At 53.1% G+C, this 60,948-nt stretch overlaps 2 protein-coding genes and 1 non-coding gene across 3 annotated transcripts; 1 reads left to right on the top strand and 2 right to left on the bottom strand.

Annotated features, from left to right (window-relative positions):
• Window positions 1-1,806: 1,806 nt before the first annotated feature.
• Window positions 1,807-24,967, bottom strand: GNA15 (G protein subunit alpha 15). The gene is made up of 7 exons (XM_049788668.1): window positions 24,823-24,967; window positions 15,635-15,819; window positions 11,812-11,966; window positions 11,099-11,227; window positions 8,659-8,788; window positions 5,860-6,013; window positions 1,807-2,030 (listed from the first exon to the last, which is right to left on the bottom strand). The coding sequence occupies exons 1-7, from the start codon at window positions 24,965-24,967 to the stop codon at window positions 1,807-1,809; spliced, it is 1,122 nt and encodes a 373-aa protein (XP_049644625.1).
• Window positions 24,968-37,705: 12,738 nt separating this feature from the next.
• Window positions 37,706-48,210, bottom strand: GNA11 (G protein subunit alpha 11). Its single transcript, XM_049788667.1, has 7 exons — window positions 48,069-48,210; window positions 41,813-41,997; window positions 40,732-40,886; window positions 40,487-40,615; window positions 40,211-40,340; window positions 39,975-40,128; window positions 37,706-39,127 (listed from the first exon to the last, which is right to left on the bottom strand). The coding sequence occupies exons 1-7, from the start codon at window positions 48,202-48,204 to the stop codon at window positions 38,937-38,939; spliced, it is 1,080 nt and encodes a 359-aa protein (XP_049644624.1). The 5' UTR covers window positions 48,205-48,210; the 3' UTR covers window positions 37,706-38,936.
• A 6,010-nt stretch (window positions 48,211-54,220) lies between these two features.
• Window positions 54,221-54,327, top strand: LOC126031770 (U6 spliceosomal RNA). The gene has a single exon (XR_007503599.1). It is a non-coding gene; the product is annotated as a U6 spliceosomal RNA (small nuclear RNA).
• The last annotated feature ends 6,621 nt before the right edge of the window (window positions 54,328-60,948 follow it).

Here is a 60,948-nt window from a genome sequence, read left to right as displayed (position 1 = left end):
ACTCACTCTTTGAGTCTAAGATCAGCCTGATCCTGAGAAACCAGAACTACCTCTTAGCCAGAGACTGAGTCTTGATTCCTGGTTGCTGGTAAGAGGAGACTGTTATTTGTAAAGTCCATCTCTCAGACCCCAAGCCAGCATGACTATGTCTTTCAGAGCCAGCCGCATGGATACAGAGATGCAAGTGTCTCCATGCTAGGAACCCAGAGGCAAAGCCTGGAAGGATGTGGCCATGAGGCAGGGTTGTGGCCAAGAGCCAGTAGGGGTGTGGCCACAAGTGGGGTGCATGGCCAACAGCTTATGGTTGTAGCGATGAGACCAAAATTATGACAAGCCTAGACCACATGACCAGGAGCCTTGAGTGTGGCCATCGGCCTAGCCAAGCCATCGGCCTAGCCAAGCCAGAAGGATGAGATGGAAGGGACCCTCCCCAGAGCCTTTGCATGAAATGTCGTTTCTGAACCTGATATTCAGAGCCAGAAGAGGAAAAGCATAGCCCAGGAAACTTTGACAGCAGCCATTAAGACCCCTGAGCTGTTGAGACTCACTGAGGTGTGTTCCCTTCCAAGGAGACAAAAAAGAACAAAGTGACAGTACAGGACATAGGATGTTTGCCTTGCATTTACCTCACCCGGGTTTGATCACCCACATCCCATATGGTCCTCTGTAGCACCACATCCCTCAGCACGGATCAGCCCTGAGCACCACTGGGTGTGACTCAAAAACCAAACAAATAAATAAAAAAAAATTTTTTTTGGTTTTTCGGTTCACACCCGTTTGATACTCAGGGGTTACTCCTGGCTAAGCGCTCAGAAATCGCCCCTGGCTTGGGGGAACCATATGGGATGCCGGGGGATCGAACCGCAGTCCTTCCTTGGCTAGCGCTTGCAAGGCAGACACCTTACCTCTAGCGCCACCTCGCTGGCCCCTAAAAAATTTTTTTTAAGTTTGGGCAGTCCAACAGGTAAGACTTTTTGCTTTGCCCACAGAAATTTGCTTTGGATTTGTTCCCCCAGCACTGTCAAGACTGAACCCTAAGTACAGAGCCAGAAGTAAGTGCTGAGCTCCGCTGAGTGTGGCCCTCAAACCAACCAGAAGAAACAAAAATCAGCATTTGTTTTGGGGAAAATTTTTTTCAAAATGTGCTGAAGGCACAGAGATCTTGTCTCTGCAACTCCTGTGTATGTATTTGCGTCAAATTCTTCTCTCAGTGTCAGTTTCCTTATCTGTAATTTGGGGCTGCCGTAGGACGATTACTCTTGCAGTTTGGGGTGCCCAAACTAGGGTTCACACGTGACCCCCCTCATGTCTAGGGGAAGAGGCTAAACCACTTCCTCCCTGCAGTGGTACCCAGGCCTGTGCTGGACAGAGGCAGGGTTTTCTCAGACCTGTCTTTAACGTCCTGCTCGTCTGAGCAAATACAGAACGCTGTAGGTCGCCTCCTTGGTGCCCAACTGAACCTCAGTTTCCCTCCTGGGCACACTCACGAAGGACACGCATGAACTAGGACGCCTTTTCGCCGCTAGGGGGCGCCAGAGCCCGCAGTCCTGAAGGGCCACAGCCTCACTGGGAATAGCATCGCCCCAGATGCTGCCCGGGAGATGCATGCTCTTTCCCAAGGTCTTGGACCTCACTTTTTCTGTCGCCCTGGTCTACGGAGGGGTCACGGGGCACCCTCTTTCCAGAGAGGTAAACTGAGTCAGGAGCAGGCGACCTTTCTTTCTCACACACACACCCGGCCACGGAAAAGGCAGGGGCCTGCGACCAGGTTTCCATCTCCTGGTGGCTTGGTAGCCGCCCCCCACGTCAGAGCAGGTTGATCTCGTCCAAGTAGCGGGCCAGCACCGAGTCCCGCACGTCCTTGAAGACCTTGCGGATGTTCTGCGTGTCCGTGGCGCATGTGTAGTGGCTGAAGAGGCGCCGGGAGCGCGCGCCCTTGTGGTCCCCATTGGCTTCTGCACAGCCCGTGTACATGCGCGTGTACATGTCCAGGATGAAGCTCTGGGCAGCCTCGACGTCCCGCTTCGGGCCTACGGGGGGACAGAGTGGAATTGAGGGGGAATGCAGTCAGGGTCCGAGGCTCCGGACAGTGGAGGGAGACGAAGCCCTTCTTCCCTCTGAGAGCAGCCCTGAAGCCCTCGGGAGAATCCACACGTGCTGGTGGCTGCAGGGCGCAGCCATCTTTGGCCTTTCTAGGTCACATGACTCGAGGCAAGCCAATGAGCGTGTCAGGAACAACTCACCACGTGACTTGGAATGGACCAATGGGATTTTGCTCTGTGACTTTGGGCACAGCTGGATTCAAGGGACACTTCTGCTGGGGTGCCAGAGCAATAGTTTGACGGGAGGGCTCTTGCCTTGCACTCTACCAGTTTGATTTGGATCCCCGGCATCCCACGGGGCCCGCTAAATCATTCCTGAGTGCAGAGCAAGTCATGTGCATGGGTGTGGCACCAACACAATCTCTCTCTGTCTCTCTGTCTCTCTCTGTCTCTCTGTCTCTGTCTCTCTCTCTCTGTCTCTCTCTGTCTCTCTCTCTGTCTCTCTGTCTCTCTCTCTGTCTCTCTCTCTCTCTCTCTCTCTCTCTCTCTCTCTCTCTCTCTGTCTCTCTCCCTTCATCCCTCCCCCTCCAGGATGCTGCAGATAGGTAAACCAAGGCCAGGGGAAGGAATAGAATTGCTTCCAAGTGGTGTCGTTCGTGGCTAATCCAGTTAAAAATACTGGAGGGGGGCCGGAGAGATAGCATGGAGGTGAGGCGTTTGCCTTTCATGCAGAAGGTCATTGGTTTGAATCCCGGCGTCCCACATGGTCCCCCGAGCCTGCCAGGAGCGATTTCTGAGCGTGGAGCCAGGAATAACCCCTGAGCGTTGCCGGGTGTGACCAAAAAAGAAAAAAGAAAAGAAATCACTGGAGGGGAGCCAGAGTGATATAGCACAGTGGTAGGTGTTTGCCTTGCACGCGGCCAACACAGGATGGACCTTGGTTCAATCCCCAGAATCCCATATGGTCCTCCAAGCCAGAAGCGATTTCTGAGCAACCCTGAGCATCACCAGGTGTGGCCCAAGAACCAAAAAAAAAAAAAAGATACCCAGTAACAAAGGCAATGCAGCGCTAACTACTTAGCTTGCTGGGACATGCAGCAATATGTGTAGGGGACACACACAGGTATTGAGTGTCCCTTGTTGTATACAATGTCACTAAGTGACATGGAACTGTATTGAGTGGGCAAGCTGACCCAGGGCCCTTTCCCTAACATGACAATAGGCAACTATGTCTATTTTTTTAGGGGAGGCACATCCTCATGGTGCTCAGGGCTGTGCTCAGGGATCACTCTTGGCAGATTGGGGGTGGGGGTGTGTGGGATGCTGGGGATCAAACCCAAATCAGATTTGGTAAGGCAAGCATCCCTCCACCCTGCCATTGTTTCTTTCCAAACCAACCCAGGACCATGGGGGAAGGGGGGAAGGGGCTCAGCAATTGGATATGGACTAATGTGGTTGTGCTGGGGTCAGCCAAAGGTTCCCAGTCAAGTATTTTTTTTAATCTCTGGGTCATTCCCAGTACTCCAGCCCTATTCGGGATCATCTCCCTAATCTTTGATTTACAGATTTTGTAGTTTTGGGAAGTCACACCCATCGGTACACAGGAATGACTCCTGGTTATGCACTCAGGAATCACTCTTGGTAGTACTTGGGGAACTCTATGGGATGTCTGGGATCAAACTTGGTCAGCTGCGTGCAAGGCAAATGCCCTCCCAACTGTGCTATTGTTTGGGTCCCTTTAATTTTTTAATTTTTGCTTTTGGTCCACACCCAGTGGTGCTCAAGAATTATTCCTGAAAAAATGGGGAGAAGAAATGAACAGACACTTTGTAAAAGAAGAAATGCAAATGGCTAAAAGGCACATGAAAAGATGCTCAACATCACTAATCGTCAGGGAGATGCAAATCAAAACTACTATGAGGTACCACCTCACGCCACTGAGATTGGCATACATCACAAAGAAGGAAATCAAGCAGTGCTGGCGGGGATGTAGAGAGAAAGGAACTCTTTTTCACTGCTGGTGGGAATGCTGTCTAGTCCAACCTTTATAGAAAGCAATATGGAGATTCCTCCACAAACTGGAAATTGATCCATTTGATCCATATGATTGATCCATATGATCCAGCTTTACCACTCCTAGGAATATACCCGAGGAACACAAAAATTCAATACAAAAATCCCTTCCTCACACCTATATTCATTGCAGCACTATTTACAATAGCCAGACTCTGGAAACAACCAAGATGCCCTTCAACAGATGAGTGGCTAAAGAAACTGGTACATATACACAATGGAATACTATGCAGCTATCAGGAGAGATGAAGTCATGAAATTTTCCTATACATGGATGTACATGGAATCTATTATGCTGAGTGAAGTAAGTCAGAGGGAGAGAGAAAAACGCAGAATGGTTTCACTCATCTATGGGTTTTAAGAAAAATGAAAGACATTTTTAACAGTATCTCAGAGACAAGAGAGATGAGGGCTGGTAGGTGCAGCTCATGACATGAAGCTCACCACATAGAGTGATGAGTGCAGTTAGAGAAATAACTACACTGAAAACTATCATAACAATGAATGAATGAGGGAAGTAGAAAGCCTGCCTCTAGTACAGGTGTGGATGGGGTGGGGAGGAGGGAGATCTGGGAAATTGATGGTGGGAATGTTGCACTGGTGAAAGGGGGTGTTCATTTCATGACTGTAATGATACAACTATAATCATATTTGTAATCACAGTGTTTAAATAAAAAAATTAATTAAAAAAAAGAATTATTCCTGGCTATACTCAGACATTATTCCTGGCAGGCTCGAGGACCATATGAAATTTAGGGGATCGAAACCAGGTCAGCCACATACAAGGCAAACACCCTACCCACTGTGCTAGCACTCCGGCCCCAGCCCCTCTGATTTTTTTTTTTTTTGGTTTCTGGGCCACACCCATTTGATGCTCAGGGGTTACTCCTGGCTATGCACTCAGAAGTCACTCCTGGGGGCCGGGCGGTGGCGCTAAAGGTAAGGTGCCTGCTTTGCCTGCGCTAGCCTAGGACGGACCGCGGTTCGATCCCCCGGCGTCCCATATGGTCCCCCAAGCCAGGAGCGACTTCTGAGTGCATAGCCAGGAGTAACCCCTGAGCGTCATCGGGTGTGACCCAAAAACCAAAAAAAAAAAAAAAAAAAAAAAAAGAAGTCGCTCCTGGCTTGGGGGGACCATATGGGACGCCGGGGGATCGAACCGCGGTCCATCCTATGCTAGTGCTTGCAAGGCAGACACCTTACCTCTAGCACCACCTTCCCGGCCCCATCCTCTGATTTTTTTAATAACCCAATTAGAGCAGAGATAATGAGAAATTATTTAAACAAGAAATGATCCAGACCAATGCTGCCAAAGACTGCTCACTACCCCTGGGTATGAGATAAAAAGAAAGTTTCCTTAGGTTAACTCACTCCGAGACCTCTTGGGTCATGTGAGATCCTCCATGTGGGTACTGCGACAGTCTACTACAGCATGAGTCCTATGAGAGTCTACAGGTGGTAGTGAAACCCTACAGTGTGGGTCTCGAGAGAGCCAACAAGTAGGTCTCGCGAGATCCTACAATGCAGATTTCACAAGCGTGTACACGTGGTCTTGCAAGTGTCCTCCAAAGTCTGCCTGCCCACCCTTATAGCGGGTGGCCTTTGAGAGTCAGGGAGGCTATGCCCTTGGGGGATCTGGAGCCATGGTGGGTAGAACTGTCTATGAGATACACCCAAGTCCAGGTTGGGGTAGGGGCTGGACCAGTAGGGTCAGAAGGGTCCCAAATGTTCTAGAAGCACTCACCCTGGAAGCTGGGGAAGTACGTGGCCAGGTGGGAGGTGGGGATCTTCTCCTCCAGAATGTCTGTTTTGTTGAGGAAGAGGATGACTGATGTGCTCTTGAACCAGGGCAGCTCCAAGATGGTGCCAAAGAGGGCCAGGCTCTCCTTCATGCGGTTCTGCAGAGGACACAGCATATCCTGTGCTCGCTGGCCGTCCCCCGACCCAACCCAGGCTCTCCCCTACATGGACAGAACCAGAGGAGCCTAGCCTCCCTGAGCCCTGGGCTAGAGGCAGGTTTGGGGGGATCTGTGTGCATCTGTGGTTGTGAAGCTGTTGGTTTGACCCCCACACCCTGCAAATTCTTGTCTGCCTGGAACTTGAGAAGGCAACCTTTCTGGGAAATTGGCTCTTAAGTTAAATTAGTCATGCTGCCTTGGGGTGACCCTGAACCCAAGGGTTGAGGTAATTTGGGAGGCTCCAATTGATGTTTCAGAGGCCTGGGGAGGAGCCTTCCTGCATTTCTGGCCATAATGGTAGTCTGGTGCTCAGGCCTTGTGGTGCCAGGAGTTAACTTGGGTCACCCCTGGTGGTGGACCTTGGCAGTCTCCAGGGCTGTGCCCAGGAAGGAACAGAACCAGTGTGTATTTCATATGTTTACCCTATAATCTTTTTACTTTCTCTACCCCAAGACTGGTTTCTTAAAGAAGGACAGGGAGTTTTGGGCCAGAGAGATAGTACAAAAGTGAAGGTACTTGCCTTGCAGGAGGTCAAACAAGGTTTGATTCCTGGCATCCCAGATGATCCCCAGACCAGCACCAGGAGTGCACTTAGCACCTCTGAGTCAGAGCTAGGAACCACTGGGGGTGGCCCCAAAAACCAAAGAGAGGGGCCAGAGAAATAGCATGTAGGTAAGGTGTTTGCCTTGCATGAAGAAGGTTAATGGTTCAAATCTCGGCATCCCATATGGTCTCCTGAGTCTGCCAGGAGAGATTTCTGAGCATAAAGCCAGGAGTAACGCCTGAGCGTTGCCAGGTGTGACCCCAAAACAAACGAAAGAAAGAAAGAAAGAAAGAAAGAAAGAAAGAAAGAAAGAAGGAAGGAAGGAAGGAAGGAAGGAAGGAAGGAAGGAAGGAAGGAAGGAAGGAAGGAAGGAAGGAAGGAAGGAAGGAAGGAAGGAAGGAAGAAGAAAGAAGGAGAGAAGGAAGGAAGGAAGGAAGGAAGGAAGGAAGGAAGGAAGGAAGGAAGGAAGGAAGGAAGGAAGGAAGGAAGGAAGGAAGGAAGGAAGAGAGAGAGAAAGGAAGGAAGGAGAGAGAAAGGAAGGAAGGAAGGAAGGAAGGAAGGAAGGAAGGAAGGAAGGAAGGAAGGAAGGAAGGAAGGAAGAAAGAAAGAAAGAAAGAAAGAAAGAAGAAAGAAAGAAAGAAAGAAAGAAAAAGAAAGAAAGAAAGAAAGAAAGAAGAAAGAAAGAAAGAAAGAAAGAAAGAAAGAAAGAAAGAAAGAAAGAAAGAAAGAAAGAAAGAAAAAGAAACCAAAGAGATGAAGGCATACTTGGTATGCAGAAACCCCAGGTTCCATCCCAGTACCCTAGGGTCTCCCCACCCTGCACTATAGGATATGACCTTAAAAATGTTTGTTTTTAAATATGGAAGGATCACAGCTTGTAGGGTGTTTGCCTTGTACAGAGCTGACCTAGGTTCGATCCCCTACATCCCATATGGTCCCTCAAACCAGCCAGGAGTGGACACATGAGCTCAAAGCCAAGAGTAACTCCTTTGCACCGCCTGGTGTGACCAAAATAAAAATAGAAAAAGGAGAAGGGATCTGACAGCCATGTGGCCATGGAGAAGTTGGGAGTGCCATGTCTCAGCCCAGGGAAACGAGGGTTGCGGGCAACTCCCGGCTGGGACAGCAAGTCCAACCTCTCCTTCCTGGTCTTAGAAGAAACCAGTTGCCCTGCACTGGTCTCTGGGTTCCAGCCTAGAAGGGGGAGTGTCGTCTGTCTGGGATGGTTAGTGGGGTGCCCTGCGTGCAGTGCTTGTGTCACCCTCGCAAACTGGGCCATCTTGTGGTGCCATTTCCAGCAAGAGCCGTGCATGTCACCATGACCTCAGAGTCGTTCTGCTAGTCAGAATTCTGTCCGTTAGAAAGAGGCCATCTGATTCTCAGCACTCCAAACGGAAGAAAATATCACCCCCAAAAGAGGGCACCTTGGGGGCGAGAAGGCAGCCAGCATTCACGCCTTTGAAAAAATGAAGGATAGGGCCCGGAGAGATAGCACAGCGGCGTTTGCCTTGCAAGCAGATGATCCAGGACCTAAGGTGGTTGGTTCGAATCCCGGTGTCCCATATGGTCCCCTGTGGCTGCCAGGAGCTATTTCTGAGCAGACAGCCAGGAGTAGCCCCTGAGCACCACCGGGTGTGGCCCAAAAACAAACAAACAAACAAACAAACAAAAAAAACCAACAAAAAAAAAAGAAAAAACGCAGGATAGCAGTGCTCAGCCTCTCAGGCTGCCCAGAACACTATGAGACATTCTGGGAGGTGTGTCTGGAGCATACATGTCCCTACAAGCATGTGTCGTATTCCTGAAAGCATGTGTCCTTGTGTGCATGCTTGCATGCACCCCGGGGCTGCTCATCTGCCCCGCAGACTGGACAGTCTGGGCTGGAGGTGTGGGGTGTGGGGGTGGAGGGCAGGATTCAGCTTCCTTAGCGGTGCTGTGGGGTGCTGTGTCCCAGCAAGCTGTGGGGTAGTCACCCGCAGGCTGACCAGGGTGGAGGCGGGAGAGGATGCAGTGCCCTGCACCCTACCTCGGGCCTTCTCACCTCCTCATTATTCTCCTCCAAGCACTGGTCATACTCGCTCAGAGAGGCCAGGTAGATGAGGGCAATCACATTCTCAAAGCAGTGGATCCATTTCTTGCGTTCAGACTTCTGGCCTCCGACATCCACGATCCTAGGGAAACCGGCCCCTTTGAGAGATCAGGCCTTCATAGAGCCCCCATACAGGGCCCCACACAGACCACAGTCATTCCTGAAGCTACCTGCATATGCGGTTCTGCAGAATGCATAGATGAGAAAGCTGAAGCTCAGGGAACAGGTGGGACATTTCTACCCCACTTCCTAGGGGGCCTGATTCTATCCTGTAGATGTAAGGGAGCTGGGCTGCATGAAGAGAAGGGGTGGGGAGCCTTGAGGACTTGTTTCCCCATCTTTGAAGTTGTGTTGGGCTCTGGCCAGGTCTAGAGAGCAGACATCACCTACTCTGCGTGTGGCCCAGGATGAGATCGGCCTACACCCGACACACCACAACAAAAGCTTGTGCTTTCTTGCCTTCCTGTTTCTTCTTCTGAAGAAATGTGGGTCACCAATAATAAGGCTGCAGCATTTCCCCAGCGGAGTACAGTCAGACACACACAGGAAACATAGCCCCAGAAGCCTGAGTGAGAAGGACTCATTCTGTGCCCAGCCCTGCCCCCATTTAAATACCCAACAAGGTGGTACACTGAGACAGATGGAGGCCACTACATAAGACTGCCATCTTGAACTGTTTCTTTCTGAACCCCCACACTGCTGATACCTCTCTCCTTGGCCAATATCAAAGTCAAGTTTTCTAGCTACATCATCTCCTCAAACCAATCTTCTTGGAAACCTCCCCAACTTTGACCTTCCCTCATAAACTTTTACTCAAACATCATCATTCATTCCATTTACCCTTACAGATACCCACTGCTCATCCATCTTCCCACCCATCCACCCATCTATCTACTTATCCAAACATCCACTCATCCACCCATCCATCCATCCATCCTCTCATTCACCCATCCAACCATCCATCCACCAATCATCCATCCACCCATCTATAATTCACCCATCCATCTATCCACGCATCTGTTCATCCATTTACCCATCCACATACTCACCGATCCACTACCCACCCACCCATATTACATACATACACCCATCTGTATCTCATCCACCCAACTCATTCATTCAGCTGTCACCCACCCACCATTTATTCATCCCCAATCTACCCACCCACCCATCTTTCCAACTCCCCCTCCCCACAGTTACCAGCTTCCACTCTGACCTTGAGCTGAATTGATCAACATTAGTCAAGCAGAACCCCTGACTTTGTGGGGTTCCCTTTTCTGTGGAGGAGATGCCATGGCAAACAAATCACTTGGGAGCCTTCCTGGTTCAGATAGTGCAAGGCATAGCATGTTCTTTTGGGTTGGGGCTCAGTGACAGGAAGGATGTCACAGGGTGTGTCAGACATGATCCTGGAAAGATGCCGTCTACAGCTTTTCGTCCAGACACAGATTTTGCTGAGGTCACCGGTGACCCTCCAACTGCCAAAGCTGAGTTGTTGCTTAACTCTGGTGTTTCTTCCTCTCCCTGGTCTTTGACCCCAGCCACAGCTCTGCCCCGTCTGGCACCAGACTCCTCGGACCTTATCAGCCTCATCACCACACAACACTCTGCACTACCCACATCCTGCAACCACCATGAGCATCGCCATCTGCCCCATCTCCTACAAAGAAACCCAACCTGGTGGGGTTTTAGACCTCCTATGGGTTGCTGGGGTCTGAACCTAGGTCAGCTGCATGTCAGGCAAGTGCCTTCTCCACTATACTATCTCTCTGCAGCCTGCTGGCCCCATGGCATTGTGTGTGTATGTGAAGCCAGATAGTTTTTATTGAACAAAACTTACTTAGATGTGTTGGGAGAGAAAGAAGAGAAATATGTGTTCAAGAGAGAATACAGGACTCATAATAACAGAGCAGGGGGGCCGCTGGTCCTGCATGGGCAGAGTGAATACAGGCTTCTCCAGAGGGGAAAATATATAAACATATGCGCATATATATGCACACATATATATAAACAAGCAAGAGAAATTTCATTATTAGAGCCCTGTTGTCATCTCTGACTCCCAGTTCTGACCTACACACTTCTCTGGTTCCAGCTCAATCTACATCCAAACCCATTCTTGCACTGTCCACTCATTTCCACCCCAGGACCACTTCCCTGGCTCCAACCAACCCTGACTGCCTGAATTGTGGCTTTGTGGGAACAGCTGCACCCACCCATGGCCACTGCAGGGACCCTGTGGCAGAGTTTCAGCCCTGGTCAATGCCCTCCTGCCCAGAAATCCCTGGGCCACAGTGAACTTCTACTCATCCTTCAATACCCTAAGCCCAATGCTCCCTCTTCAAAGAACACCTTCTCTTCTGGCCGTCCCCAGGGGACCCACAGCTGAGCTCACCGGAGGTTGGTTTTCTGCACGGAGAAGCAGTACTCGTTGATGCCGGTGGTGGGCATGCGGCTTCGGAGCACATCCTGCGCAGTGGGGATGTAGCTGTCCTCGGCAATGCGCTCCAGCTGCGACAGGTAGCTGCAAATGGGATCCAGGGCCTGAGCCTGCCCTGGCCCTTAGCAACCCCTCTCCCAGAGCCCAGAGAACCATCTAGGTGTTCACCCAGTACTTGGGAGCTAAGGGTCTGCTGGGAACCCAGAAGCACCATCTTTTTTTAATTTTTTAATTTGGGGGGGGTCACACCTGGCAGTGCTCAGGGGTTACTCCTGGCTCTGTGCTCAGAAATTGCTCCTGTTAAGCATGGGAACCATATGGGATGCCAGGATTCGAACCACCAACTGTCCTGGATCGGCTGTCTGCAAGGCAAATGCCTTACCACTGTGCTATCTCTTTGGCCCCTCAGAAGCACCATCGTGAGAATATGAGGAATGAGTTGGGACAGCAGATCCTGGGACAGACTTACTGAGGGCAGGCATAGTCAGTGTGTAATGGGGTACACCATCACCCCAGATTAGACTCCTGGGGAGAGTGTCACCCGCAGTCAACTGCACAGGAGTGACGCCACTGCCTAGTGGTTCAGGGCCCTTCCCTGCACTTCCCTCCCTGAATCTGTGGTGGGGTCCCAGAACACCCCATTTCCCACCCTGGTGGCCCCAGCTTACTACACAGCGGAGTCGAGTAGGTGGAACTCCCGGCGTCGCTCATAGCAGGCCCTGATGCCCGCGTCCCGCCACAGGTGCTCCATGGCCACAGCAAAGGGCTTCTTGAAGCTTGTCACTTTATAGGGGTCCTGGCTCATCACCAGGCTGGCATGGTGCTGCGAAGAGGCGAGGGTCTGAGTACACGTTGAGGGCTGTGTCCCCTCCCAGCCATGTCCCTTCACCTGCCCAGGTCCCCAACTATGGCGAGGCTACAGAGGGCAGGGTTGACGCAAAAATCTAAAAAAAATACTGCCAGAAATTGAACCCAGGTCATCTGTGTAGAAGACCTTACTGGAGGGGCTGGAGAGATATCATGGAGATAGGGTGTTTGCCTTGCATGCAGAAGAACAGTGGTTCAAATCCCTGCATACCATATGATCCCCCGTGCCTGCCAGGGGTGATTTCTGAGCGCCGAGCCAGGAGTAATCCCTGAGCGCTACGGATAACAAGCAATTATTTTCAGGGTGATTTGGGGGCCATATCCAGTGTTGTGTCTCCTGAATACCATCAACACCACTGGATATGGCCCCCAAATCAGCCCTTGGAGCAATTTTTCTGGCCCTCAAATGACCAATAATTGTTTTGCTTTTTTTGTTTTTGTTTTTGAGCCACACCCGGTGGTTACCCCCCCCCCAATGCTATATGTTAATATCACCTGGATGGTCAGACCCACCTACACCTGGGAGGGGTCTGAGGTTTGAAATAAAGGTATTGCCTGGGAGAAAGGGGAGGCAGAAAAAGGAGCAAGGAATCATGGAGAGAAGCAGAGAAGAAGCTGCTGGGAAAGGCTTAGCAAAGAAGCCATGGGAGGAAAAGCACATGGCGGTTAGGGTCATGAAATAAAGCTGTTTGACTCCTGAAACTTTAACTGATTGCCTATGGATTTCTTTTTTTTTTTTGGGGGGGGGGCACACCCGGTGACACTCAGGGGTTACTCCTGGCTATGTGCTCAGAAATTGCTCCTGGTTTGGGGGACCATATGGGATGCCAGAAGATCCGTCCTAAGTCAGCACGTGCAAGGTAAATGCTCTACCACTGTGCCACCGCTCTGGCCCCTGCCTATGAATTTGTACACCATTATCCTGCGACTTCAAACCTGCCAGCAGAAGGGGTAAAGATGCTGTGCAGAGAAAGGCCTCACCGCAACCTAGGACAATATATTTTATATTAATACAACAAACCTCAGCAGTGCTCAGCGGTTGCTTCTGGCTCTGCACTCAGAAATTGCTCCTAGAAGGCCCCAGAGACATGTGGGATGCTGGTATCAAACCCGGGTCAGCTGCATGCAAGACAAATGCCCTACACACTGTGCTATCACTCCAGCCCAAAAATGACCAATAATTGTATTTAGTATTTAGTTTCTTTTTCCTTAAATGCTTTTTAGTTTGAGAGCTATGCCTGGCAGTACTCAGAGCTGACTCCTGCCTGGCTCTGTACACAAGAATCATTTCTGGGAGAGCTCAGGGGGGACCATATGGATGTTGAACTAGGGTCCACTGCCTGCAAGGCAAGTGCCTTTCTCTTCTGTCCTATCTCTTTTGCCCCATGAACAATAACTTTTTTTTTGGGGGGGGGCCCACACCCGGCAGTGCTCAGAGGTACTTCTGGCTCTGCACTCAGAAATTGCCCAACAGGCTTAGGGGACCATATGAGATACTAGGGATCTAACCTGGGTCTGTTCTGGGCTGACTATGTGCATGGCAAATGCTCTACCGCTAGACTATCACTCTGACCCCTGAACCATAACTTTTAAAGCAAAATTATAGAGAGGCATCATTTTAAAATCATTTAAAAATTAAAATCAGGGGCCTGAGTGGTGGTGCAAGCAGTAGGGTGTTTGCCTTGTACATGCTACTGAGGACGAACCATGGTTCAATCCCCTGGCATCCCATATGGTCCCCCAAGCCAGGAGCGATTTCTGAGTGCAGAGCCAGGAGCAATCCCTGAGTGTCACCGAGTGTGGCTAAAAAAGCAAAATAAATAAATAAAATAAAATCAGCAGGAGAGGGGCCCGGAGAGATAGCACAGCGGCGTTTGCCTTGCAAGCAGCTGATCCAGGACCAAAAGTGGTTGGTTCGAATCCCGGTGTCCCATATGGTCCCCCGTGCCTGCCAGGAGTTATTTCTGAGCAGACATCCAGGAGTAACCCCTGAGCAACGCTGGGTGTGGCCCAAAAACCAAAAAAAAAAAAATCAGCAGGAGAGATAGCACAGCGGTAGGGCATTTGCCTTTCATGAGGCTGACCCAGAACCAAGGGTGGTTCAATTCCCGGCATCCCATATGGTCCCCTGAGATTTCTAGGGGCAATTTTTTTTTTTTTTGGTTTTTGGCCCACACCCGGCGGCACTCAGGGGTTACTCCTGGCAGGCACGGGGGACCATATGGGACACCGGGATTCGAACCAACCACCTTAGGTCCTAGGTCAGCTGCTTGCAAGGCAAATGCTGCTGTGCTATCTCTCCGGCCCTCTAGGGACAATTTCTGAGCGCAGAGTCAGGACTAACCCAAGTGTCACCGGGTGTGACCCAAAAACCAAAAATAAATAAATAAACAAATAAATAAATAAAATCACTTCTGCAGTAAAAAGCGTATTCATGGATGCCTTAAATTGAAATATGTTTTGCTCTTATAAAGCAAAGACATTTAAAAAAAAAAAAGACTAGGGGCCGGAGAGATAGCATGGAGGTAGGGCGTTTGCCTTGCATGCAGAAGGACAGTGGTTCGAATCCCGGCATCCCATATGATCTCTGGAGCCTGCCAGGAGTGATTTCTGAGCCAGGAATAACCCCTGAGGCTGCCGGATGTGACTCCTCCCCCCAAAAAAAGACTAAAGAGATAGAGCAGCAGGAAGGGCACTTGCCTTGCACATGCCCAACTGGGGTTCCACCCCCGCTATCCCATATAGTTCCTGGAGCACTGCCAGAAGTGATCTCTGAGCACTTAGCCAGGAGTAATTTCTGAGCACAGCAGTATGATCCAGAAACAAACAAAAAAATAAAACACTTGCCTTGTAAGCAGCCAACCTGTTTCCATCCACACCACTGCTTGCTCTCCACAACTGGACAAGCACTGCTTGTGGTCCCAGGGTCCCCAAAAGTACAATTGGGGTGTCCCACATCACCCCAGTGCTATCAACCCTCCCACTACAGCAATTGCTTGCTTGGCTGGGGAGAGCCCCCAAGTTCCCTGAGACCGAGGGAAAACCCTTCCCCACCTATTAAAAAAAAAAAAAAAAGACAAAAGATTCCTCCACAAGGAGCCAGAGCCAGAGCGGTGGCACAAGCTGTAAGGCATCTGCCTTGCCTGAGTTAGCCTAGGATGGACCACGGTTCGATCCCCTGGCATCCCATATGGTCCCCCAAGCCAGGAGCGATTTCTGAGCGCATAGCCAGAGTAACCCCTGAGCATCACTGGATGTGACCCCCCCCAAAAATATAAATAAAAAGATTCCTGAGGAGCAAGTCAGGATTTCAGGGTTCTCTGTATGCCACAAACACATGAAAAAGTGCATGACACACACCCTGTGGTTGGGGAAAGTGCCCAGAAGCGCCATCCTCACCCTCACTGCAGTTTAGTGTTGGTGGAGGAGAGAGGAACTTTGACAGCCTGGCAGCAAAGGCACTGCGGGCAGCAGACCAGTCTGGTGTAGATCTACAGCCTGGTTTCCCCTGTCCCCTAGAAACACCCACAGGCACACAGTAGTCTGCACCCACCCACCCGCCCAATTTCCATCACCCTGTCTGTGGACACCCTGCAAAGCCCATGGCACGCGTGCGGGCCTCACCTCGCTCTCCAGCCTGCTGAAGGGGATGCAGAGCCGCTCCCGGGCCTCAAGCAGGGTCTGCATGCACAAGAAGATATTCTGGTAGACCAATTGCCGGAAGCCCCTGCGGTCCTCCTCTGAATAGCCAGCACCGTGGATAATGCGCATCTGTTTGATGAATGTGCTCTTCCCGCTCTCACCTGGGCCTGGAAACAGATACCCACTGTCAGCCTGGTGCTGGGACCCCAGGTGGGATCTTTACCCAAGAGGGGAAGAGGGTTGTCTCAAGCCCCTGTCCACAGTTCACACCTGGTCTGAGTTCCCATTTCTTTCTTTTTTGGTTTATTTGGTTGGGGAACCACATTTGGTGATGCTCAGGGCTGACTCCTAACTCTGCACTCAGGATTGTTGTGTATGTAAATATTTAAATGGAATTATTATGTTACCCTGATCGGTGATTGTGCCCTACCCTAGGGTGGTACCTGATTCTGCTCCCACCGTAGGGTGGTACCTGATTCTGGGGTATAAAAGCAAGGTTCTGTGGAAGGTGAGGGGTTTTTTCCCTGGGGCTGATTCTGGTGCCTTTTGGCTTCCGCCTCTTCCACGGAATAAAAGCTGTTTTCTTCAGAAGCCTGACTGCCTGTTAGCTTTCTTCCCCCCGCATTCACCTCAGAACTGCCAACTAAACAAGGTAACAAACGTGTGGTCCGAGCAGGAGGAGAAAGGCCTCATCCTCCATCCCTCCATCAGTCAACCCCATCAAGAGCAGTATTGAAACAAGGGATCACTCTTGGCAGGGTTCTGGAGTTATGGGGTGCTAGGGATCAAACGCAACCCTGAGTAGCTGCCTGCAGGATAAGCACAATCCCCACTGTGCTATGGTTCTGAATTCCTGGTTTCCCATTTATTCTAACATAGACCCTGGTGAACACATCCGCCATGTTCACAGGGCTGAATGGGATCAAAACAAATCACTCTCAGGAGCCGGAGGGGTGGAACAGGCAGTAGGATGTTTTCCATGCACATGCTAACCTAGGATGGACTGTGGTTTGATCCCCCAACATCCCATATGGTCCCCCAAGCCAGGGGCGATTTCTGAGCACATAGCCAGGTATAACCCCTGAATGTCACTGGGTGTGGCCCAAAAACAAAAACACAAACAAAAAATTTCAAAAATAAGAAAAGGAATCACTCTACTGGAAAGAACATTTTTTTTTGTTTTTGTTTTTGGGCCACACCTGGCACTGCTCAGGGGTTACTCCTGGCTGTCTGCTCAGAAATAGCTCCTGGCAGGCTCAGGGGGCCATATGGGACACTGGGATTCGAACCAACCACCTTTGGTCTTGGATCGGCTGCTTGCAAGGCAAACGCCGCTGTGCTATCTCTCCAGGCCCTACTGGAAAGAACATTAAAGCATTTTCCTTGCAAGAAGTCCACCCCGATTCAATCCCTGGCACAGCATAAGGGTCCCCTGAGCTCCATGGGGCATGATCTCTGTGCGTAGAGCCAAGGGTGAGCCCGAGCACCATCAAGAGTGACTCCAAATCCAAAGAAGATAGAATCCTGAGAAACAGAGCTAGTTGTAGCCAGCTGGGGTGTCCCTAAATCAAGCTGTGCCAAGGCAGGCACCCCAACCCATCCCCTACAACTTTCTGGAGGCACACTGACGGTTGTTGAATAACAGCCCTGGACGGAGATGGATAATGGTGAGATGGAAAGGAGGGCCTTTCTCTGCCGGCCCAGGCCATGCATCTATAGCCCCCTTCAGCCGGCGGGTCTGAGGGTTCAGGATAGTGGCGAGAAAATCATCCACAGCAGTGAGGCTTCAGGAGACATCAGCTTTATTCAAGGCCCTAGCCAACAGGTGTGGCTCCTAAGCTTTAAAACCTTTCAAGCCATCTCCATTACTGGAGCTTTATTCAGAGCCCTGGGGAGCAGGGAATGGGTTGGGGGAGTCTGGAACATTCTGCAGACCGGAGGTGAGGCTCTCTCACTGGGACACAAGGAGTGCTGGCTCAGGAGGAACTGGGATATGATAAAACGGGAAGGGCCGCCCTGAGACGGCCTCAAAAGAAGAAATGGAAGCGGATGAGGCCAGTAGGAGGGGAGGCTGTGGGAGCCGGCTGGGGGCTACCTGCCAAGGCCACCAGGCCTGTATACTGGAGGGTAGCAAATGTGGGGATCAGGAGGACAGATCAGCATTTTGCTCTCCTGAGCACTGTGGGGGGCATGTTCTCCAGCAGGGCTCCAATTCCTAAGGGATCTGGAATGAAAAGGTGGGAGCAAGGGGCCTCGAAGATGGAACAGCAGGCTGTCACTTGTCTTGCAAACCCCCAGCCAAGACTTCAATCCCAGCACCACATAGGGGTTCCCTGAACCTCTAAGCACCACTGAGTATCCCCCCAAATTAAGATATAAGACAGACATTTACACACAAAATTCCACGTGTGTTCTATGCACACAAACCTGAAAAATCAGCTAGGAGTGGGACCCAAACAATAGCACGGTAGGGAAGGCATTTGTCTTGCACACAGCCGACCTGGGTTCTATCCCTGGCTTCCCATAGGCCCACTAGGAGCCATGAGTAAGCCCTGAGCATTGCTGGGTGTAGCCCCTAACAAAATCATAAATTGATGAATAAGATTTTTTGTTTATTTGTTTTGGGGCCACACCCGTGACGCTCAGGGGTTACTCCTGGCTATGTGTTCAGAATTCTCTCCTGGCTTGGGGGACCATATGGGATGCCAGGGATCGAACCAAGGCAGACCTAGATCGGCGGCGTGCAAGGCAAACGCCCTACCGCTGTGCTATCACTCTGGCCCCTGATGAATAAGATTTTAAAATAAAAACAAAAAACGTTATGAAAGGGGAACCCAGAGCACAGAGAGGTCAAAGGGCCATGTCATGCTGCATGCAGGAGTCTCAGGTCTGCAGTTTCCTTTTGGTTTTGTTTTGATTAGGGGTACTCAGTAGTGCTCAGAATGGACTTCTGGCTCTGCACTCAGGAATCACTCCTGGTGGGACTCAGGGGACCCTGTGGTGTGCCCCGGATTGAACTTGAGTTCATGCATCGCCAGATGTGGCCCCAAAACGAAAAAAAAAAAAAAGGGGCCGGATAGATAGCATGGAGGTAAGGCGTTTGCCTTTCATGCAGAAGGTCATTGGTTCAAATCCCAGTGTCCCATATGGTCCTCGTGCCTGCCCCAGAGCTATTTCTGAGCAGATAGCCAGGAGTAACCCCTGAGCACTACCGGGTGTGCCCAAAAACCAAAAAACCAAAACCAAACCAAAACAAACAAACAAACAAACAAAAAAGAAAAACAGAGCTGGAGTGATAGGACAGTGCTTACTTGCCTTGCATGTGTCCAACCCTGGCTCGATCCCCAACATCCCATAGGGTCCCCTGAGCTCCTCCAGAAGTGATCCCTGGATGCAGAGCGAGAAGTCAACCCTGAACACAGTCAGTTATGGCCCCAATCAAAAGCAAACCAATAGGGGCCGGAGAGATAGAACAGCGGTAGGGCATTTGCCTTGCATGCAGGACAGTGGTTCGAATCTCAGCATCCCATATGGTCCCCTGAGCATGCCAGGGGTAATTTCTGAGCATAGAGCCAGGAGTAGCCCCTGAGCACTGCCAGGTGTGACCCAGCCCCCCTCCAAAAAAAAAAAAACAAGAGCAACAAGAAGGAGCCACAACTGCAGTTTCCCATTAGTTCTGGTAGTACCAGAACATCTGGGATCAAACACTGCTTCCTTGACTCTGGCTAGAGTGAAACCTAGAAATAGGCCAGGGTGAGGGCCCCTATGGTCTTCAAGACCCAGGCCCCTGAGGGTGCAGAGGAGGCAGTGACCTGCACACCCTCCACTCATCACCCCACTGGTTGACAGCTCAGAGCCAGGGGAGCAGGCATGGCATGTGGGAGGTCCCTACTCAGGCTGGCCATCGGAAGCACTGACAAGAGTGACCCCCCCCCAGAACAAAATCAGGAGTAGTCCCTGAGCCTGCTGGGTCTGACTCTGACAAAAGCAGAGAGAAAGAGAAAGGAAGGAGGGAGAGAGGGAAAAGAGCATCCAGCTCTGGTTTCTTTTTTTCTTTTTTTTTATTTTTGTTTTTGTTTTTGTTTCGGGGTCACACCTGGCAGTACTCAGAAGTTGCTCCTGGCTCTGCACTCAGAAATTGCTCCTGGCAGGCACAGGAGACCATATGGGATGTCCGGATTCAAACTGGATTGGCTATGTGCAAGGCAAACGCCCTACTGCTGTGCTATCTCTCTGGCCCCATGGTTTCTTTTTTTTTTTGGGGGGGGAGGCAATACCTGGTGGTGCTCAGAGCTGACTCCTGGTTCTGTGCTCAGGCTTGGAGGACCCTATAGAATGCTGGGGATCAGGGGATCAAATTGAAAACCTCATGTATGCCAGGGATATGTTTCAGCAGGTTCAGCCTTCCCAGGCCCTAAACCAGCTTTCTGTTTTGCTTTGTTTAGCTTGAGAGTCACACCTAGGAGTGCTGGGGGGTTACTCCTGGCTCTGTGTTCAGGGATCACCCCTGGTGGGCTATGGGGACCATATGGGATACCAAAGATCAAACCAGGGTTGGCTGCATACAAGGCAAAAGCCCTCCCAACTGCATTATCTCTCCCACACCACACCAACTTTTTAATCATCATTCCGAGAAATTTCTGACAACAGCCCCCAAAACAAGCTTCAGCTTTGAAAATCTCCATTAGCACACATGGAGGAAGTGGGGGCCCTGGCCCCTCATGGAGCCAACAGATCTGTGGGCCTCACCAGTCAATTGTAGCCCACAGACACCACACATCCTCACTCTCTGGAAGTTGCAGGGGCTCAGAGAGGGTCGTTTCTCTCGGTGTCACACAGTCAGAGCAGAGGCTCCTTGTCTGTAAGTCCTTCACAGGCCCTACATTCTCCCATATGGTTTCCTGAGCTGGATGCAGGTTAAGGGTTTGAGGGGCCAGAGCATGTGGAAATACTATGTCACCCCCACCAGCCACTACACTGGGTGTAGCAGTGCTGGTGGGGACCCCAGAGACAGCACCCTCTCACAAGAGGCTTCCTCCATTCACTTCCAGAGCTGGCAGCTCGCTCCACAGGGGACACTGAGTCCCACAGCACAGACAACCCTTGAGTGGTTTTGTTTGTTTTGCCTTTTTTGACCCACAATCAACAGTGCTCAGAGCTGACTCCTGGTTCTGTGCTCATGAATCACTTCAGGTACCAGGAATCAAACTCAGTTGGCCTCATGCAAGGTACTTGCTGTACTATCACTCTGACCCCTCAATTATGAAAAAAAAAAATTGTTCAGTGGGGCTGGAGCAGTAGCGTAAGCCACAGGGAGTTTGCCTTGCATGTGCTAACCTAGGACGGACCTGGTTCAATCCTCCAGCATCCCATATGGTCCTCTAAGCCAGGGGCAATTTCTGAGCGTATAGCCAGGAGTAACCCCTGAGCATCATTGGGTGTGGCCCAAAACAAACAAACAAAAATTGTTTGGTTCTGGGGCTACACTTGGTGGTATTCCTGGCTCTGTTCTCAGGAATCACTCCTTGTGGTGTTCAAGAAACCATATAGGATGCCTGGGATTGATCCCGGGTCTAACGCCCTCCCTGCTATGCTATCGCTCCAGCCTCTCTTATTTTAATATTTAAAATGTATTACTGGGGCCGTAGAGATAGCACAGCGGCGTTTGCCTTGCAAGCAGCCGATCCAGGACCTAAGGTGGTTGGTTTGAATCCCGGAGTCCCATATGGTCCCCCGTGCCTGCCAGGAGCTATTTCTGAGCAGATAGCCAGGAGTAACCCCTGAGCATCTTCGGGTGTGGCCCATAAACCAAAAAAAAAAAAAATGTATTACTATCATTTCAGTTTGGGGATCACATGCAACAGTGTTCGAGGATTACTCCTGGCTCTGTGCTCCAGCCGGTATTGAGGGACCAGGCTATAAGATGACACCCAACTATTAACCCAAAACAAAGGCATTTCCTATCTTCCTCTTTCCTTTTTTTTTTTTTTTTTGGGGGGTGGGAGTCACACCCGGCAGCGCTCAGGGGTTTCTCCTGGCTCTACGTTCAGAAATCGCTCCTGGCAGGCTCACGGGACCACATGGGACGCCGGGATTCGAACCACCATCCTGAATGCAAGGCAAACGCCCTACCTCCATGCCATCTCTCTGGCCCTCCTCTTTCCTTTAAAGCTATCCCTTTGATAAGTAAAAGTCCACCTGGATCACTCCACCTTCCTCCTCCCGGTGGGATTGGGAATGGGAGAATAAAGAAAAATCTGTTTGGCTTGGGGCTCAGAGAGACCACAAGGAAGAAGTCACTTTACTCCATGACTCTCCTGACTGGCTTGGTTTATTAATTCTTCACGGCTACCCAACTTCAGACCCATCCACCTGAAGGTGTATGGAATAATTTCACAACATGGGAGTTGTTTTACACCAGGCAATGCTGGGGATGGAACCTGGGACACCTCCATGCATAGACCAGACTCCACCTCTGAGCATCTCTCTGGTCTCTCCACAGCCTTCACCATCTGCCCTGGATGCCCATGGGGACAGCTGCCACCTCCCACTGGGGCTCAATCCAGGCACTGTGGGCAGAGCCATGTCCACATGCGGCAGCTTCTGAACATAGACAGAAGTGACCACTTCCTCTAGGACAGAATGAGGAAACAGGATGCAGTGGGGAGACTCTGGGCATCAAGAGACCAGCAGGAAAAAAAAAAAAAAAGAGACCAGCAGGGGCAACTCTAGCACCTCAGGCCAGACCTAGGCAACCTGGGCGTGAGGCCATCCCAGCTCCTGGCTCAGGCCCAAATTGGCTACAGGCCCCAGGCTGTTCCTCCTTCCCCAGGGACTTACTGGCATGGAGACCGCTGGACATTGGAATGAGGGAGTAGGGTTTTCTGAATCTGCTCCCAGCTTTGTGATGTGCAGTGAGTGCCTGACTCCTCTAGGCCTCAGTTTCCCTGTCTGGGAGCAGTTACTACCATCTGTACCAAAGGTATGGGGTTTTCAAGGGGTCCCCATGCTCAAGACATTTGTCCTCAGAAGGATGAAGTAGCTCATCAGGACTCAGCTCCATTACTTCCTTTCCATCCCCTCCACTCCAATCCCCTCTGCAACCTTCCCCTCTAACCACCCATCCACCCATCTCTACAACTATCCATCAACCTGCCCATCACTGTATCCACCAACTATCCATCCCTCCATTCACCCACCCATCCATCCATTCACTCATCCACCCACCCATCCATACATCCACCCACCCATCCACACAGACACCCATCTACACATCCATCCATCCACCTACCCATCAGTGCATCCAGCAACCATCCAACCATCCATTCACCCATCATTCTACCCACTCACCCATCCACCCAGATGCCCATCTCCATCTACAACTATCCATCCATCCACTTGCCCATCAGTGCATCTGCCAACCATCCAACCATCCATCCACCCACCCATCTATCCACACATCCACCCATCCAACCATTCATCCATTCATTCACTTATCCACTACCCACCTACCATCTATCCACCCATCCATCATCCATAATTCATCTACCCAACCACCCACCAACTATTTATCCATCAGTTCACCCACCTCCATGCAACCCTGCATCCTCCATCTACCCTTCATCCATCCACCACCCCTCCCTGCCACTGTCCAGCACATACTAAGCATTAGCCCTTTCTCAGTCCCTGGAGCCCAGGTCTCATGAGACACACCAGCCCCACTGCACACAAGGAAGAGCTTGGAGCAGAGAAATGAGAGAGAGGAGCCTCTTCAGCAGTCCAGAGAGGGGTGAGGATAATTGGTTTTCCCTTGGGCACAAGTACATCCCATCACACAGCATACAGCTTGGCTGGCCGTCCAGGCCTCATCCTCACAGGAACTCTGCCAACAGATGTGAGATGGACATAGGGCTGTAACCCCAGGCTGAGTCTAACATGGGCCAACGCAGGTCGGGACTCAGCCCACCAGCACTGCCCGGCAGGGATTGGGACCTCGGTGCCAAACTCAAGCTCAGCCAAGCACTTGCTCCTCCCAAGCAAGTTGGTTCATGTTTGGGTTTGGGGCCACCAGGACTCCTCCAGCCCTTTGCACCTATTTCTCAGGAAGCATTTGCTTCAATCCCTGCAAGGCCTGATCCCCAACCTGAACAAACACTTCCAAGGTCCAGAGGCAGTGGGACACCCTAAGATGTTCCCTGGGGTGCCAAGGGAAGCTGGAGCTCTACCAATGTCCAAAGACTGGGAGGGAGAATGAGGACAGAGACTGTGGGAGGATGGGGGAGAGAGGGAGGGAGGGAAGGTAGGGAGAGAGGGAGGGAGGGAAGGAAGGAAGTGAAGGGAGGGAGGAAGGAGGAAGGAAGGAAGGAAGGAAGGAAGGAAGGAAGGAAGGAAGGAAGGAAGGAAGGAAGGGAGGGAAGGAAGAAAGGAAGGAAGGAAGGAAGGAAGGAAGGAAGGAAGGAAGGAAGGAAGGAAGGAAGGAAGGTGAAAGAAATATGGAAGGAAGGAAGATGGAGAGAGGAAAGGAAGGGAGGGAGAGAGGAAGGAAGGACGGGAGAAAGAAGGAAGGAAGGAGGGAGGGAAGAAGGAAGGAAGGAGAAAAGGAGGGAAAGAAGGAGAGAGGAGGGCCCGGAGAGATAGCACAGCGGTGTTTGCCTTGCAAGCAGCCGATCCAGGACCAAAGGTGGTTGGTTCGAATCCCAGTGTCCCATATGGTCCCCCGTGCCTGCCAGGAGCTATTTCTGAGCACACAGTCAGGAGTAACCCCTGAGCACCGCCGGGTGTGACCCCCCCCAAAAAAAAAAGAAGGAGAGAGGAGATATGGGGAAGGGAAGGAAGAGGAATGGAGTGGAAGGGAGAGTAGGGGAGAGTGGGGGTCTCGGGAGAGTGGGGGAGGGGATGCCGGGGAGGGCAAGGAATGGAGAGCCCCCCACAGAGCTCCGGGTGGGGTAGGGTAGAGTAGGGTGCGGCGGGGCGGCCCCATCATTCCTTTCCATTGACGCAGGAGGAGCGGGTAGGGCGAGCTGGGCCTGGCGGGCAGGAACCTCCAGTCCAGTCCGGTGCCGGGCCACCTCCCTGCGCCCCTGTCGCCCCCCGCGTGCGTGCGTCCGTCTGTCCGTCCGTCCCAGCCCAGCCTGGCCCGGCCCGGCCCGGTGGGCGCCGTCGGGGCTCACCGAGCAGCAGCAGCTTCAGCTCCCCGCGCTCGCGCCGCTTCTGCTCCAGCAGCTGCCGGTTGATCTCCTTGTCCACGCGGGCCGCCGCCTTCTCGTCGTCGCTCAGGCACCAGGGCCAGCAGCACCCGACCAGCGAGCGGGCCATGGTGGGCGCGCGGGCCAGGCAGCAGGCGCAGGGCCCCGCCGAGGGCGCCCCCGGCCCGGGCCACTCGAGCCGCCCCAGCCCCGCAGCAGACGCGCCCGCGCCGGCCCCCGCCTCCTTCCTCCTTCGAAGACGCGCCGGGGACGCCGCCCCTGCTGGGCAGGTCCTCGCCCGCACCCGGCCCGGCCCGGCCCGGCCCGCCTGCCTGCCAGTCCCTGGGCGGCTCCCACGCCGCGCGCCCCGGCAGGTGCGCCCCTGCGCCCACGCCTCCGGGAAACTGAGGCACCGGGGCAGGACGCGGAGGTCGCAGGGGGCCGAGCTGGGGAAGGACTGGACACGTTAAGGGGCACCCCCTCCAGCCCTACCTACCTTGAGCGCAGAAGCCAACAGTCAAACGGGGTGTGCCCCCCCCCAAACCAAAAACCAATAAATAAACAGGCTAGCCTTCCCGGGAAGGCTCAGAACCTGGCCCTGAGCACTGGGCCAGGAGTAACCCCTAAGCGTCGCCTAGTGCGGCTCAACAACAACAAAATTCAGCATTTAATAAATAGGGGCCGGAGAGATAGCACAGCGGTGTTTGCCTTGCAAGCAGCTGATCCAGGACCTAAGGTCGTTGGTTCGAATCCCAGCATTCCATATGGTCCCCCGTGCCTGCCAGGAGCTATTTCTGAGCAGACAGCCAGGAGTAACCCCTGAGCATCTCCGGGTGTAGCCCAAAAACCAAACCAAACCAAACCAAAACAAAACAAAAAAAACAATTTAATAAATAGGGGCTGGAGTGACAGCATAGTGATAGGGCGTTTGCCTTGCATGCAATAGATCTGGGTCCTACCCTTGGCATCCCATACGGTCCCCCAAGCCCGCCAGAAGCGATTTCTGAGCCCTGAGAGTCAAGGAATTTGGTCCCCCCCCAAAAATAAATAATTTAATAAATAAGTGTGGGGTCTAGGCGGTGGAGGGGAGATAGATGGGAGGGAGGCCTGAGCGGAGAAAGATAGTGTGGTTTACGTTTGTGGATTTGGGGAGGGCGTCAGGGAAGGGCCTGCTGGCTGAGCCATGCCACCATCCAGAAGGAGAACAAGGGTCTTGGGGGTCAGACGCCCCCTACCCAAGAGCATCCCCTCCCGACCAGGGCTCCCTGGTGTCCCAGCTCCACGGAGGCAGATAGTTGCTTTACTTGGGGTTCTTGCCCCTGAGACGACCTTGCCAGTCATCTTCTGGGCCCTGTCGTTCTCTGGCATCCTGGGCACAGAGCACTCTGCCCTCCACAAGTATACAAGCTCCAGAATGTGCTGGAATGCCCTGTGGGAGGGAGGTTCTGGGGTGCATGCATACTGGGGACCCTCAGAGAGGCTAAACCAGTCCCGGTGCCACACAGCAGACCAGGAAGCTCCTCCCCAGCGCACGCGGTTTTCTGGACCGTTGATTTATAGAAGAGTAAATGGGAAGTGTGGTGGCCCTCCCCCCATCCCCTGGGCCCAGGCGGGGAGCCAGTCTGGTGGCTTCGAGCCCAGAGGGTGCCCCAAGACCGGGAAGTGGGGCAGGGCAGAACCAAGAGCAGAAATCAGTACTGGCCACGAGGAAGAGATTAGCAGCTTGCCCAGAAGGAGATGGGGTGCACAGGAGTTTGGAGGGAGGTTCCTGCTGGCTTAAGCGCTCCCCTCCCCCTGTCACCCTGTGGCCCGCTTCCTTACAGATCTGCTGTGTATGTAGTTCCCCAAAACGGGGTATCTGCTTCCTGACATGAGCCAGCATGCAAGATTCTCCTGACATGAGTTTTGGGAGGGGAGAGACAGACAGACAGACAGACAGACAGACAGACAGACAGACAGAGACAGTGAGAAGAGAAAGAAGAGAAAGGAAGGAGAAAGGAAAGAAGAAAGAAAGAAAGAAAGAAAGAAAGAAAGAAAGAAAGAAAGAAAGAAAGAAAGAAAGAAAGAAAGAAAGAAAGAAAGAAAGAAAGAAAGAAAAGAAAAAAGAAAGAAAGAAAGAAAAGAAAGAAAAGAAAGAAAGAAAAGAAAGAAAGAAAGAAAGAAAGAAAGAAAGAAAGAAGGGGCCGGGCGGTGGCGCTGGAGGTAAGGTGCCTGCCTTACCTGCGCTAGCCTAGGAGACGGACCGCGGTTCGATCCCCCGGCGTCCCATATGGTCCCCCAAGCCAGGAGCGACTTCTGAACGCATAGCCAGGAGTAACCCCTGAGCGTTACCGGGTGTGGCCCAAAAACCAAAAAAAAAAAAAAAAAGCAAGAGAAGAGAAAACGAAAACAGAAAGAAAGAATAGAAAAAGAAAGAAAAGAAAGAAAGAGAAAAAGAAAGAAAGAAAGAGAAAGAAAGAAGAAAGAAAAAGAAAGAAAGAAAGAAAGAAAGAAAAGAAAGAAAGAAAGAAAGAAAAGAAAGAAAGAAAGAAAGAAAGAAAGAAAGAAAGAAAGAAAGAAAGAAAGAAAGAAAAAAAAGAAAGAAAGAAAAAGAAAGAAGAAAAGAAAGAAGAGAAAAAGAAAGAAAGAAAGAAGAGAAAAAGAAAGAAAAGAAAAGAGAAAAAGAAAGAAGAGAAAAAAGGAAAGAAAGAAAGAAGAAAGAGAAAGAAAGAAAGAAAGAAGAAAGAAAGAAAGAAAAAGAAAGAAAGAAAGAAAGAAAGAAAGAAAGAAAGAAAGAAAAGAAAGAGAAAGAAGAAAGAAGAAAAGAGAGAGAGAGAGGGCTTCACAAGTTCCATCTTAGGCACCTCAAGCTCCCCCTGAGCATTGCCAGGTAATCCTTGAGCACCTTTGTGTCTCTCCTCCCAAAATCAATGAGAAAGAAAGATGTTTTGCATGTGGCAAACACTGTTTGATGCCAGCACTCACCAAATGGGCCAAGACTAGAAGAACCCCCAGTATATAATTTTGAAACCCAGAGAGACAGAGAAATGCCTAAAACATGAATATACGGGGCCGGCATGGTGGCGCTAGAGGTAAGGTGCCTGCCTTGCCTGCGCTAGCCTAGGATGGACCGAGGTTCGATCTCCCGGTGTCCCATATGGTCCCCCAAGCCAGGCACGATTTCTGAGCTCATAGCCAGGAGTAATCCCTGAGCGTCACTGGGTGTGGCCCAAAACCCAAAAAACAACAACAATAACAACAACAAATAGACAAACAAAACATGAATATACACCTGATGAAGTAACTTGGGAGTCTGTGGTACTCAGGGGACAGTGCGTTGCAGGGGTTGAACCAGGGCTCCTGTGCCCAAAGCCTGTGGTTGCAGCCTTCTCAGGCCCTGACCAGGCAAGAGCCTGAGGCCTCTTCCAGACCACTGAGTCCATTGTCTACACTTCTGTGTTTCAGTGAAAGCTCCCTCAGCTCTGTGCTCTGAACCCCCACCACACCAGTACCCAGACTACGAGCAGCCCAGAATGGGTCCCTCATCACCATAGAGCAGGGGTGGCGAACAGGATTTTTACCCTCACTCAAAATGGCAAAATGCAATATGTGTTTAATAGATTATTGTTAAAATTATATGCTTTTGTGTCAGTGTTTGTCTGTTTTGGCAGGTCACTGCGTAGTGTGGCTTTCTGACTGTCACAGTTTAAAGTTTTGGCTCTTTGTGTTGAACTTGTTCGCCACCCCTGCCATAGAGTATCCTGGCCCCTGCTGTTTCCAGTTGCTATGGACTTCTCCACACATGCAAGCACTTCCCCAGCGTGGTTCGGACAGTGTTCACCAGAGTGAATGTTCATGCCCAGAGAAGAACAGAGTGTACCCGGTACATGAAAGGATCTTCATGCCACTATCACCAGCCACGGCTGCTTCCTGTGGCTGTGAATCAGAGTGCTCAGCCTTCATCCTCAGGTTCTGTTCCAATTCCCTTCTCTGATTCTGTCAGCTGAAGCAGTGCACAGAATTCAGGAAACTTTTCTTAAAACGTTGGTTTTGGGGGCCAGAGAAATAGAGTGAAGGTAGGGCGTTTGCCTTGCATATAGAAGGACGGTGGTTCGAATCCTGGCATTCCATATGGTCCCCTGAGCCTGCCAGGAGCGATTTCTGAGTGTAAAGCCAGGAGGAACTCCTGAGCACTGCCAGATGTGCCCCTCCCCCCAAAAAAATTGGTTTCAGGAGCCAGAAAGAGCACAGCAGTAGGGCATTTGCTTTGCACATGGCCAACCCTGAATGGACCTGGTTTTGATTCCCAGCATCCCATATGGACCCCAGAGCCTGCCAGGAGCAACTTCTGAGCACAAAGCCAGGAGTAACCCCTGAGTTCTGCCAGGTGTGCCTCAAAAAAAAAACAAATAAGCCGGAGAGATAGCATGGAGATAGCATGGAGGTAAGGTGTTTGTCTTGCATGCAGAAGGTCAGTGGTTCAAATCCTGGCATCTCATATGGTACCCTGAGCCTGCCAGGAGCGATTTCTGAGCGTAGAGCCAGGAGTAACCCCTGAGCACTGACAGGTGTGACCCAAAAAACAAACAAAAAATATTTTAGGGGTTACACCCGGCTGTACTCAGAGTAACTCCTGACTTTGTGCACAGAAATTGCTCCTGGTGGCATTTAGGAGACCCTGTGGAGATGCCAGGAATTGAACTCAGGTTAGCCACCTGAGAGGTAAATGTCCTCTTTATTTTATTGTCTTGTCTCCACAGGAAACCCTTTGATGCACAAGCTCACATGTAGTTTTTTTTAACCATTTTTTGGTTTTGTCTGGCTTTTGGGCCACACTCAGTAGAACTTAGGGATTACTCCTCATTCAGTGCTCAGGGATCCCTTCTGGAGGAATCAGGGGACAATATGGGAAGCCAGAGATCAAACCCAGGTCAGCCACATGCAAGGCCAGCGTCCTTCCTGCTGTGTTATCACTCTGACCTCCAGCTCACCTATTTATTACAAAGATCAGGAACAGACTAGTACAAGAAGCTCTAAAGGAGAGTTGTGAGGAGACGTGTCTCTTTAGGGAGAGAGATCAGTTCCACACAGACCTACATGTTCACCAAACTGCTCATCAATTCCTGCAGTTTGATGAGCTTTTAAGGACACAAGGTGTGACTGGTGAATGCTTAGGCCATCGGTAGTAGATTGTAGCCCCCATGTCCTCTCTGGTGGTCCAGGTGTGCCTCAACATCTACAACATAGATATGAGTCCCAGACACCAGGCTACATCCTTACGTCTATCCAAAGAGCACCCAGTTTGGGCTTGTGAGATAGTACAGCAGGGAGGGCACTAAACTTGCATGCAGGTGCCTGATTTTCATCCCCAGCATCCCACAAACCCACCAGGACTGATTCCTGAGAGCAGAACCAGGAGTAAGTCCTGAGCACCACTCCATGTGCCCACAAAACAAAACCAAGAGTCCCATATTCATATCACATGCAGCGCTTTAGGAGCCAGCAGCTGTAGTTAGAGACCCATCATGTACGGGAAATGATGTTTGACTCTTTTGCAGTGCTCAGGATGTGCTCATGTCAGGGACCACTTGTGTAACAGTGCTCAGAGGACATGTCATACAAGGTTTCTTTCTCTTTTTCTCTCCTTCCTTTCCTTCCTTCCTTCCCCTCTCTTTCTTTTATTCCCCTTTGTTTGCCACACCCATATTCTCTGCAGTTACTCCTGTCTCTGTACTCAGAGATCCCTCTTGGTGGTCTCAGGGCACTAGATGGGTTGCCAAGGATCAAATCCAGATTGTCCACATGTAACAGTGAGCCTATTCAAAGCAAAAGCAAAAGCAAACCTGGGCTTTGGTTTGAAGAGATAGGTGCAGCTGGGAGGGCTCTTGACTTGCACAGGCTAACCTGAACTTGATCCCCAGTGATACCATAATGTCCTCTGAGCCCACCAAGAATGATCCCTGAGTGCAGAACTCAAAGTCATGGCCAGGTGTGGGACAAAAACTAAAAGGCAAACAAACCAAACTTCTTGTTTCAAGGGGGAAGGTTGTGTTTTGAGTCTGGGGTCTTTTCCTGATTTTGTTTGTTTGCTTGTTTGTTTTTGGGTCACACCTGGTGGCACTCAGGGCTTACTCCTGGCTCTTCACTCAGAAATCACTCCTGACAGGCACCGGGGACCATATGGGATGCCGGGATTTGAACCACCGTCAGTCCTGAATTGACTTGTGCAAGGCAAATGCCCTACTACTGTGCTATTTCTTCAGCTCCACGAGGCTGATTTTGTGTTTAGCAGTTACCCCGGCGGTGTTTGAGGGATTATTATAGTAACTCTAGGATCAAACCAGAGTCAGCTGTGTACAAGGAGGCACTTTAAGCCATATACTGTCTTACCCTTCATTTATTTTTCGGGGAGGGAGGTCACACCTGGCAGTGCTCAGGGGTTACTCATAGCTCTACCCTCAGAAATCACTCCTGGCAGGCTCAGGGGACCATATGGGATGCCGGGATTTAAACTGTCCTTCTGCATGCAAGGCAAGCACCCTACCTCCATGCTATCTCTCAGACCCTCATTATTTTTAATTAAGATATATTTTTTTGCTTTTGTTGTGGGATCATACCCAGCAGTGCTGAGGGCTTACTCCTGGCTCTATACTCAGGAATCACTTCTGGTGGGAATTAGAAGACCGTATGGGGGTCCCAGGGATCAAACTTAGGTCGGCTATGCACATCCTGCCAGCTTATTTTTAAAGTTTTTTTGGTTAATGACCTAATTTTTATTTATTTGCATACTGTCCCCTTTCCCTCCCCTCTTTTTTTGGGGGGGGGGGGCCACACCCGGCAGTGCTCAGGTTACTCCTGGCTGTCTGCTCAGAAATAGCTCCTGACAGGCACGGGGGACCATATGGGACACCGGGACTTGAACCAACCACCTTTGGTCCTGGATCGGCTGCTTGCAAGGCAAACGCCGCTGTGCTATCTCTCCGGGCCCCCCTCCCCTCTTTTTTGAGGGGTTTGGACCACCCTTGGCCATTTGGTACAAAAAGCTTTGGCAAGGGGCCAGGGCAATAGCACAGCGGTAAAGCATTTGCTTTGCGCGAGGTCAACTCCGGACAGACCCCAGTTCAATTCCTGGCATCCCTTATGATCCCCTGAGCCTGCCAGGAGCAATTTCTGAGTGCAGAGTCAGGAGTAACCCCTGAGCAACGCCAGGTGTGACCAGAAACAAAAGCAAACGAACCAAAAAAAAAAAAAAAAGCTTTGGCTACTGGGCTCTTAGGGGGTCACTCCCTCCCTACACTGTCAGTTGGGGAGACCGAGGAGAAGGGATTAATTGCCCTTGTATACACTTTTCTCATATCCAGATTCATACTCACTGGAGGCCGCACCCTGATGCAGACACCCTCACTTCAGCGGCCATGCTGGAGGGCCATGAGGACCTCATTTGGCGAGGTCACTGATGAAATACCCACACAATGGGGGTGGTGTTGGGGGTCTGGACCCCTCTATTACCCTTCCTGCTTTATTGGGAATTCTCTTATTCCCCCCTCTACCTCTTCCTTATTATTGAAACTGCTGCAACCAGTGCGGGCTGCATGGCAGTGGTGGTTTCAGGGGTCCCCACCCAAACGAAAAACCCAGAGTTCAGCCCTCCATCCTTGCCAAGTATCTCCACCCCTCCAATTCTGTTTTAAATATTTGGCCCTTTAGAATCTTCTGGAAACAGACATCTACTGTGGTGAGGGGAGCGCCTATACCCGGTAAAGATCAGACTGATTCTTGACTCTACTCAGAGATCGGGGGTGGGGAGGGCTTTGAGTAGTGTCTGGGATCAAACCCAGGTCAGCTAAAGGCACTGCCAGGGTCTTTGCCACTGTCTTTTCACTCGCTCCAGCCCTTTCCCAGATACTTTTACCAGGGGGAAATTCCACCAAGCAGTGCTCGGTCAACCCCATGGAGGTTCAATGCCAAAGTTAGTGCTAGTGTTATCCGGCTCACTCTAGCAGTGTCCAAGTCTGTACTCTGCAATGCTGGGGACGCTGGGGTGCCATAACCAAAGCAGCATATAATTGCTGGACCCCAGCCCTTCCTTGCATGCCTTTGCCAAGATGCAGCATCACTCAACATGTCTGTCTAGGAGACTCACCAATAGGAGTAAAACTGCCAGCACAGCCGAGGCAAGGCCTCTCTCCAACCCACCCCTCAATAAAGGAAGGTTCAGGGGCCGGAGAGATAGCATGGAGGTAGGGCATTTGCCTTTCATGCAGAAGGACAGTGGTTTGAATCCCGGCATCCCATATGGTCCCCTGTGCCTGCCAGGGGTGATTTCTGAGCCTAGAGCCAGGAGTAACCCCTGAGTGTTGATGGGTATGACCCCCCCCCAAAAAAAAAAAGACAAAAAGAAAAAGAAAGGAAGGTTCAGGTTCAGAGTAATAGCACAGTGGCAGGGTGTTTGCCTTGCATGCGGCCAACCCAGGATGGACCTGGGTTCGATTCCCAGCATCCCATATGGTTCCCCAAGTTTGCCAGGAGCAATTTCTGAGCACAGAGTCAGGAGTAACCCCTGAGTGCTGCTGAATGTGGTCCAAAAAGAAAGAAAGAAAGAAAGAAAGAAAGAAAGAAAGAAGGAAGGAAGGAAGGAAGGAAGGAAGGAAGGAAGGAAGGAAGGAAGGAAGGAAGGAAGGAAGGAAGGAAGGAAGGAAGGAAGGAAGGAAGGAAGGTTCATCTGGAGAGGCAGTACATCAGAGAAGGTGCTTGCTTGCCTCAGATCAGCTACCCTGGGTTCAATCCCTGGCACACCATCTAGTCCGCTGAACTCCATCAGAAATGATTCCTGAGCTCAGAGCCAGGAGTAAACCCTGAACAGAGCCGGGTGTGGCCCAAAATGAATAAATAAAAATGAAGTCATGAAATTTGCTTAGACATGGATAAACAAGAAGAGTATCATGCTGAGTGAAATGAGTCAGAGGGGGAGGAACAGACATAGAATGATTGCATTCATTTGTGGGATATTTAAAGGAAAAAAGATAGCATGATAATATTGCTCAACAATGATAGAACAACAATGATAAAAATGATTGGGGCTGGGGCCGGAGCAATAGCACAGCAGTAGGACATTTGCCTTGCACACGGCCAACCCAGGATGGACCCGGGTTTGATTTCCGGCATCCCATATGGTTCCCCCACCCACCTTCCCAGCCTGCCAGGAGCAATTTCTGAGCACAGAGCCAGGAGTAAACCCTGAGTGCCGCGGTTGTGGCCCAATAAAAGAAAATCTGAAAAGAGAAAATAAATGATTTGGGGTTGTGTAGATAGGCAAGAAGGGACCACTATGACAAGAATAGTCAGAAATGATCAGTCTGGACAAGAACTGGATACTGAATGGAGGAAAAGTGATATGCATAATATTCATGACACCTTTTTTGGGGGGGTTGGGTCACACCCAGCCGCGCTCAGGGGTTACTCCTGGATCAGAAATCGCTCCTGGAAGGCTCGGGGGACCATATGGGATGCTGGGATTTGAACCACCGACCTGCATGCAAGGCAAATACCCTACCTCCATGCTATCTCTCCAGCTCCTAAAATACTATTTTGGGTTTTTTTTTATTTGTTTGTTTGTTTGTATTTTTGGGCCACACCCGCTCAGGGGTTACTCCTGGTTGTTTCCAGAGTCTGGCTATTGTAAATAGCGCTGCAATGAATATAGGTGTGAGGAATGGATTTTTGTATTGTATTTTTGTGTTCCTCGGGTATTTTCCTAGGAGTGGTATAGCTGGATCGTATGGGGTTACTCCTGGCTATGCGCTCAGAAATCGCTCCTGGCTGGGAAGACCACATGGGACGCCTGGGGATTGAACCACAGTCCATCCTAAGCTAGTATGTGCAAGGCAGACACCATAATCCAGGGGTCTCAAACTCACGGCAAACAGCCCGCCGTACAATATTTTGTGGCCCTGCCCTAGAGGAATCTTTTTTTGTTTTGTTTTGTTTTAGTTGTTTGGGTCACACACCCCCAATGTTCAAGGCTTACTACTGACTTTGCACTCAAGGATCACCCCGACTTTGCCTCCTGCGGCCCCCAGGTAAATTGAGTTTGAGACCCCTGCCATAATCCCTGTGCCACCACTCTGGTTCCACATGATACCCTTTTTGTAACAACCCACAGTGTCTACAAGAAAAAAAAAGACAGGGGCCCGGAGAGATAGCACAGCGGCATTTGCCTTGCAAGCAGCCGATCCAGGACCAAAGGTGGTTGGTTCGAATCCCGGTGTCCATATGGTCCCCCCCCCCCCCCCCCGTGCCTGCCAGGAGCTATTTCTGAGCAGACAGCCAGCACTGAGCACCGCCGGGTATGGCCCAAAAACCAAAAAAAAAAAAAAAGACAGAAGAAATATGCCTGCCCTAGACACAGACCGTGTGTGTGTGTGTGTGTGTGTGTGTGTGTGTGTGTGTGGTGTGTGGGTGGGTGTGTGTGGTGTGTGGTGTGTGGTGTATGTGGTGTGTGCAGGGGAAGGAACCTGTGGACATTGGTGGCAGGAAACCTGGACTGGTGAAGGGATGGTGTTGGACAATGTATGTCTGAAACTCAACCATCAACTTTTGTTTGTTTTGTTTTAGGGCCACACAGGTGATGCTCAGGGATTATTCCTGGCTATGCGCTCAGAAATTGCTCCTGGCTTGGGAGACCATATAGGATGCCAGGGGATCGAACCACAGTCCATCCTAGGTCAGCGCGTGCAAGGCAAATAAATACCCTACCGCTGCACCATCGCTCTGGCCCCCAGCCGTCAACTTTTTAACTCTGTATCACAAAGTGATTAAATTTTGAAAAAAAAATTGTAATGAATAAAACAAAGAATTTTTTTTATGGCAAGAATACACTGGGCTTGACCCAGGCTTGATCCCCAGAATGGCATATGGTCTCCCAAGTCTGCCTGAGGTGGTCTCTGAGCACAGAGTCAGGAGTAAATTCTGAGCATTACCAGGTGTAGCCCCAAAATTAAAAAAAAAAAAGATTTTTCATCTATTTAAATAATATCTCAAGAGTCTTCTCCGAGGCATTCAAAGAATGGCCACTGAACAGCACTTTTCAAAGGATGGAGAGGGAGGAAGGAAGTTGGGAGGATGGAAATGGAGGATGGAGACGGAGGATGGAAATAGAGATGGGAGGATGGAGATGAAAGATGAAGGTGGAGGAATGATGTTGGGAGGATTTTATGGAAGAGTATGTAATCTGACCCAAATATGCTTCATGTGCGCCGCAGCTCCCGAGGAAACCTTTTCTGCAAGCAGCGACAAAGCTTACCTAATGTCTGCGTTGATGCACGGTCTGGGATGCGCCTCTGGCTGGACTCGCCTCCTGGACCCCGCTTCCCACCCAGCTTCTGATGCGATGGAGGCCAGCGCCTGCCAGCGCGTGTGCGAAAGGCGTGTGCGAATGGTGCCATCTGCCGGCCGCGGCTGGAATGACGTTCGCGGGCTCGGCTCCCCAACGGGGTCCAATTCCCTCTTGGACCCTAGGTCTTGGCCACCCCATCCTCAGCCACTTTTTTGTTTTTGGGCCACACACGGTGACACTCAGGGGTTATTCCTGGCTATGTGCTCAGAAATCGCTCCTGGCTCCTGACGCCCGGGGATCAAACCGTGGTCCGTCCTATGTTAGGACGCCCTACCACTTTCACCACCGCTCCGGCCCCGCTTCAGCCACTTTCATCCCGGTTTCTGCCAACTGATTCTCTGCACTGTCACTCGCCTGAGTGGGACCCTGTGGTCTCCGAAGGGCGCGTGAGCAGGGCTAGCCCCCTAGGCCCCTGGCACAACCTTCCCAGCTCCTCGTGCCCTGCTGCATCTCCCTGGCTCCTGCCACCAGCATGCCCGACCCTCGGTGGTGCTGAAAAACCTACCCAGAAGGCCCCGTCTGGATCCGCTGGAGCTCCCCCACTGTTCAAGTTTTCCTCCAAGTCCCGGTTCTGGGCATTTGACCAAACTTCAGTGCTCAGTGCCAGGCACCCCCAGGAAGCAAAGCCCAAGTAGTTTGCAATAGAGCCAGAGCCTGCAAGTGGGCAGGCAGGGAAACTGGGGAGCCCACACCAGCTCCAGGAATCGGGGCGCATAGGACTCCCCACGGTGAGAGGCAGGTGCCACCGTGGTGTCCACAGGCTAACGGAGAACGCATGCTTGTCCTGCTCTGGTACATTCTTAACCCAATCAGAAAGGGGCCCTGAATACCCTCCTATGTGGGCAGTTCTGAAGGACAGGGGGTTGGGGGACATGGGTCAGACACAAAAGGGCATTTCTGGGACTGGAGTAGTGGCGCAAACGGTAGGGCATTTGCCTTGCACACAGTTCGATTGCCCTACTTCCCATGTAGTCCCCCAAGCCAGAAGCGATTTGAGTGCATAGCCAGGAGTCACCGGTGTGGCCCAAAAACAAACAAAAAGTGTATTCTGAGGGTCGCATAAGGGAGAAAGGGAGGGGGCTGGGGCAAGACCGGTTTGGTGTGGGAAGGGAACTTCCTGGAAGTCTGGATATGTCGGAGAGTTTCATGTGTTAGCATATCACAAGGAGCTGTGAGAAGGTACAGAAATCTGCAAGGCTGAGTGGGGAGATGGTCTCGGGTCAAATGGGGGAGGCGATGGTGAGAGGCTGGGCAGCAAGGTGTTGGGAGATATTCCCCAGTCTCATGGCAGGATGGCAGACCCTAGGACTCCAGGTTCTGTCCCAGATGCGGTTCTCCCGGGAGAAGCTTCCAGTCCAAGCACTGAGACCATGATCCAGGCAAGATCCCGGTGTCCCCACAGCCAGAGGATATCTGGGACACCCCAGGGTTGCCGATCCCCCAGCCCCAGCCCCTTGGAGTCAGCCCTGGGAATAAGCCAGAACGTGGGGGGGGTGGGGCCCACCGGGTTTAAGAATAAGATTTATTCTAATTTAAAACAATTCATTTCAGGAGAAATATATGAAAAAAATTGATTTTCTATCAGGCAGCCCCAAGGCCGCGAGCATTGGCCGTGATTCCCCCGGCAGGCCGAGAGGTGTTTGGCATTGGCCTGGGACGCCCAAACATGCATTCCAAAGGACAGGAAGATTGAAAAAGAACATTTTATATAAGACTTTTAAATACAGAAAGGAAAAGATCAGATGAGCTGGTTAGGGCTGTGATGTACAAAGGGCGCCCCGCCCCCCTGCGGTGTGGAGGGGCCTTGGCACAACAGACTGGGGATGGGGCGCAGTGGCACTGGGGAGGGGAGGGGCATTGCGCGCCCCTCTGGGTGAAAATCATTGAAATATCGTGCATGTAGTTGAGGGGTACGGGGGTGAGACCTCCCGCCCCGACTTGCCTCGGGACCCCGAGGGGGCTGGGCGCTGAGTGGCCCGGAACCCCCTAGGGCCGGGCCTTGGCCCTGGAATGCTTGGCAGGCTGCCTGCCCCCGGGACACTAATACTTCGGGTGCCCCGAGGCCGGGCAGCGGGCACATGGCACAGTCGGGAACGCAGAGGGTTGCTCTCCTGCTCCCCACGTTTTCTTTGCATTGGCTGGCAGGGATGGGGGGGTGCTCAGACCAGAGGCGGGGGTGCACACACCCACGGAGACACCGCTGGCTTTGCCCCCGCAGCCAAAGCCCTGCAGACAACACTGTAGTGTGATTCCTTAGAGGCCACCCCACACTCGTCGGGGACCACGGGGAGCAAAGTGCGCGTGCGCTGGGCTGCGGGGTCCCCCCGGGCTCCAGGAAAGAGCCCCAGTGCGGTGGGGACCCACCTCACCGGTGACCCGTCTCTCTGGGGACAAACCTGAGAATATTCTGCCAAGGTCCCCGCCCCCCTGGTTTCCACAAAACCAAGCACAGAAGCAGCGCCCGCCTTCTCGGTCCCCCTGGGGTTCATGCCGAGGGGACAGGTGGGCAATGCGGGACATGTGGGAGCCAGAGCCGGGGCTCCCCGCCATGGCCCCCGGGCTTCCCTCCAGGGACATGGGGTGTTTCTTGGGTTGTTTCCCTCTAAAGAGAATATGGTTAGGCACTTCCCAGGGCGGGCAGCAGGGGGCGCCGCCCACCCACACTTCCTGGAGTCGTGAGCAAGGGGCCGGGCGGCGGCCAATAACTTAGAGGCAGGAGCGCGGCTCACACCAGGTTGTACTCCTTCAGGTTCAGCTGCAGGATCGTGTCCTTGACCGCCGCGAACACGAAGCGGATGTTCTCCGTGTCGGTGGCGCATGTGAAGTGCGAGTAGATGATCTTGTCGCTGTCGGGGTTCAGGTCCACAAACATCTTCAGGATGAACTCCCGGGCGGCCTGCGCATCCCGCTGGGGCCCTGCAGGGGAGGGAGGGGGAACAATGAGGGAAAAGGGGAGATGGATCCTAGCCCCGCCCCACCCACAGCAGACAAATCAGGAGCACATCCACTAGGGCAGGCCCCTGGAATGCTCCCTGCATGCGCTTCCCAGATCTAGGCACCTGTAACCCCACACACACCCCAACATGGCCGTCTCCTCACCACATGTCACAAGCACACCGGCATGTGCGCCACACGCGAACATGACCACACTCGTGTACACATCCACGCCACACATGTACAGGAGACCACACATGCACGTACGGCACGCTCACCACATGTACATGTTCATGCACAATGCAGTCACGAATGAACACATAAAAGCACCTTATCGGTGCATTACATACATGTACGTGCCCGTGCATGTACAATGATCCCAGGCATGTATACACCCACATGCATGCATAGGGCCACACACACACACACAAGCACACACACGTGTGCATTACTATACAGGTCCACACAGTTCATATATATGGCTCATGTGTGTATAAAGCCACAATGTGTCCATACATGTATAAACATGATACACACACACACACACCAACACATACAGTCAGATGCCCTGAACACACAGGCGCGCACTCATACTGCACACACAAACACCACATGGACATGCCCGGTATGCACGGATCTGAGCCCAGCAGGGCTGCCCACAGCTGCTGTCTCCCCCAGCCAGGCCTTCACCCCGTGCCACTAAGCCTCACCCCAGGCAGGCTGAGAAGCTTCTCCTGGGGCTAATGCTGGGGGGTCCCCGGGGCCTGGGGCGGGCAAGGGGGGCTCCCAGTCGAACTCGGGAAGTAGACGCACCCTCCCCCCTACTCACCATCGAACTCGGGGAAGTAGTCGACCAGGTGCGAGCGCTGCACCTTGTCCTCCAGCAGGTCCTTCTTGTTGAGGAAGAGGATGACGGAGGAGTTGTGGAACCAGGGGTAGGTGATGATGGTGCGGAACAGCGCCTTGCTCTCCTCCATGCGGTTCTGGGGCAAGGCACGGGCAGCAGCATGAGGCCGGTCCCTGGAGACTCCCCTTCCCCCACCCCGGGATCCCCCCACCACTCACCTCGTTGTCCGACTCCACCAGCACCTGGTCGTACTCACTGAGGGCCACGAGGAACATGATGGACGTGACGTTCTCAAAGCAGTGGATCCACTTCCGGCGCTCCGACCGCTGGCCCCCCACGTCCACCATCCTGTGGGAACCCCAATATCAGAGACCCCCGAGACCACTGGGTGCCCGTCTCAGACCAGGCCCCTGGATTACCAGCACCTTGAACCCCCACACCCAGCAGAGGCCCCACAGCACTGGCAGGCCGGGGCCCTGGAGGTGAGGCCCCACCTGAAGATGATGTTCTCCAGGTCGAAGGGGTACTCGATGATGCCGGTGGTGGGCACGCGGACCCGTAACACGTCCTGCTGCGTGGGCAGGTAGCCCGAGGTGGCGATGCGGTCCACGTCTGTCAGGTAGCTGTGGGACACAGGGCAGGTGAGAGGGTGCCCTGAGTCCGGTCAACGGGTGTGTGTGTGTGTGTGTGTGTGTGTGTGTGTGTGTGTGTGTGTGTGGTGGTGGTGGGGGCCACTCACTACTTGGCCGAGTCCGACAGCTGGTACTCGCGGCGCCGGTCATAGCACTCCTGGATGCCCGGGTCACCCCACAGCGTCTTGATGGCGTCTACGTAGCGCAGCTCGAATGTCGTCACCTTCTCCACGTCCACCTCACGGATCAGCAACGCATTGGCCTGCGGGAATGAGGCTCAGCTTGGGGCTGGGAGCTCAGAGCCTGGTACCCGTGGCCAGAGGCCTGGCCCAGGACAGAACCTTGACGGCGGCCGCTATTACAGCCCAGGAGCAGGCCCTGAGGAGCAGCGAGCAGTGACTCTGGCTCCATATACCTCTGACCACACGGCATGAGGCCTCTGCACAGATCCCTGCTGACCCCAGCTCTAGGACATGTGCACACAAGGCACTGTATCACACATATCTTCTGCATACATATGTGTGCCCTCCGCACATGTATCATCACACAGGCACTCCTGTGTAGTACACACATATACACATTAGCACTTTGGGGGGGAGTTTGGGCCACGCTTGGTGGCATTCAGGGATTGTTATTCCTGGCTCTGCACTCAGAAATCAATCCTGGCAGGCTCAGGGGACCATACAGGATGCCAGGGGTTGAACTTAGGTCCGTCCTGGGTCGACCGCCTGCAAGGCAAATGCCTGCCACTGTGCTACCTCTCCAGCCCCTCATCAGCACATTCTAACTAGCGGGTACTATGTACTATTGCATAACCTCCACATGTAAGTACTGCTATGTGGCACATGCACATGTCCTCCCAACATGTCTATTAGCACGTGCATGTACTATGTACAGAGATCTTCCACGAACTTGCACCTATAATACATGAAGAAAACATCCATGACCTATACCCCTGTACACTTGGTCACACCACACGCACACCATAAACATGTGTATTCCACAAGCACCCACGTCTGTGCAGTCACATGGCACTGTCACGGACATTCCTCATACACGCACACACACAAACCACGTCACACTAGCATGGCCCCTGCCAGTGCCCCTGGATCCGGTGGCCAGAAGGAGAACCAGACCCCACTTGGGGAGATGTGCTTGGGTGTGGGTTGAGGGTTCCACGGGCCCCACCTGGTTCTGCTCGTCGCGGTAGAGGATCTTGAGTGTGTCCATGGCACGGACCAGCGCCTGCATGGCTGTGAAGATGTTCTGGTAGACCAGCTTGGTAAAGCCGCGCTTGTCCTCCTCTGAGTAGCCAGCGCCATGGATTATGCGCATCTGCTTAATGAAGGTGCTCTTCCCGCTCTCGCCCGTTCCTGCAGGCCAAGGTGCAGGGGGCAGAGGTCAGGGCCATGGTGCAGGGAAACATGAAGCCCCAGACCCTGCCATCGCAGACTGGCCACGAGACACACCGTCAGCTCTGGTTCCAAGGCCAGCACGCCAGCACCCCCATGTCTCCCCTCTATCTCCTTGGTCCCACCCATGCCACATCCCTCTGCCCTGTCAGAGGCTCCCTCGTGGGCTTCAGTCTATAGACACGAAACACAGACCCCAATTATTCGGGGCTCAAGCTCACCACCACCACCAGATGGGTTGGAAACATCTGCAGGACTCACACGGCCTCACCCATGCAAGGGGCCTGCCCCAATCTTTCCCCTGGAGCCAAGCAAACTTGCACCACCACCCCCCACTCTGTTCCCAGATACAGCACACATGCCACTCCTAGCCCCCATCGCCAGAGTCTAACCAGGGGCAGCTTTCCCAAGGCAAGTAGCTGATGATGTTCCACCCTCGGCCACGCGGGGGCGCCCGAACCTCCATCTCCAGTGGGCGCGACTGTTGAGAGGCCCCAGACAAGGGACCCCAGACCGCGCCTGTGTAAGAGATGGTGGGGTGGCCAGGAACTGAGACCTATTGGAAACGCACAGCCAGAGGATGGCCCCAAGGTGAGGTCCGACCCCCCCACAAAAAGCAGAACCCCCTGGGTCCTATCAACACTACTTGGAAGACCCCCTAATAATTAAAGCCCAAAGTTCCAGAGTGCCCTAGGAGCCCCTCGCGCCTGCATAGGACTGCTGAAAACCTTGGTGTCCCCCTGCCCCGCTATCTGCAGCCCTAGCAGCCACCGATGATGCTAGGCCCCGAGGACCCCTCAACCAGAATGAGGCACACCCCACAGGACTCCTCCTCAAGAACCCACCACACACCTAGGAGCCTTTGCAGGGGGTGTCCCCGCCCCACAGTACAGACACCTGCATGCACCCTACCTCGCCACACACCCCAGACTGCAGGGTACAAGGTGAAGCTCAGAGCTATCCTATCCTGGACACAGCACCTGAGAACCCAGCCCCCCAGCTGGGGCCAACAGGCTGTTGGCCAGATAAGGCTGGGAGGAAAAGTCACCCAGCCTCCAGGACAGCTGCAGGCAGGGGCACAGTGGGTGTGCCCCTAGTCTGGTGACACTGAGGCGAGGGCCACACTGAGGAAACACGTGAAAGTTAGATGGGGCACCATAGCCTTGGGTGAGCATCTGGACACAGTAAAGGCAACAGAAGGCCAGTGGATCAGGGAGCATGTGGAGGCAACAGCACCCATCACCAAGAGGGAGACATGAGGTGGGCTAGAGGGGATGAGTGCGACCCCCCACACGGGGGTGCTAAGGAGTCGAAATGAGCTGAGTTTGCCTGCCCAGAGAGCAGCACACACAAAACATTGCCCCGGGGGTATGAAGCAGGAGATGGGGGTTCTTAAGGAGTCCTTCAGAAACTCTCCAAACTCCCCACATTGTGGGGGTGTGGACCGGTCCACCCAGTCACTGACCAGTGTCAGGGGGTGCCTGGAACCCAATCCTTGCACTCAGGGTGCTGTTCTTCATGGCGTCCCCATGGGGACACATGCCAGAAGGGAGCGGGACAACTGGAGATACTGCACACCGGAATCGTTCCTACAAGTGGGGGAAGCAGGGCAGAGCGGGGATCCCAGGCACAGATGCCCAAGGGACCAGGAGCCTCAGCCCAGTTCCTGGCAGTGGTCCTCAAACTATGGCCCTCGTGCCACATATTGTATTTGTATCTGTTTTGTTTCTTCATTGCAAAATAAGATATATGCAGTGTGCATAAGAATTCGTTCTTAAGTTTTGTTTTTACTATAGTCAGACCCTCCAATGGTCTGAGGGACAGTGAACTGGCCTCCTGTTTAAAAAGTTTGAGGACCCTTGGGGTGCTGGGCGGGCAGAGCACCATTGAGTACGAGAAGCTGTGGGGCCAAGGCACAGACCAAACACCACTGCCTGGGCGTTGAGGGGGTTCTGCAGAAACTATTGGGGCAGCAGAGGGGATAAAAAGGTTCAGGAGACAGGGCCAGGGACTTCATGCCACTGAGGAAGGCGCTTGGACCTGGTCACAGTGGATTTTGTTCTGTCTTTTGGAAGAAAAAAAGGAGGGTAGGAGTGAGCGATAGGAGTGTTTGAGGGCTTGATCCCCAGTATCCCAAAAGGTCCCCAGAGTTCCAGGCAGAAATGATCCCTGAGCTCAGCTGGGTGTGGCCCCCAAATTTTTGGGGCATATTTAGGGATCTGAGAGAGTACAGCGGGGAGGGCGTTGCCTTGCACCCCTGGCACCACTCAGGGTCCCTTGAGCCCAGCAGGAGTAATTCCTGAGTGCAGAGGCCAAGTTCTATCCCTAGCACCCCATCTACTCCATCCACCCAGCATCCTGTGGGGGAGGGATGCTTCCAACCACAGAGCTTGGTACAGCCCAGGGGCCCATCTGGCTTGATCCCCGAACCCCTCAAAAAAAAAAAAAAGCAAATAAAAGTCCCCAAACCAGCTTATTCAAGACCAGCGCAGGGGCACTTAAGGAGCCAGCAGAGTGCCCAGGTCATTCGGGCAGACCCTGTGCTCCCTCCCAGCTCCCTCTTGCTGTCCCTTGGCCACTGCACACGAGTGCCCTGCAGCTTTGGGGAGGTCTCAGCATGCGGACCGTGCCCCAAAGACATAAACACTGCAAGAGCAACTGCAGAGCAGACGCAGGAGCCAGGACGGACAGTGCACACACACACGTACGCCCGCACACCACACACCACATATGCGTACACAAGTTCATACTGCTCACACCCACACATCTGTCACACATACACGCATCCGCCCACACACATCCGCACACCCACCCACTCACGCCCACGGACGTGCACACTTGGTGCCCACTCCCCCACTGCCCCTGGCATGCAAAGTGACACCCGGCTACAAGTACGAGTGCGCGACCCCGGGGGCCCCTTGCACATGCCGGTGGAACGGGCCGAGTGACCTGGTCGGCAAGTGGCCACAGCCGCCAGGTTTGTTGTCCCTCCCGGCCGTCTCCAGGGTGCACCTCCAGAAGCAGGGACCTGGACATGCGCCTGAGACACGGGCTCTGGGGCCAGGGGCCACTCCCTTTCCCCCAGTGTGTCCTGCCGGCCAGGCTTCCTGTGCCCCAGAGCCTGAGCAGACCCCGAGTACTTCAGACAAATTGGGGTCCAGGGGGGTCCACCGCAGCCATGGTCAGAACCATGGGTCCTCGGTGGAGTCATCGGGGTCTCCACTGCAACCTGGGAGCCCCCAGACCACCCCCTGAAGCCTTAAACCTCGAACCCCGTAGCATGGCTGACCGCTGTAGCCTGCCTGGGCCTGGGGGGTGGGGGAGGAGCCCAGAGTCACTTATCCTGGCACCCTGAGAATGGGCACTGAGGGGCTACCCTAAGGCGGTGGGCCTGCGGGTATCCAGGGCTAAGCAGTGGGGGGCCCTGAAGAGGTTCTGGGGCTCAGCTGTGGGGTCCGAGGGGGTCCCAGGACTCAGTGGTAGGGACCCTGATGCTCCTCACAGAGGCTCAGCCTTACCACCTACAGCAGGGCCAGAGCCCCCCAAAAGTTTTGTGCTGAGACCTGGGACCTCTCTGAGCTGGCACAGTCCCCATCCCCACTCGCCAGTAGGGGGCACCCCACAAACCCCAAAGTGAAAAGGGCGGGGAGACTGGCCAAGGGAGACACCACCCCCAAACCAAACCCCTCCACCAACACCAGCAGAGAAAGTCCTGGGCCCTGCAGCCTGAGAGTGACCAGATCAGAGTGGGGGTGCACCAGGCCAGACCCCCACAGACTCCATCCAGAGCTACCCTCAGCCCCATGGGAAGGGGAGGGCCAGGCCCACAGGGAAACTGAGGAACAGAAAGCTGAAGGGTTATTCTGATACACGGAGTGGGGCCTACAGGCACCAGGGTACAGAGCCTCCAAGAGAAAGTGAGGGAGAAGCGGTTGGGGCCCCCCACCCTGGGCTGAGATGCGGGTGGGGGCGCGGCCTGGGCGCTACCCTCTGCCAGGAGCCGCCGCGGGCACTCAGACTCTGCAACCCCGTCCCTGCGCCCGGGAGGCGCCGCCCTTCCGTGGCTGCCACACCCGCCGGACTCGGGCCTGGGCGGCAGGAAGCATGTGCCGGGCTTAAATTAGCAGCTTCGGCCTGAGTGTCCAAAGCCCGCCAAGGGGCCTTTGCGGACCCCACGGTCTGCTCCCCACTAGGCCTGTCCCTCCCTGCACCTGCTCCGGTGCTGACAGAGGCCTCCCTGGCAGGGACCCCCGTGGATGTCCCATGACAGGGCCAGGACGAAGGATTGGAAGCCCGGGTCAAGAGCACAGCAGGGCCGGGGGGAACAGCAAGGTTCGGGGGGGGGGGGGGCAGGAAACGGGCCAGGAACACCTCTGACCCGACCCCAAAAGAAAGGCCTTTATTGGAGCTGGAGAACTGATGCAGAGGCAAAAGGGCATCCCTGGCCCCCCTAAAAATAAATCAACGAGACGGGCCCTCTACTATGGACTTGGAGAGAATGCAGGAAGAGGACTCAGCTATGCAGGGTCCATAGTGCCCACTGCTCGCACTCCTGGGCTGAGGACTCCCCTAAAGCAGGGAGGGAACATGCAGGCCATGGAGGAATATGGACCCCACCAGAGGCCCCAAGAAGGGCTCATGTCCTCAGGTGGGGGCAGCATCCCCATGGGCCCCAGGTCAGTCACTCTGCACAGGCTGCGGTGGGGAAATGCCCCCGAGCCCAGGTCCCTTGGAGAGGCCGATGGCACAGGGCAGGGCCACAGCCACAATGGGGCCCTCTTGGCCCAACCACATGTTGCAGTGACCACTGACCGTGGGCTTCTGCCTGCCCCTCAGAGGTGCATTCCTGGGGTGCCTGATCCAGCTGAGCATCCCCATGGTCATGGTCCCAAGTGTCCGTGGAACGTCCCATGACCAGGACAAAGATGTGGATAATATTGGGAAGCACATCCAGTAAGGAACAGGGCTGTACCCTGCTGCTCCTGTCTCGGAGATGTGCACCCAGGGATGGGGACAGAGGGTGCCGTGGCCAGGGTGCAGCCCAGCGGGGGACCCCAGCAAGCACAGGATGGTGAGCAGGACTGTTGCATGTTTGGTAAACGCTGGGGCCATGGCCAGTCGTATTTGGGGTGAAAACACCCAGCCCACAGCTGGGCAGCAGGTGACCAGCAGGTGTGGAGTGGGGAGGCACCTGATGCCCCCCAGGGTTTGACCCACCAGCTGTGCTTCCTGCACCCGGGGCAGGACCCACTGCTGGGGGCCTCAGAGGCCCGACATGGGGGTGACTATAGACGGAAGACCTGCCCCTGGCTGGAAAGCAGGGGGGGGGTCATCAGGTGGGTGAGGCCAACTACCCATAGAGTGCAGGGTCCCTTGGGAAACTAGGGGTGCAGGGGCATCTGGTGGACAACACGAACACTTTATGGTTAGGTTCTCCCCAGACACCCTACAGCCAGGTCAGGTCTCCCATGGGCACCTCATGGCATGGTCAGAGTTCACCCTCGATACAGCAATCAGGGGTCCCAGTGGACACTATGATCAAAGTCCCCCCAGACACCCTGCTATTAGGGCCCTGTGGACACCACGGTCAGGGACACCCCGCATATAGGGTCCCCTGTAGACACCATCAGAGTCTTCCTGTGGACACCTCGCATGCAGAGTGCCCCTGTGGACACCTCAAATTCAGGATCCCCCTGCAGACAACTCAAAATCAGGATCCCCTGGCTAACACCCCAAAATCAGGGTGCCCCTGTGGATACCCCAAAACCAGGACTCCCCCCTGCGGACACCCCAAATTCAGAGTCTCCCGGCGGACACCCCCAAATCAGGGTCCCCAGGCGGACACCCCAAAACCAGGGTGCCCCTGCGGACACCCCAAAATCAGGGACCTCCTGCGGACACCCCAAATTCAGGGTCCCCCGTGGGCACCGCGGCCAGGGTCCCCCACGGCACGGCATCCCACCCCATATCCAGGGTCCCCCGCGGAGCTCGCGCCGCCCCCCGCCCGGCCGCACGGCCGCCCGCCCGCTCACCCAGCAGCAGCAGCTTGAGCTCGCGCCGCGCGTCGCGCTTGTCCCGCCGCAGCTGCTTCTCGATCTCGGCGTTGATGCGCTTGGACTCCTTGACCTCGTCGCTCAGGCAACAGGCCATCATGGACCCCAGAGTCATGGTCGCGGCCCGGCCGCCCGGCCGCCCCCGCCGCCGCCGCCCCCCCAGCCGGGCCCGGGCCCGGAGCCGCCCCCGGCCGCGCCCCGCCCGGCCCTACGGCGCTCCTGGGCCTCCGGCCGGCCGGCCGGCTTCCGCCTGGGCCGCCGCCCGCGCCGCTCCCCGCCCCGCACGCCGGTCACCGGCCGCCCGCCCGCGCCGCCGTGGCCACCGCCGCCAACTGCAGCCGCCGCGACCGAGCCAGCGACAGCGCCGCGCAACCGAACCCGGCGGACAGCGGCGCCGACGGACGTGCGGGGCGGCCAATGGCGAGGGCAGGGGGCTGCGGGGGCGGGACCTCGTCCGGGGAGGGCGGGCAGATGCGCAGACGGACGGGCGCCTCAGCCAATGAGGGCGAGGATCAGCCCTCGGAGGCGTGGTCTGGACCGGGGTGGGGCGGGGCGGGCGCGCCTAGGTTTGGTTGAGCCGACGTGGGAAGAGAGAGAGGGCCGCTGCAGCCGGGAGCGCGGCCGAGCCGCTCGGGATTGTGGGAATGTGGCGGACTGGTGGGGGGAGTGTGGGGGCAGGAGGGGCAGCTATAAGGACTGCGGGGGTTCCCTGGCTCCCCTACGAAGCACCCAGAATCAGCCTTCTCGGCCTCACTAAACAGCCTGGCTTTCCCCCCACCCAGTGTACTAAGGAGCTTTCCTAGGGAGCCACTCTTAAACCAGGCCGGCATTAATGGAGGGCCTGCTGTCTGCATGGTGCACTAAGAGCAAAAGACAGAGCCTGCTGCATGCATACCACCATGCACGGACCAGACATGACTTGCAGCTCCTACCGCTTACCGGGTGTGGACCAGGCATGAAGGCAGCGCCTGCCTGTGGCTCTGGCATTAATAAGCACTTGCTGTATTTTATTCTAGGCCTGTCCCCAACACCTGCCATGTGCCAGGTGTTCCGCCGTAAATAATGCTGTACGAACATACCGTAGGGGCCAGGGAGATAATACAGTGGGTAGGGCTTTTGCCTTGCACACTGCTAACCTGGGTTCGATCCCTAGCATGCCATAATACCACCAAGAATCATTTTTGAGCAAAGATCCAGGAGTAACCCAAGAACACTGCTGGGTTGTGGCCTAAAATATTAAATATATATTTTAAATAATGTAGCATGGTGGGCTGGAGCCATGGGACAGTGTGCAAGGTGCTGGCCTTGAATGCAGTCAACCGAGGTTCTATCTTTGGCATCCCGTATGGTCCCCTGTACACCGCCAGGAGTAATCCCTGAGCATACAGACATAAGGAAGTCTGAGCCTGGCCAAATGTGGCCCAAAAAGCAATAATAACAATAATAATAATGTAGCATCTCCATGGTGCCTGGGCTCCTTCCTGGGCCCCGTGGGCTGGGTTCAGCTGACTTCTGAGTGCTGGCAAGAAGGCAGATGTTCTTGAGGCTGAAACCAAGATCCGGGCCTGCCTGACACCTGTCCCGGTACTGACCCAGGGGTGGGGCACACCACTCTCCCCACCTGGCCCTGCCCGACCCTTCAAACTGCACCTTGACACGCTCTCATCTCCTCCAGATAAGCAACAAGGGCCAAAGTCTCTTTTCTGAGCTGGGTGTGGAGATTAGCTCAGGGAAACACAACCAAGCCAGGGGCATCCTGGCCCCCTCACCAGAAACAGAAACCCCTTGGCCCAGCACTGACCTAATAAGGCCGGCAGGGTCTTCCTTGCCATACACCCCCCCCCAACTCTCCCCAGCTAGAGACTATCTGTCTCCTACACCAGGTTCAAGGACTACTCCTGGCAGTGCCTGAGGGACCATGCAGCATGGGGTTCAAACCTGGGGTCTCACATGCTCTGTTCACTTGGGCCCCGACCGTTCTCCTCTCCCCCAGCCCAAGATGATGCGTCTTGCTTCCTGCTGCACCGGTGCACACAGTAGGTGCTCAATAAAGAGTGGCAGGTGACACACACTGTCACACCACCAGGGGCCAGTGGCCTGTGTGCTTGTCTAAAACACCAGAGGCCTCTGTCCAGCCTCCACACAGCCATAGGCCGGATAGTGTGATAGGTCTAAAGAGTGGCCAGTGGGCTGTGTGTGTTTGAGAGACACAGCAGCATGGACAACACTATGCAAGGTAGAGGCACAAGAATTTGGTTCCCATTGTCCTGGGTGGGGTCCCCATTTCTCAGCATCCACTGGGGATGGAGGATTCTGCATGTAGGGGGCTTGTTGCATCCCAGCCACATGGTCCCCAATACAAGGAGCAAGCCCTTAAAAACACAGCTAAGAGGAGCCATGACTCTCCTTCAGAGAGACACAGATAGTAGGACAAGTCAGCCTTGGGACATTGTGCACTGAGTTCACGTCCATGTTTGTGAGATCACATAGGACCTGGGCGACCTCACTGGACCCTCACATACATGGCATGTTCTCTCTATCTCTCTGTCTCTCCATCTCTGTAAGTCTCTGTCTGAGCTGGTCTTTATCTTGCTCCTGCAGAAATGGAAATCCCCCTACACCCTGTCCCCTGCTGTGGCCGGGGTACTGCTGGCCTGAGCACGAGCTGTGTGGCCTACTGACTATTGGTGGGAGCAGCCCTGCCCCCCCCCAGTGTATCTCCTTTCTCCCCTTCTCTCCCAACAGAGTGGGGGCACTAGACCTTTCATTTTCCAGGGTGCAGTCACGGGGGACAGGGAAGGATCTGGGGTGGCACAGATGTCTTTGGGGACAATCCAGCACAGAGGACCTGGTAGTGCTCAGGGATCTGTGGGACACACCCACCTCAGAGATGCAGGGTGCAGGGGTTGGCCTGCTGAGGGCAGACCCCATCTCTGGCGGAAATAGTGGCTGACCACTGAGCCAACAGCCCAGCCTCAAAAATTCAAGACTAGGAGGTAAAACCAGAGTGTGAAGACACTGCTTTTACCCAGTCCCAATACATCATCCAGTTCTCAGTGGACCTAATGGACAAAGAATGATCCTTAGGTCCCCTGATCCACCTCCCAACAGAAACAAACAAACAAACAAACAAATATATATATATATATATATATATATATATATATATAAATTGAATTAACTTACTGGTTTATTTATTTCTTCTTCTTGTTTTTCTTTTATATTCTTTCTTTTTTGTTTTTGGGCCACATCCGGCGGTGCTCAGGGGTTACTCCTGATATTGCACTCAGAAATGACTCCTGGAAGGCTCGGGGGACTGGCCTTATAATGCCAGGGTAGAACCCAGGTTGGCTCTGTGTGAGGCAAACTCCCTTCCTGCTATATTGTCTCTCTGGCCCCAGATTTATTTCCATTTTTGTTTCTGTTTCCATTTTTACAGTCATAGCTGAGTGCATAGAGTCCCCTCAAGAAGAGATTGGGGTACCATTGTCAGTGGGTTCCAGCAACCTATAAGGGCTGAGAAAGTGGTTTAGGGGTGGCACTGTGCTTAGGACAAGCAAGGCCCCGAGTTTGCCTGGCCACCCCCCAGATCCTGAGGATGAGCTCTGAGAGGCCCAGTAACTGCTCTTTTGGCAAGGCCCACAAATAAACCAACAAACACATCACAGGAAATCAGATGTGACTCCAGACATTGAAGCATCCCTGCAGGGTCATCCCATGGAGACCCCGGAGCAGCCCCTCAAGACACCAGGTCAGGACACCTCTCTCTGTAAAAAGCCTTAAGTCTATGTGTTTAGGGCCAGAGAGATAGGACAGGAGTCAAAGCACTGGCCTTAACACAGCCAACCCAGGTTTGATCCCCAGTACCTCTTAGGGTCCCCAAGCACCACCAGTAGTGATCCCTGAGCACAGTTAGAAATCAGCACTGAGCACGGTGCAATGTGGCCCTAAAATAAAAATAGACAAACAAGGTAAGGAGCAATAGTACAGCATGAAAGGCATTGCAAGCAGCCATCTAGGTTTGATCCTCAGCATCCCATTAGGGTCCCCGAACCTCCCAGGAGTAATTCCTGGGTGCAGAGCCAGTAGTAAGCCCTGAGCACTGTCTTGTGTGGGCTCCAAACAAAAACAAAGGAGATTTAAAGAGCCAAAGAGTCAGACAAATAGAACAATGGGGAGGACGCTGGCCCTGTGCACAGCTGACCCGGGTTTTTGCCCCTGCACTTCGTATAGTCTCTCAAGCACTACCAGAACTGATTCCTGAGTACAGAGCCAGGAGTTAGCACTGAGCACCACTGGGTGTGGCACCCCTCAAATAAGTCAGTTGGTCCGTTTTCAAAGATGCTGCCAGGTCAGGAATGCAGGGGAGGGGAGCCAAGATGTGACTGAGGTGCAGAGGAAGAGAATGGGGTGCTTGTTTATTCCCTTTTGCTTTGGTTTTTTGGGACCCTCCAGAGTGGGACTCCCCGCTAATGATTCTTTTTTTTTTTTTTTGGTTTTTGGGCCACACCCAGTAACGCTCAGGGGTTACTCCTGGCTATGTGCTCAGAAGTTGCTCCTGGCTTGGGGGACCATATGGGACACCGGGGGATCGAACCGTGGTCCGTCCTAGGCTAGCGCAGGCAAGGCAGGCACCTCACCTCCAGCGCCACCGCCCGGCCCCCTGCTGATGATTCTTGGGCAGAGGGGCTGGTGGGGCTCTGTGCAGGGAAAGGCCTGCAGAGGCAGCGATGCTCTGGGCACCCAGAATATGCTGGGCTGCAGCACTGGTACTCAGACCCTCTCTGCGCCCAGAGGCCTGGCCCCTCCATGCATGCTTGCGGCATGCAAATACAGGTGCTCCTCATGCACACAGAAGCACATGTGTACGGCACAATCATGCATATATGTAAGCATGCATGCACGACCTACACTGCTCATCTGTATATGCACAGACACGGCCCAGGAAGGTATGCTGGCTCTGAGAAGTACATCCTGGCCTGTCACTCCTGGACCCCCTGGAAGCTGAGGACCACCCCTACTCAGGAGGACAAAGTGAGGTAACAGTGGGAAGTGAGTCAGGAGCCAGTGGGAGCCCAAAAAGCTTCAATGAGGAAACAGGGAAACCGAGGCCCAGGGCAAGGGGTGAACCGGTGATTCCTGCCAGGTGCTGAGTCAGGTATACCCGCCCGGGCCCCAGGAGCCGAAGTCCAGAGGCCGCACCCGCTGGCCCTGAGCCTGCCCCGCCCCGCTGCACCCCAAACCCTCCAGGCAGCTCGAGAGTTGAGTCCAGGGCTGGTTTATGAGAGCAGGGTTGGGGGGAACCCCAGGTGAGGGAGCCAAGGTCGCCTCCTGGCACCAAGTCAGGAGCGAAGGTGATAGGTTGACTCCAGCTCTCACTGGCTCAGAAAGTCCAGAAACCAGAGAGGGGCCTGGAGCTCCAAATCCTGCAGCATGCAGGGGTGTTTGTTTTGGGGATCAGATCATGATGCTCAGGGGAAGCTCAGGAATCACTCTTGGAGGTGCTCAGGGGACCCTATGGGATGTCGGGGATCGAACCCGAGTCAGCCACATGCAAAGCAAGTGTCCTCACTGCTGTGCTAAAACTGATCCAAGAGGCCAGAGCAATAGCACAATGACCAACTCTAGAAGAACCCCAGTTCAATTCCTAGCATTTCATATGGTCCCCCAAGCCTGCCAGGAGCGATTTCTGAACGCAGAGCCAGAAGGAACCCAAGTGCCACCGGGTGTGAACCAAAAACAAACAAACAAACAAACAAACAAAAACTCTGACCCAATTTTTTCATTTTAAAAAGTTCCTTACAGGGCAGGAGTGATAGCACAGCAGTAGAGCCTTTGCCTTGCACGCAGCCGACACAGGACGGACGGTGGCATCCCATATGGTCCCGAGAGTCTGCCAGGGATTTCTGAATGCAGAGCCAGGAGGAACCCCTAAACGCCACTGGGGGTGACCTAAAAACAAACAAACAAAAAACAATCAAAGGTTCCTTACATCATTTCTCATTGAAAACAGGCAGGGACCCTGTGAGATAGTAGTCTGAATCTTTGGGGGGCATCCAGGGCTAAGCACACACACACACACACACACACACTCAAATATATAGTCAGACACACAAAGAATCCCATACTCACTGCTCGCTTTGGCAGCATATATACTAAGATTGGAACGATACAGAAAAGATTAGCATGGCCCCTGAACAAGAATGACAGGGAAATTCGTGAAGCGATATATATATATATATATATATATATATACACACACACATATATATACACACACATATATATACACACACACACACATATATATATATTTTTTTTTTTTTTGGTTTTTTTTTTTTTTTGGTTTTTGGGCCACACCCGGCAGTGCTCAGGGGTGACTCCTGGCTGTCTGCTCAGAAATAGCTCCTGGCAGGCACAGGGTACCATATGGGACACCAGGATTCGAACCAACCACCTTTGGTCCTGGATCGGCTGCTTGCAAGGCAAACGCCGCTGTGCTATCTCTCCGGGCCCGCGATCTATATTTTTTTATGATAAAAAAAAAGTCACATACTCAGCTCTGCCTCTTAAATAGAAGGGGAAATGAGGGTTCCAGGACCAAACAGATATGTGATCACTAGTAGTAAGCCAGACAAAGAGGGGTCCACCTACTCTAGCAGCCCGGGGGGTGATGGTGGGGTATATGGGTTGTAGAAAGGGAACTGGGGGCCCGGAGAGATAGCACAGCTGTTTGCCTTGCAAGCAGCCGACCCAGGACCAAAGGTGGTTGGTTCGAATCCTGGTGTCCCATATGGTACCCTGTGCCTGCCAGGAGCTATTTCTGAGCAGGCAGCCAGGAGTAACCCCTGAGCAACGCCGGGTGTGGCCCAAAAACAAAAACAAGGGCCCGGAGAGATAGCACAGCGGCGTTTGCCTTGCAAACGGCTGATCCAGGACCAAAGGTGGTTGGTTCGAATCCCGGTGTCCCATATGGTCCCCCGTGCCTGCCAGGAGCTATTTCTGAGCAGACAGCCAGGAGTAACCCCTGAGCAATGCCGGGTGTGACCCAAAAACCAAAAAAAAAAACAAAAAAAACAAAAACAAAAACAAAAACAAAAACAAAAAAAGAAAGGGAACTGGAATGGGGGGAGGACATAGTTGGTGATGGGTATTCCCCTGACCCAATGTTAATATGTATCTAAAATACTACTGTGAAAGATATGTAAGCCATTGTGGAAAAAATGTGTTTTTAATCAGAAACTTTCTTTGACTTACATGTATTATTATATCAATTATATTATATGTTATGTTATGTCATGTCACTATATTATGTTATGTTAGTTTACCTCATTATGTTAATCAATTTTGTCTCTTGAATAAATTCTTACAATAAAAAAAATTGAGAAAAAAAAAGTCACATACTCAGATACACACATTCCACGGGCACTCACATACATACTCACACTTTCACTCACATCACACACTCATACTAACACACACACTTTCACACACAAATGCATACTTACTCCACACACTCACGTGCACTCTCACATACCACACTCACACGAACACTCTTCTTGTTCCCTGGGAAGCTGCAGGCAGAAGGTTGGCCATAAAATAGCCACAGAGTTTTGTTGTTTTTGTTGTTGGCAGTTTCTGACTCGGGCCAGATCTCAGGAAGTTGGAACTGAAGGAAAAATGGTGCCATTTCAGCCCAGTCCAGCCGCCGTGTGCTCTTGTCCCCTTTACTCCTGTGTCTCTGTCTCTCTGCGGCCTCCTTTTTTCTTTTTTTTGGGGGGGAGGGCCACATCGCTGACACTCAGGGGTTACTCCTGGCTCTGTGCTCAGAAATCGCTCCTGTCTTGGAGCACCATATGGGACACTGGGGGATCGAACGTCGGTTCATCCTGGGTCAGCAAACGCCCTACCGCTGTGTTGTCACTCTGGCCCCTTGTTTTGATTTTTGGTTTTGGGGCCACACCCGGTGATACTCAGGGGTTATTCCTGACTCTGTGCTCAGAAATTGCTCCTGGGTTGGGGGACCATATGGGACACTGGGGGATCAAACCTATGTCGTTCCTGGGTCAGCCGTGTGCAAGGCAAACACTCTACCACTACATCACTGCTCTGGCACCTCTGCAGCCTCCTTTTTTTTTTTTTTTTTTTTTTGTTTTGTTTTTGGGTCACACCCAGCGGTGCTCAGGGGTTACTCCTGGCTGTCTGCTCAGAAATAGCTCCTGGCAGGCACGGGGGACCATATGGGACACCACCGGGATTCGAACCAATCACCTTTGGTCCTGGATTGGCTGCTTGCAAGGCAAATGCCGCTGTGCTATCTCTCCGGGCCCTCTGCGGCCTCCTTGAGACAAACATCTTCCTCTCACTTTTTCTCAGCCCTATCTGACCCGCCCCCTTGGGAACATTTCTTTCCTAAGTGTTCCCACTTTCCCCTCCAAGCCAGCTGTGCTCCCCTCAAGTACTCCAATGTTGTCAGACCATCTGCTAAAGCGACCTCCTCTCTCTGCTCTGGACCTCAGCGCCAAACCTCCTCTTCCACGCACTCAAGTTGGGTTGTAAGGGGACAGAACGACAGTATAGTAGGTAGGATGCTGGCCTTGCACATGCATTTGACCTGGCTTCAATCCCCAGCATCCCATAGGGTCGCTGTACTTGCCAGGAGTAATTCTTGAGAGTAAAGCCAGGAGTCGGCACTGAGCACCACCTGGTGTGGCCCAAAAACTAACAAATGGGAGGAGCGGGGGATTTCGAAGTGGTAGTACAGTGGTAGGGCATTTGCCTTGCACATGGCCAACATCAGACAGACCCAGGTTCAATTCCTGAAATCCTATATGATACACAGAGCCTTCCAGGAGCGATTTCTTTTTTTTTGTTTTGTTTTGTTTTTGGTTTTGGTTTTTGGGCCACACCCGGCAGTGCTCAGGGGTTACTCCTGGCTGTCTGCTCAGAAATAGCTCCTGGCAGGCTCGGGGAACCATATGGGACACCGGGATTCAAACCAACCATCTTTGGTCCTGGATCGGCTGCTTGCAAGGTAAACGCCTGTGCTATCTCTCCGGGCCCTGGAGGAGCGATTTCTGAGCACAGAGCCAGAAGTAACCCCTGAGCACCGCCGGGTGTGGCCCACAATCTGGAAAGAAAAGAAAGAGAGCACTGATGCCTGACCCTGTCTCACTCACATAAAGAGTTTCTTGAGACTCAAGACTGGTAACTTCTGGGGCCGGAGAGATAGCATGGAGGTAAGGCGTTTGCCTTTCATGCAGGAGGTCATCGGTTCGAATCCCGGCGTCCCATATGGTCCCCCGTGCCTGCCAGGAGCAATTTCTGAGCCTGGAGCCAGGAATAACCCCTGAGCACTGCCAGGTGTGACCCAAAAACCAAAAAAAAAAAAAAAAAAAAAAAGACTGGTAACTTCTTTTTTTTTTTTTTTTTGGTTTTTGGGCCACACCCGTTTGACGCTCAGGGGTTACTCCTGGCTATGTGTTCAGAAGTTGCTCCTGGCTTGGGGGACCATATGGGACACCGGGGGATCGAACCGCGGTCCATCCAAGGTTAGCGCAGGCAAGGCAGGCACCTTACCTTTAGCGCCACCGCCCGGCCCCCTAACTTCTTTTTTATTTATTTATTTATTTATTTGGTCCTTGGCCACATCTGGTGACGCTCAGGAGTCACTCCTGGCTTGGGGGTCCATGTGGGACGCCGGGGAATCAAACCACGGTCCGTCCTAGGCTAGTGCAGGCAAGGTAGACGCCTTATGGCTTGTGCCACCGCTCTGGCCCAAGAAAACTTTTTTGTTTGTTTGTTTTTGGGCCACACCCAGTGGGCACTCAGAGGTTACTCCTGGCAGGTTCAAGGGACCATATGGGATGCCAAGGATTGAACTTGGGTCAGCCACAGGCAAAACAAGTACCCTCCCTGCTGTACTATCACTCCAGGCCCTTCCAACCGATTTTAAACCCAACTCAGCCTTGGAGGACTCCGACCTTCCAGGAGGCCAAGTCCAACTTCGTGAACTGCACCCACATCTGAATATCCTTTTGCTTTCCAACTTGGGCACCTCCACAAGGTTCCTCCCTACGCTCAAGGCCTGGTCCTGCCACAGGGCCTTTGCCCATGTCACCCTGAACCTTGGTTTGCCTTCCCCAGGGATCCAACCCAGAGGCCCCCTTTTCAGAGTAGCTGGGCCTGCAGAGCAAGTCTGAAGCCCTCTTGGTGCGGTCTCTCCTAAAAGCCCACCAGAGGGCGCGCGTAAGCTCCACTCGCCTCCACCACCCCCATATGATCTCCTAGCCTGCCTGGAGTGAGCTCAGAGCAGAGCCAGGAGTCAGTCCTGAGGACCGCGGGAACCTCGCCCAAACTGAGAGAAAATGGGGAAAAAAAAAATTGAGGGGCCGGAGAGATAGCATGGAGGTAAGGCGTTTGACTTTCATGCAGAAGGTCAGTGATTCGAATCCCGGCATCCCATATGGTCCCCTGAGCTTGCCAGGAGCCATTTCTGAGCATAGAGCCAGGAGTAACCCCTGAGCGTTGCCAGGTGTGACCCAAAAACCAAAAAAAGAAAAAAAAAAGTGAGTAAAATGAAGGAACAAAAAACACTTCCAGCTCCTCTGGCATTGACATCCCCAGTCCTAGAACTGTTTCTCCAAAATCCTCAGCATGCAATGGGATAGACCTGGCTCAGGGCAAGAAATATGGGGCCTAGAGGCTTTCCTCCATCCCCATGGAGCACTCAGTGCTCCCAGGCACAAAGCACAATGCCTGGCCTGCAGGAAGGGGCTTGTTTTGTGACTCTTGGGAAAACTCAGGCTTAGAATGAGCTCAAATAGGGGCTGGAGCAGTGGCGCAAGAGGTGGAACATTTGCCTTGCACACTGTAACCTAGGACGGACCTAGGTTCGATTCCCCGGAGTCTCAAGTGGTCCCCCAGGCCAGATGCGATTTCCTTTCCCTTTTTTTTTTTTGAGGGGGGGGTCACTCCCGGCAGTGCTCAGGGGTTACTCCTGGCTCTACGCTCAGAAATTGCTCCTGGGGCCCGGAGAGATAGCACAGCGGTGTTTGCCTTGCAAGCAGCTGATCCAGGACCTAAGGTGGTTGGTTCGAATCCCAGTGTCCCATATGGTCCCCCGTGCCTGCCAGGAGCTATTTCTGAGCAGACAGCCAGGAATGTGTGGCCCAAAACCAAAAACCAAAAACAAAAAAAAAAAAAAAAAAAAGAAATTGCTCCTGGCAAGCTCGGAGGACTATATGGAATACCATCCTTCTGCGTGCAAGACAAACACCCTACCTCCATGCTATCTCTCCAGCCCACCAGGTGTGATTTCTGAGCATGTAGCCAGGAGTGACCCCTGGGCATCAGCGGGTTTGGCCCCAAAATGCCAAAAATGAAATAAAATAAGAAAGAATGAGTTCAAGTGGGGCCCAAAGCCTGCCCACACATGCGTGCACACACACGTGTGTACAAGGGTTACATGCAGGTCCACACCTGTGTACTCCTGCACAATGCACCCTAGCACAGGCGTGCACCTAGAACACGTGCTGTATCGCTGCCTTGAGCCCCAAATAAGGCACTTTGGGGGGGGCACTTAGGTTTTGATTTTCAGAGCTCACCCCTGAGCAGCCCAGGCCTGCAGGACATGCCTCTGGCACAGCTCCCTGCTTGGGAGGGGAAACTGAGGCAGAGCCGCTGGCTGGGTGTGAGGCAAGGTCGCTGGCAGGTGTGGCTGTGGAGGGGGTGAGAGCTGCTGAGAGCAGCCCGGTTCCCTGCTGCTTATCTCCGTGGGGACCCACCACACCTCCACACACCCCGCAATAAAAGCATCCAGGGCACCTTGTGAGGCCAAAGGGTGAGCAGAGGAGTTAGGCCCCTTGTCAGCCACAGGCTGTGGGACCTTTGGGACCCCAGGTCCTGCTGCCAAGGCCTTTCTCCAGGTTAAAGCCCAGCAGGGTTCTCTGCCCCACGTTGAAAGGCCCAGTCTGAGCCACTTGGGCTCCTTTGAACCCTGGGGAGTAGCCCCAAACCCAAAGGAAATAAAGCAAAACAATGGTCTTGGACCAGAGTGATAGCACATCAGGGAAGGCATTGACCTTGCACATGGCCCACCAGGGTTTGATCTCCAGCATTCCTTAAGGTCCCCCGAGCACCACCAGTAGGAATTCCAGGACACAGAGCCAGAAAGCAACCCTGATCACTATTGGATGTGGACAAAATATAATTATAATACATAAATATAAAATAATAAAACTCTGCCTTCTCCCTTCCCTTCCAACTAGAGAGGAATTTCTTTTTCTCCTAATTTTTTTATTTAAAGAACCATGATTTACAAAGTTATGGATAACTGCGTTTTTAGGCATATCGTATTTCAACACCAATTCTACCACCAGTGTCAACTCCCATCACAGTGCTCCCCCGCTCCCCCCCCCAACACCCACCTACACCCCACCACCTTGAAGGCATATTACAGAGCTTGGAGGCTGCAGCTGTGATCTCAGGTTTTCAGTGCTATTGAGTGTCTGAGGAGGGATTTCTGAGAAAACAATGAAATTTAAAAATGATGGAAGATCCAGGCAACTTTGTTCCTTTTTGTTTATGGGGGGGCACCCGGTGATTCTGGGGGACCATATGTGGTGCTGGGAGTGGAACCCAGGCTCTGCCTGTGCAAAGCAAATGTCCTCCCAGCTGTTCTGTCTCTCCAAAGCCAATCCAGGCACTTTTTGCAGAAGCAGATTCCCAGCTGCCTCCAGCTCTTTGGCCCCAGCCCTAGGCAATCCCAGGGTGTGTGTGGGGGATGGAGGGGTGGTCCCAGTTACACTCAGACCTGACACCCCATGGTCCCATCCCCTCCTCACCCAATCAGCCCAGG

This window comes from Suncus etruscus, chromosome 15 (genome assembly GCF_024139225.1).
Source record: "Suncus etruscus isolate mSunEtr1 chromosome 15, mSunEtr1.pri.cur, whole genome shotgun sequence".
Taxonomy (NCBI): Eukaryota; Metazoa; Chordata; class Mammalia; order Eulipotyphla; family Soricidae; genus Suncus; species Suncus etruscus.
Note: the sequence above shows the minus strand (reverse complement) of the source record. Positions and strands in the feature narration are given on the sequence as shown.

Coding starts and splice junctions, on each gene's coding strand:
- GNA11 (XM_049788667.1), bottom strand. CDS start 48,204: ATGACTCTGGGGTCCATGATGGCCTGTTGCCTGAGCGACGAGGTCAAG. Junction 40,887..41,812: donor ACCGCGACGAGCAGAACCAG/GTGGGGCCCGTG, acceptor TCATTCCCGCAG/GCCAATGCGTTGCTGATCCG. Junction 40,129..40,210: donor TGGTGGAGTCGGACAACGAG/GTGAGTGGTGGG, acceptor GCCTTGCCCCAG/AACCGCATGGAGGAGAGCAA.
- GNA15 (XM_049788668.1), bottom strand. CDS start 24,967: ATGGCCCGCTCGCTGGTCGGGTGCTGCTGGCCCTGGTGCCTGAGCGAC. Junction 8,789..11,098: donor GTGCAGAAAACCAACCTCCG/GTGAGCTCAGCT, acceptor CGGTTTCCCTAG/GATCGTGGATGTCGGAGGCC. Junction 2,031..5,859: donor GTACTTCCCCAGCTTCCAGG/GTGAGTGCTTCT, acceptor GTCCCCCCGTAG/GCCCGAAGCGGGACGTCGAG.